General features: G+C 44.0%; 2 protein-coding genes and 1 long non-coding RNA gene across 11 annotated transcripts; 1 reads left to right on the top strand and 2 right to left on the bottom strand.

Annotated features, from left to right (window-relative positions):
- Window positions 1–36342: 36342 nt before the first annotated feature.
- On the bottom strand, window positions 36343–38978 carry LOC100193441 (uncharacterized). 9 transcript variants are annotated; one of them, XM_035959384.1, is made up of 3 exons: window positions 38614–38918; window positions 38381–38530; window positions 36343–37409 (listed from the first exon to the last, which is right to left on the bottom strand). In XM_035959384.1, exon 3 carries the CDS (start codon window positions 37311–37313, stop codon window positions 36741–36743), a length of 573 nt encoding a protein of 190 aa, XP_035815277.1. In that variant the 5' UTR covers window positions 37314–37409; window positions 38381–38530; window positions 38614–38918; the 3' UTR covers window positions 36343–36740. The 9 variants fall into 9 exon arrangements, with proteins under 9 accessions (XP_035815277.1, XP_008647392.1, XP_008647394.1 ...); XM_008649170.4 differs by having other exon boundaries at window positions 36343–37388; window positions 38399–38530; XM_008649172.4 differs by lacking the exon at window positions 38381–38530 and having other exon boundaries at window positions 36343–37349; window positions 38614–38978.
- Window positions 38979–39428: 450 nt separating this feature from the next.
- Window positions 39429–40765, bottom strand: LOC118472177 (uncharacterized). The gene is made up of 3 exons (XR_004850118.1): window positions 40710–40765; window positions 40420–40499; window positions 39429–40321 (listed from the first exon to the last, which is right to left on the bottom strand). It is a non-coding gene; the product is annotated as an uncharacterized lncRNA (long non-coding RNA).
- Window positions 40766–57584: 16819 nt separating this feature from the next.
- Window positions 57585–58207, top strand: LOC103629244 (uncharacterized). Its single transcript, XM_008650415.3, has one exon. The coding sequence runs from the start codon at window positions 57748–57750 to the stop codon at window positions 58180–58182; it is 435 nt and encodes a 144-aa protein (XP_008648637.1). The 5' UTR covers window positions 57585–57747; the 3' UTR covers window positions 58183–58207.
- Window positions 58208–72089: the final 13882 nt, after the last annotated feature.

Genomic DNA, 72089 nt, shown 5'->3' with positions numbered 1-72089 from the left:
AAAAAGATAATAACAGAATAATCATGAATAGTGTATCTTCATACCCAAATCCACATAAAGCAATAGCAGGTACTACCCAAAAATATTTCAGTGTTGAACAAGGTATAAAGATAACCAAAACTGGGGTAACCTAAAGGATCCCATCAAAATTTACCTATGCAGATCATTATAATTAATAAGAACATGGCTGGGAAAAAGTAAGTGATCAAGGGCACAACTTGCCTTCAATGATCTCCTGCTCAGCTACTTCTACTTGCTGAACCTCAGAATCCATAGTGGCTTGCTCGTCTACTCACATCAACACAATACATACATAGTATAGCAAAAATTAACATTACACCAAACATGTAAATAAAATACACAGTAATAAACTAGACATTAAAATAAGATCACAGGAACTGGAATCATTAAATTTGGAGTTATAGATTTCAAGTTATGAATTTCCTAAGGTTTAATGTGCTTAAAATAGGATTAAATGAGAAATAAATTTTCTTACTGTTTTCATGTTAAAACAGAGACTCTAAGTGGTAGAGAATAAAATTACAAAATTTTAGAAACCGGAATGAAGTGATTTGGACTAAAAATGAATTTTCTATGCATTTTCGAGTTTCTAGATTTGTTTTTGTATTAAAAACGAATTTCTATAATTATTTCTCTGTTTTTAATCTTCTCTGGACTGGGCCTCATTTACTGAAAAGTGTAGGGGTCTCGGTGAAAAAGAATCCAAGACACAGGGAATAACTGGTTGGACTGCGGGTTCTAATTCCTAAGACCATAAGGTTTCTTTCGCAAAACGTACCCGCGAAGGGGTACGCTTGGATCTCGGCCGTCCAATCTGCTACGGACGCACCAGATTAGATTATTAAATCTATGAAGCGGTATGCAGCGCAGACCACCGGATCTGAGATCTACGGCCACTATTTCAAATAAGCCAAATCAAATCCGATGCACACGTTACGGAATCAACGGCCCAGATCTAAAAACCTAAACTGGTATTCTCCTTTTTTTAATCCCGTCCATCCGTTCACCATCCAATGGCAGACGGACCCCCGGTCATCACCGATCAACAGTGACTGCGTCGGGCTTTTCTTCCCACGGTGGCGCCATGCTAACCCCTGGTGAGCTGCCACCACCGACACCCGGTAGCCCGACCCTAGATCCCAACACGCGTTATACAGTGAGCAGCACAAGAGAAGCGGAAGGGTTAGCCGGTCTCACCCGAAACAACGACGCGAGGCGAGGAGAACCGCGGTCCGACCTTGACGCGCTCTGGTGTGGCACACCGACGTCCCAGGCGAGGCCCACGGTGAACACGCCAAAGAGCTGGCGCGGCGACCCGTCGAAGCGTGGCTGGGGTTTTACTGGGCTAGGGCGAGTTGAACAAGGTCAAGGCGAACGGAGGCCGCAAGGGCGTGGTGGTCCAACGCCGATGGCGCGTTGCGACAGCAGGGAGAAATACGGCCACAGAAGAGAGGAGATGGGGAAGAAATAGCTGGGAGGGAGATTTATACGGCTGGGAGGAAGCGTGATGCCGCCAGGGCCTCAGTTCTCGCCAGTTCGTTCTGCATGCGCGAGAGCCGGCGTTCGCCATTGCGGTCCGACGAAGAAGGAAGCCGTTTAGGCCACGAGACACCAGGGGATGACGGCACGGGCCCATAGGTCAGATCTTCTGTGCACGCGGCATAAGGAACATGGGCCGCGCGGTCTGATTTCCTGAGTGGGCCAAAATACCGCCAGGCAGCCCAGTTAGATGCCTTTCTCTTTTTCTTTTATCTTTTTCTTTCTCTATTCCCAAATCCAACTTGAATTCAAATTTAAATTCTAGTTTAAGTTCAAACTTGTGAAAAATTTATCCTGAGATTATATTGTGTCATGATGTCACACCCGGGTTTCGGGGCACCAAGACCCGGGCGCGAACATAATCACCAGGTGTGCTGGGACCAAGTCTCACACATATGATGAATCATGGCACAGGATCGAATGTCACATATTTACTACATAACATGAGTTCTATACAAAATAAATAATTAATTACATTATAAGGAGACAACGGTCCAGCAACCCAAAGTTGACTGGGAGACGACGGCCTAGATCTCTCACGAACACATCACAGCATCCTCCATGCGCCTCATCCTGTGGTACCTGTTCTTGACCTGTGGGGGGGTGTGAGACAGCAAGAGTGAGCTCACATACGATCATAGCTCAACAAGTTGTGGGGAATAATGTGCATGAACTCGCCAAAGGTGGGAGCTCATATGTAGTGTAAGGCTTACCAAAGAGGATGGTTGAAGCTGAGCATTGCTTTTAAAGTTGGTCAAAATTTTATTAGCAGTTACTAAGTATAAGTAAATACCAACCCAATTAAATAGTACAACAAAAGTAACAACATCACCTGCGATGCAATGCATATGACAGATTGAATTTAGTTCCATAAATTAATCATGTGAGTGTCCGAGCCGCTCATGACCGTGAGCACGGCTAGTATACTAGTTTTACACTCTGCAGAGGTTGCGCATCTTTACCCACAAGTCGTGTTACCCATTTGCCATGGAGTTGATCAGACCCCATACACCTCTACCAAGGAAGCGAGGCAGGGTACCACTACGAGGCCTTTACAAAGTTCCACTAGCTTCAGACTACCCGCTACAGTTTATAGGAAGCTCCAGTGCAGGGTTCTTGCCTGACCGCCATCGTAGCAAAATCAACCCAAGGACCTCCCTACACTGACCACTCCCCTACTGCCCTTGCCCCTTTCGGGTAAGGTAGCCCTCCACTAGCTTTCCTAGTTAATCAGCCAAGGGCGTCCCATTAAACCCTTGTGGTAGCACTGTTTTCCCGGGTGGTTCTCCATGTTCCATTAACATAATGATCTTATCATGAACATAAAATACTGAACAGGTAATAACAAGTGTAAAACTAAGTAATGAATATCTCTATACCCAAAGCCACATAAAGCAATAGCATGAACTACCCAAAACCTTAGTAGTAAAACCAGTGGTGAAACAAGGTATAAAGATAGTCAAATCTAGGGTATCCTATTGGGTCCCATCAACATTAACCTATGCAGATCATTATGAATAATAAGAACATGAATGGGTAAAAGAAGTGATCAAGGGCACAACTTGCCTGGGACTTGAGATTTCAGGTACCAGGATGATCTTCAGATGACTCGTGACCTCACGCTAGTCGTAGCAATACAAGCAAACATGGTATAGACAAAATTAACATCACACCAAACATAAAAACAAACTGCATTATGATGATCTACACGCTACTACGAGATTGTGGGTTCGAGGACGGCTAAAGTCGGAGTTATGGTTAATAAGATATGATTTTCCAAAGATCTAGGTGATTAAACAATAAAAGATATATTATATGTTACTTAATATAAATCAGGCGACAAATAATTACTCAAAATTTAATCTGAGATATAACTTGATCATATGTTGTATTTTTAGTGAGGTTATAATCATGTACAGTTAATCTTTGATTAGTAAGGTAAATCCCTAAGCACAGGATAGACAATATCTTAATTATAAAAATAAGTAATATGTGGTAAATAATGTTGTTATTTGGGTAGTAAATTTTACTATGAAGCTAGCGCAACTTGAACGAGGCGGAACGGAATTAAAATGAAAAAGATATAAGTTTCCTAAGATTCTAGATTAATTTCCATGCTAAAAACCATTTTCTGGAATTTTATTGAGTAAATATAAATTCCCTGGCCACGGATTATATTTCTTAAAATATCAGGGTCGAGTTTATAAGATTTTGGACTCAGTTGCGATGCTCTTTCCTCTTATGTGGATGGCGGGTTGGTTTTATAAAAGCACAGGGTCTCTTCTGGAAAACTGCCACAACTGCCCACACTGCAGATTCCCTAGGCCGCTAGATCCCGATCCAACGGTGCAGATTTAATAAGAAGAAAGGGTATGTCTCTTGTAATCCTGGGCGTCCATCTGATGCGCTACGGTTAGGATTAGACGACTGAATCATTTTTAAGGAATTTAATCGTGGCCATCTAATACGAGATCCACGGCCACAGTGTTTCTTCTTCAATCGACGTCCAGCGACGGCGTGTGGTCTGGCACGGTGGCGCCATTGCAGAGCCGCCAAAAGCGTTGTCCTGCGGCGCGATGAGCAAGGAGAAATCATGGAGGGGATTCATACCTTGCTACCGGATGCGGGTGGCCGGAGTTGTTTCTCCCCACAGACACGCCCAGCAGGAACAGCCCAGACGGCAGCGCAGCACTCCCCGCTGAATATCTTGTCGACTCGAAGCGGGAGGAGAACTGCACAGAGCGAGTGATTGCGCTGCCCGAGATCTTCCACGAGCACCTCCACGCGACGATACCCAGTTGGCGTGCACCATCTTTCTGCGCTCCCCCGTTGGCGTTAGTGCGTTCCGTGCAAAGCACTCTGTATGGGGATGCCGGGTGGCACAGGGGCACAGCGCGCCGCCTTTTATGCCCAGGTTGTGCCAGTGTCCCAACAGAAATCCCGAAACCCCAGTAATCCTACTACGGCTGGAACTCATGACGGGGTTGTTACGGCGCGGCGAGAATTCCGGGCAGACCCCGCGCTAGCCTGCTACAACCAAGGTGATTACGCGGGCGTAACTGTGTAACCAACGTGGGGATGCAGCAGGTAGGAGGTCCCACGTGCCAGAGATTGAACGGTTAAATAAAAAAACAGAAGGGCATGGGTTGTACGATGAGTGAAATGGGCCATGCGTCATGCGTCATGTGAATGTGTGATAGGCTTCTTTCTCTTTTTAATTTAATTCTATTTCATGTTTTCAATTTCTTTTAGATTTTCAAATTCCGAATTCAAATTCAAACATGAGTTAGTATTTCAAATATAAATGAAACAATCCAAGAAACCCAACATGACATGTAAGTTATATTTATTTTATGTATTAATTATTTATTTAATTTTATGTTTCAAGTATGGGACGCACACATTCTTTATTTTAAGAGAAAATACCTTCTAATTAAGATATCTTTTTACTTAACTCTTTTCTTAGAGAAGGTTTCAAAAATTCTAGAACCACTATCATAGATATTCTTATTTCTTTATTTTATTATTTTAATATATTTTTTTTTCTTCTACCAATTTTAGGTCTTACAAATCCTACCCCCTTAACAGAAATCTCGTCCTCGAGATTTGTAAGAAAAGGGATGCATCCAGTTGGGTTTGAAATTTGATTTCTCATTTGGTTTAGGAATCAAAGGTTTTGTTTCAAGTTTTTAAATAGTAGTTAGTAGATGTTTTGGAAAATATGGATATTGTATGTCTAGCCATCCATTATGTCAGATGAGGTACGGTTATGGCAAGTAGAGGTTATGGCAAGGGTATAATAAGTAAAGACTTCATCCTGAACTCTGGATCTTGATTCCTTTGGAGGTATGCCTTGACTATTATTATTCCTCAACGAGTTTGATCTCCTTCTTCTCTAGTCTTGGTGTCTTCATCCGGATTAGGGACAAGAGGTTAAGATAGATCTGCAGGTAACACATTAGTAGGTTGGGTAGCTAGTTCAGTAGGTAGCTATAAGTTGAACGAGATTAGTCAGAATATAGTTTGGTTGTTTACTTCTAGATGGGTTGGATAAGTTATGATAGTTGAAAATATTGGGTGCTTATAATTTTATGTCGGTCTATACAGATTTTTGCAACCCAGCGCATAAGTCAAGTACTTGTATATGGCTGAGCTGGTATAGGGAATCGGTTTAGGTTAATCGTGTTTATAGGAGTAGGGTCTAATTTATGCCACCAGCATTATCCAACTTGTTTAAGTAACTCCCTTTAGATTAGGTAGGGTTGAGATTGGATTGCATGTAACTAGATTAGATCAAATAAGATCTACTTAATTTATTTTGGACTAGATCATGGTTGTTACACTAGGATGGGATAAGCAAAAGTGGTTAGGATAAGATAAGATAAGATGAATCTATTGAGATAATAGAGAATTCTTTAAGATAAGATGGATCCTATAGATACACTTTATTGGAGGATAATCTAGTTTATCTTATAAATATATCTAGTTTAGTAGATCTATTTTTAATAGGGATATTCTGTGTTGTCTATTTTGTAAATATTTTCCCTTATGTCTAGGTGTATATGTAGATGTAATTGTGGACATTACTCCACAACTCATCACACTCAAATCAAAAATCCAAATCAGACATGTATCACAAGAACAAACATTCAAGCATACAAATATTGACAAAAAAAGTTTTGATTTTGTTCCTAAGTGTAGGTCTCCTATTCCTAAAGGTCACTTTAGGTACAAGATTTCAAAGTGTGAAATCCACATTTGTCTTTAGAAAGAAAAGGTAAGAATAATCAGAGTAAAGCGGAAATAGATGAGAAAAGATTAAGAAAAGTTTAGAAAGTATCAGTGTAGCAAAGGTAAGTAAGTATTGGTTGTCCAGTTTTATCTAGGTTTCGTCCTACAGTCAACATTCCTCTCATACCACTTCTGTCACACCCGGGTTTCGGGGCACCAAGACCCGGGCGCGAACATAATCACCAGGTGTGCTGGGACCAAGTCTCACACATATGATGAATCATGGCACAGGATCGAATGTCACATATTTACTACATAACATGAGTTCTATACAAAATAAATAATTAATTACATTATAAGGAGACAACGGTCCAGCAACCCAAAGTTGACTGGGAGACGACGGCCTAGATCTCTCACGAACACATCACAGCATCCTCCATGCGCCTCATCCTGTGGTACCTGTTCTTGACCTGTGGGGGGGTGTGAGACAGCAAGAGTGAGCTCACATACGATCATAGCTCAACAAGTTGTGGGGAATAATGTGCATGAACTCGCCAAAGGTGGGAGCTCATATGTAGTGTAAGGCTTACCAAAGAGGATGGTTGAAGCTGAGCATTGCTTTTAAAGTTGGTCAAAGAGCAGTTACTAAGTATAAGTAAATACCAACCCAATTAAATAGTACAACAAAAGTAACAACATCACCTGCGATGCAATGCATATGACAGATTGAATTTAGTTCCATAAATTAATCATGTGAGTGTCCGAGCCGCTCATGACCGTGAGCACGGCTAGTATACTAGTTTTACACTCTGCAGAGGTTGCGCATCTTTACCCACAAGTCGTGTTACCCATTTGCCACGGAGTTGATCAGACCCCATACACCTCTACCAAGGAAGCGAGGCAGGGTACCACTACGAGGCCTTTACAAAGTTCCACTAGCTTCAGACTACCCGCTACAGTTTATAGGAAGCTCCAGTGCAGGGTTCTTGCCTGACCGCCATCGCAGCAAAATCAACCCAAGGACCTCCCTACACTGACCACTCCCCTACTGCCCTTGCCCCTTTCGGGTAAGGTAGCCCTCCACTAGCTTTCCTAGTTAATCAGCCAAGGGCGTCCCATTAAACCCTTGTGGTAGCACTGTTTTCCCGGGTGGTTCTCCATGTTCCCATTAACATAATGATCTTATCATGAACATAAAATACTGAACAGGTAATAACACGTGTAAAACTAAATAATGAATATCTCTATACCCAAAGCCACATAAAGCAATAGCATGAACTACCCAAAACCTTAGTAGTAAAACCAGTGGTGAAACAAGGTATAAAGATAGTCAAATCTAGGGTATCCTATTGGGTCCCATCAACATTAACCTATGCAGATCATTATGAATAATAAGAACATGAATGGGTAAAAGAAGTGATCAAGGGCACAACTTGCCTGGGACTTGAGATTTCAGGTACTAGGATGATCTTCAGATGACTCGTGACCTCACGCTAGTCGTAGCAATACAAGCAAACATGATATAGACAAAATTAACATCACACCAAACATAAAAACAAACTGCATTATGATGATCTACACGCTACTACGAGATTGTGGGTTCGAGGACGGCTAAAGTCGGAGTTATGGTTAATAAGATATGATTTTCCAAAGATCTAGGTGATTAAACAATAAAAGATATATTATATGTTACTTAATATAAATCAGGCGACAAATAATTACTCAAAATTTAATCTGAGATATAACTTGATCATAGGTTGTATTTTTAGTGAGGTTATAATCATGTACAGTTAATCTTTGATTAGTAAGGTAAATCCCTAAGCACAGGATAGATAATATCTTAATTATAAAAATAAGTAATATGTGGTAAATAATGTTGTTATTTGCGTAGTAAATTTTACTATGAAGCTAGCGCAACTTGAACGAGGCGGAACGGAATTAAAATGAAAAAGATATAAGTTTCCTAAGATTCTAGATTAATTTCCATGCTAAAAACCATTTTCTGGAATTTTATTGAGTAAATATAAATTCCCTGGCCACGGATTATATTTCTTAAAATATCAGGGTCGAGTTTATAAGATTTTGGACTCAGTTGCGATGCTCTTTCCTCTTATGTGGATGGCGGGTTGGTTTTATAAAAGCACAGGGTCTCTTCTGGAAAACCGCCACAACTGCCCACACTGCAGATTCCCTAGGCCGCTAGATCCCGATCCAACGGTGCAGATTTAATAAGAAGAAAGGGTATGTCTCTTGTAATCCTGGGCGTCCATCTGATGCGCTACGGTTAGGATTAGACGACTGAATCATTTTTAAGGAATTTAATCGTGGCCATCTAATACGAGATCCACGGCCACAGTGTTTCTTCTTCAATCGACGTCCAGCGACGGCGTGTGGTCTGGCACGGTGGCGCCATTGCAGAGCCGCCAAAAGCGTTGTCCTGCGGCGCGATGAGCAAGGAGAAATCATGGAGGGGATTCATACCTTGCTACCGGATGCGGGTGGCCGGAGTTGTTTCTCCCCACAGACACGCCCAGCAGGAACAGCCCAGACGGCAGCGCAGCACTCCCCGCTGAATATCTTGTCGACTCGAAGCGGGAGGAGAACTGCACAGAGCGAGTGATTGCGCTGCCCGAGATCTTCCACGAGCACCTCCACGCGATGATACCCAGTCGGCGTGCACCATCTTTCTGCGCTCCCCCGTTAGCGTTAGTGCGTTCCGTGCAAAGCACTCTGTATGGGGATGCCGGGTGGCACAGGGGCACAGCGCGCCGCCTTTTATGCCCAGGTTGTGCCAGGGTCCCAACAGAAATCCCGAAACCCCAGTAATCCTACTACGGCTGGAACTCGTGACGGGGTTGTTACGGCGCGGCGAGAATTCCGGGCAGACCCCGCGCTAGCCTGCTACAACCAAGGTGATTACGCGGGCGTAACTGTGTAACCAACGTGGGGATGCAGCAGGTAGGAGGTCCCACGTGCCAGAGATTGAACGGTTAAATAAAAAACAGAAGGGCATGGGTTGTACGATGAGTGAAATGGGCCATGCGTCATGCGTCATGTGAATGTGTGATAGGCTTCTTTCTCTTTTTAATTTAATTCTATTTCATGTTTTCAATTTCTTTTAGATTTTCAAATTCCGAATTCAAATTCAAACATGAGTTAGTATTTCAAATATAAATGAAACAATCCAAGAAACCCAACATGACATGTAAGTTATATTTATTTTATGTATTAATTATTTATTTAATTTTATGTTTCAAGTATGGGACGCACACATTCTTTATTTTAAGAGAAAATACCTTCTAATTAAGATATCTTTTTACTTAACTCTTTTCTTAGAGAAGGTTTCAAAAATTCTAGAACCACTATCATAGATATTCTTATTTCTTTATTTTATTATTTTAATATATTTTTTTTCTTCTACCAATTTTAGGTCTTACACATGACAAGTTTCAATTTGGAGATATATATATTATTTGTATTTTTCTATCACATAATATTTGTTTGCTTCTCTTTTCTAAATTCTAGAATCTCTTTTAGGTTTTCAATTCCACTTTTGACTTTTTAATATATTCCTTGTCACATTATTATTTTATATTGACACAATATGCTCATAAAATACAAAACCCAGCATGATGCATAATTTATTTGAGTGCCTTTTATTAATTAATTATTCGTATAAGTGAGGTGTCCACATGAAATGATAAGTAGAGATAACACACATACATATATATGAATTTAATTTCTCCTTTTTGATTCTTACAAAGTGGGTATTACACCATTTCCCCCAAGGGATTTCCATTTTCTCAAGGGAAATTAATTCATTTTCCCTTGGGAATATTGAAATCGCGGGAAAACGGTGTTCCCAAACTAGCCCCAAGGGAAATTAGTTCATTTTCCCTTGGGAAAATGAAAATCTCTTGAAAATGGAGTTGCCAAACTAGTCCTAAGAAAATGGGGTTCCCAAACTAGCACTAAAGAGGCCAAAATTCCCTTTCTATTCAAAATTGAATAGAAAGAGGATTCTTGTGACACCCTAGGTGTCTATTTCGTGTTATGTCGAGAGATTTGTCCTAAGCTCGGATCGTCAGTGAAAATTTCTATTTCTCGATTGTGTATATCTCCTTTTATAAAGTTACTCATGAAAGTTTCACCAAATTTGGAATTATTCGATCTCAAGAACAGACAAAATTTAGAGCCTGTTAAAACTTTTATTCCTTGCAACGAATGAAAATTTGAACGTCAATCTCATCTTGACAATCCTCATCTAAAGTTCATTTATCCAAACTCTCGACAGTTGTTATCCGATCTATATCTGAATCCGATTTCTCCAGCGGAATCTCTGTTGTGTCAACCTCTAATTGATTCCTATGCAAATTGACTTGTTATCTCTATGTCATCATTCGTCTCTATCTATCAAGTGTATTCTAAATATTTCTCAAAGATTGAACCAAATACTCACATGAAAAGACAAATCATATACTTGCTTGAAACTGCTCGATTGAACAAATGCGAATTTTGAAATTCAAACAAACCTTGTCATCTTGCTCAAACAACTTTATATGAACTCTAAAGCAAAAGTTATTAAGGATCCATGCCAAGAAAATGTCTAGAAAATACTCCGATTGCCTTAAAAATATAATTTGAAGTTTTATAACAATACTACTTTGACCAAAGTGAAACTTCAATTTATATTCAAGATACGAGGTTTGGCCTTTAATATAAGTTGTAGAACCTGTGTTATACAGAAAATGTTACAATTACACCTAGCCTTGATTCAATCTCTAAGTATCTCAAACGGTGCCCCTAAGACAGAATAAAAATCTGATTTCAGGATTTGAAATCCTTCTAAGTCTCGAATCAGTGTCGTTCGGATTGACGTCTCGCGTTCCCAAATTTTTGTTGAACAACTCGAGTTTCCCCAAATATAAAAGTTGTTAATAACTAATAGAGGCACAACATGTAAAAAGATGGCATTCATACGATTCCGTTTGACATGTTTTGACACTTAGTTTTCACAAGTTTTCATTGATTTCTAAGCCACTGACAAACCAATTTTCGTGGCTCCATAACTCCCTAACCAGTGCCCGAACCACCTCAATCTCTATAAAAGATTTGTATAGTTTAGATCAAGGAAAATATCTCTTACAGTGACCAAGATTTGAATCCAAGTAGAAAACGCCAAAATCGTCCGTCCAAAGTCAGTACTGTACACCTGGCGCCTGTTGGACACTGGTTGCAGTGCTCTAGAGCTCCTGCTCTATAAATGGCAGCCCACCCCTCTCCCTTCTCCCACACACCTCTTTCTCCTTGGGCTCCTTCTCTCCCAAGCCGCACCCTGCTCCTCCTTCCCCACGCAGACGGCGCCCCTGCTCCGGCACAGTAGCACACGCAGCTAGAGTTCCTCCTCTACTGCCTAGCTTATTTCATCGCACATGCAGTAGCTTCGTACAAAAATGCAGAGTGCATCTGTCATCCTTCCTAGCTGCTTGCCGGCGAGGCCTTCCTCTAGTGGCCAGGCACCTGCTTCCCATGGCTGCCGAGGGCCTCCAGCAGTGACCTCGCCATGGTGCCCAACAGCCGCAGTGGCCCCCTTTTGCTAGGTGCTGTTCGTGAGACTAGGGAGAAGACGACGTTCAGGAAGAAGGCTGGCTCCCTTTGAGTCTATGACAAGTGGGCCCCTAGTGGTATGCTATTTTGTGCTGAAATTTACATATTTTGTGCTGGACTTTGAAAATCCGTGGAAAACCGTAGAAACATCGTAAAAGGGTAAATGGGGACATTTTGGAATCATTGAGAAATTCTCTATGCAGTGGATACATAAGTTGGAATATTTTAGTATAAATATTTGGCTATAGAAATTCGTATTTAAAACTAGTTTAGAAAATAAATGAACTTGCTTCTCTCCATAGTTTTAATTTGAAAATTCCAAAAATAATGAGACTTGTTTTGTTAGTTAGATGATGTCATACTATAGCTAAAAAAATATAAAACCCATATGTTGTATATTGTTTTCTTGGTGTGTTAATTAAATCATGTTAAATAGAAAAAAGATGATTGATTTGCTTGTTATTTTTGGATCTGTAGCTCTAGTGCTCTAAATAGGCTGCAATTTTTATAGTAGACCCTCTGTGTGATGCTTGGTTACTAGTAAACAATTCAAGAATTATGGTGCATGTATCACTGAGTTAGTGATTTAACTTGCTTGATACACATTAAGTAGTTTTAAATGATTTAAATATAATATATAGATGTAAAAATAAAAAATGGTGTTCCACTGTCCTTGCATGATATTATAGTAGCCTAATAAAACTTAATATGTTCATGCGTCCATAAAAATTATTAGTTTTAGATTTTAACTTGTCCTCACATGGTTTATTACATTAACAAATTGTTGTTTTATAGTAAATACAATATAAAACCTGAGTATGTGAAATTTATACATTAGTCATAGATTGTTATTACCTATGCCTCATAAAAATGCCAGCCCCAAATTAGATAGTTTCATATGGTGCTAAAATAACACTCATTTTATAATTATAAGAAGAGTTAGTGAAAAAATAGTAGTAAACAAAAGCATGCATGTTTCTTGAAATGCTTAAGTGTCTCGATATAAATTGAAACTTGGTAACTAAGTCATAATGATTTTAAACTTGAGAAATTGGTGCTAGTATCTCTCTATGATTTTGTTTGGTGATTTAGTAAAGTGCTCATGTGCTCGCAAACTGAGAAATTGGTGCTAGTATCTCTCTATGATTTTGTTATAGTTAACTTAGATTTCTAGCTTGTCCTAAAATTTCATGAGCTAAGGATTAATGGTTTAGAAGTTATGCTTTTCACAAGTTCAGTGACTGAATCTGTCCAACTTCTATACAAATTCCAGAGATTTTAATGTTTGCTTAAGTTAATCTTATAATCAGTTCTTAATGATCATAAGAAAGTTGTAGATAACTTTCTTATCTTGCTTGTGTTAAAATCTCATTACCAAAGGCCTGATAGTTGAAGAGTTAATTTTACAAAATAATTGTTGTGTTTTGTCCACTATCTCGACAGATTTTGAAAATTGTATTGTTTGGATTGATTAAAATTGTAATCACTTCTTGGTGATTGTAAAAGTTATGTAGTAATTTTACTAAGCTTTCTAAAAAGTCTTGAATCATCCTTTTTGGTGGTCTAAAGCTCGAGTTATAGATGTTTGAAGTGTGAAGACTGAATATGTCCAGTTCTGGACAGCAAAGCCTTCCTAGTGTCTTTTACTCTTGATACATGTTAAATCAACCTAAGAGGTTCATAAATGATTTGTATACAATTTCATTATATTTCTAGAAAGTCTAGGATCAATTGATTTGGATGTCTGAGTCTCTAGTTATGGATTTTTGAAGTTGAAAGTTCCCTATGCCCGGGAACAGGATCTGGATGTCACCTAGAGGGGGGTGAATAGGCGAATAATAATTATCACTTTTAAAACTAGAAATTCTTACCCTACTCAATGGCTGGATCGCAGTGGAATGAAAGATCCTTCGAGTAGATTTCAGCGGAATAGAAGTTCCTGTCTTAAAATACCCTGCACTTCAAAGATAGCTTGAACCACATATAAATATAGAAGTGCAAGTATACACAACAAATAAGACAGAGAAACAGCACACAACACAGAGCAGAGCACACAGACATAGGGATTTATCCCGAGGTTCAGCCAAGCCTGAAATGCTTGCCTAGTCCTTGTTGGAGTTAGCCACACTTGGGATTGGAGTCTATTTCAACCCCTTCCTCCGTTTGCTCAGATATGTCAGTATGACAGATAGAGCCTTTCACTATGTTGATATTGGTTACAACAACGTCATGGCTGCTTACAATCTTCTTGACAGCACTCTGGCAGAGTAACAACGTGCTCAAGATTTTGCTCTAGCTCTCAGCAGCACTTCTCCACTCTCCAAAGGCTTATGGCTTAGCCTCCACACAAAATAGAGAGATATACAAGAGAGGGAGAGAGAGAATTGATCCAAATGATGTATACACTTGTTGGTTGCACTTATGTACATGTTTGAGGCACCTAGGGGTCCCTTTTATAGCCCCAAAGGGCCTAGGAGCCGTTGGAGCTTCATTTGGAAGCTCCCAGCCTTCCCTGGTTGCGGGTGCACCGGACTGTCCGGTGGCGCACCGGACTGTGAACAGTACGCGCATAGGGCAAGGCAGAGAATCCACTGATTGGCTGGTTTCCTTTTCTGTGGGGCACCGGACCGTCCGGTGCGCCATATGACCGTTGGTGCTCGTCGACGTGGCAGGTAGTCGTTGCACGGCTAGAGCACCGGACTATCCGGCGCCTCGTGCGGACTGTCCGGTGATTTATAGTCGATGTAGCCAGAGAACACCCGAGAGCGACGAGTTCACAGACCTTGCACCGGTCTGTCCGGTGCACACACACTGGACTGTCCGATGCACACCGGACTGTCCGGTGATTTCTAGCTCCGGATCGTCCGGTGCTGCATGGATCAGCACCTTTTCTTCCTTTCTTTCTTTGTCTTCTTTTGATTCTTTTGGACTTCACTTAGTTGAGTACCTGGCACTGAGACAAGAATGTTTAGCGTATAAAATAATTGACCAAGCGTCTAGAGCTTACCTTTACTCTTTATTTGCATCTCTTTAACACTTGGTATGTTTGAGGTCAATGTTGGACTCTATACCATCAAGTCAACTTGACTTGATCTAGATTGCCATATCTGAGCTCCAACTCCCTTGTTCATTTCTCGAGCTTGATCTTGAGCCTTATGACTTACACCACATAACTGTTGATATTACCTCATTGGTTGTAAGTCATGTCCTTATGTAGTGATCCTTGATGCACCATAACTCTTAACTCGATCAACCTTGACTTTGCAAGTCTTCTTCTTCACCCCTGGCTTTGGGTTCCTGGTCTCCTTGACCTTCTCCCGTGCACTCGGTACCTCGAAGCTCTTCTTGCCTCCATCCTTGGCTTGATCGGTTGTCTCTGAGTTACGCACACTGAGTCTCACTTAAGCAATGTCCATCTTACTTGTGATGTCCATTATCTATACATAATCCAGTCTTTGGACCATCACACTTGGTCACTTGTGTTGAACCCTGTTTGCTTTGCATTAAGCACCTATTCAACACTTAGCACACTTGTTAGTCCTTTAATTGGGTTGTCATCCAAACCACCAAAACCCACACGAGAGCTTTCAATCTCCCCCTTTTTGGTGATTGATGGCAACACAATTAAAGCTTACACAATAATAAGATTTAAAGCACAAATTTTGAATTCTAAGTTTATAGAATGCTCCCCCTAAATATGTGCTTACATCAAAATCTTAACTTTGGCCTTAAATGCCAAATTGCACATACTAGGCTAATTCGAAGCATAACTACACCTTAGCACCCTTGGGATGCATTGTGTCAAGAATTAAACTGTGATGCGTATAACACACAAATGCACAGAATCAGAGTTAAACACCAATTAAATGGATATACCACAAGAATATCAACCTACCACTATTCACCATTAAGATACCAATTTAAAGCACCAGAACCAAATGGATATCTATTATAGGACAAACACAATAGATACCAATTGATTCATATCATCGGAAGCACTAATTATGTATTATCACCATATAATACAACAAGAAGCATATGATCAGTATTATCAACAAAACTAACACATTCTTCCTTAAGATCAAAGGAACTCAAGGAAACCCCTTTGAGTCCTTTAGCACACAAAAAAATAATCTTCACCCTCTTCACACTTAAGATAAGCTTTCCTCTCAGGTCGAGGTAAGCTTTAATGCACAAATTCTCCCCCTTTGACATCAAACACCAAAACCATATTCAAGCAAGAACATAGGATGATGTCAAGGGACAGTAGGGTATTAAGCAGGTAAAATGCAACACACTAACATTACTCCCCCATACACATTAAACATATGCAACACAGGCACTGGAGGAAAATTAAGATACAAATACGCAAAAGGTCAATACCTCCTTTTGTACCTTTACCATTGTTATGGTGTACTTTCCATCTAAGTAGGTGTGGGGGACAGATATCCCTCGGGTCCACTGGAAGGATAAAAGACCTCACGAAAGGCCCAAGGGACCAATAAATCGTAAGGTCATCCCTTCGTGGGCCTGGGGAAGAACGACCAGCGAAGCAGATCGATGTAAGGCCGGATCGGCGCGAGCCTGGATGGCCCCAATAACGTTGAGCAAGCAACCACAACAGAGACCCGACTTTCCTGCGCTGGAGCCCCGTACGATGGAACCAGGCGAGGATAAGTCGGCCGAATTATAGTAAGATAGATTCGATCAGTTCACTATCTCTTAGGTGCACATCGTTATCATATCTGCATGTATTGCCCCACGGTCGAATATATAAGGCCTAGGGGGCACCCCTTCAGATCGATCTCATTACTTAGCCACCAACCCCGGCTCTCTACGTTTCCAATACTAGAGAACCTCCTTGTAATCTACCACATAAAGCATACTCACCAGGACGTAGGGTGTTACGCATCTCAAAGCGGCCCGAACCTATAAACACTGTCCATTGCTCCTCGTGCATCCGGCACGAACCATTTAGCTACAGTCGGCGACACCGTCCTACTCCTAAAAACACCTTGAGGGGCAACCCCGGGTGTGCGGTCGGACCCAAAACACCGACAGCTGGCGCGCCAGGTAGGGGGTGTATCGCCGATCTAAGCTAGCTCAATGGCCGTCACCTTCCACCGCAAGATCACCCTCCGCCCCGGATCTATGTTCTGCTTTGGAACAATCTCATCCGTGGCGGACGAAGAAGGAATTCTACATTGCATCGCAGATCCGCCAAAGAAGAAGTCTCCTCCAACAAACTCCGAGAATATCGGAGTAAGGAAGGAAAAAGCGCAACCTCCAGCGCTCCGAAAAGAGATCACCTTCAGCAAGCCAAGGGTCGAGGGCCCGCTGACCCGGAGAACTCCGCTGTCTACTTCCCCGACGAAAGAATGGACACAAATCGCAAGGAAGAAAGAAACGAACAAAACCGGGAGGAAGCAAGTTGTTCTTTCCGTGCCTCTGCCCTTGAAGGAGAACGGAAAAAAGACTGCCACGACAGCCACACCATTCTACCCCGACGTTCTTTTCATCGGAAGAGTGGAGTCACCCCCCGTCTCCGACGACGAACCGACCGCGCCTGGAGAAGAACCACCTCAGCGGGAATCCCGTCGACGGAGAAACCGGCGCCGAAATATCCGGCGGCATCACGAAGCCGGAGAACGGAATCCAGAGCAGCCTGTCTCGCGAGACGAGACCTCAGAGATAGGAGAAACTCCGAAGGAACGCGTCTTCAGAGAACAAAGGAACTCCCGACGGCGTGATCGCCGGTGAGCTCAGGAACAAGCCGAGCAAGAGGCAAGGCAACGTCGGGAAAATCCACTCTTCGGGCGCAACCTAAATCCCGACTTCGCCCGAGCCATGAACACGCCGAGTGAAGTCGGAGGGGTACTAGCTCGGATAGCTGATGGACTCCCTCGAACTCCCGACGCCGAGGGCTATCGACGACTGTTCACTCAAGCAGCCAACCATCTTCTACCTCTCGCTCACCCGCCGAACGACCTACGACACGCCATCAACAGCCGCCGGGACGCGTGAAGCTCCATCAATGCTTCACGTGAACGACGACATGAGAACGAGATCCGCCGCCGGGAGGAGTACGACAGGGATCACGGCGTCCCAACTCGGAGTCATGCCACCAGAACTGAGTCGGCAACGACCTCGACTGGCGGTACTACCCGGGGACGGTCGAGGGACCACGACAACTACTCCCCTCCCCGGGACAGACATCATCCCCGTCGACAAGAAGACACGTGTGGAGTGTCTGCCCTTACTCCACGCCTTAGGGCCATTCAATGGCCCCCTAACTTCAAGGTATCAAATGTCGACAAATATGAACCTAAGCAGGATCCAGGAGGCTGGCTGGCCGTCTACACCACCGCTGCTCGAGCTGCCGGAGCGTCCGAGGACGTGATGACCGCATACTTACCCATCGTCCTCGGACAAGACGCGCTACAATGGCTGCGACACCTACCTCGACACTGCATCGACGACTGGAGCGACTTCAGTCGACGCTTCACCGCTAACTTTCAGTCCCTCTCCGACAAACCAGCGCAACCATGGGACCTCAAATCCATCAAGCGTCGGGGAGACGAAACTCTCCGGTCGTACCTCAAAAGGTTCCAGACCATGAGAAATCGTATCCCCGAGGTCACGGAGGCGGCCGTGATCGAAGACTTCTACAGAGGGTCCAACGACTCGGCCTTCGTCCGAGCCATATTGCAGAAGGCGTCGACTACCTCCGAGCAGCTATTCCGGGAAGCCGACCTCTACATCACCGCCGACGAGCGAGCTCAGGACCTCATCGGGGGAACGAAACCTGCACCGACGGTGCCACGACACGACACGAACCAGCAACCCGACAAACGCTGAGAGAAGAGGCCTCGTGAAGAAGTGCATGCCGTCGGACCACCTGCCTCTCGCGCCCGAGGAGGACCTCGCGGAGGCGAACGTACACTGGACAATATCCTCGACACTACGTGCTCGTACCACAAGGACATGCGCGACACCCTTCGGAACTGCAGAGACTTCAAGCACTCCGTCGGGCACGGCTGACCCTTCCAACCTCTACCTCCTCCTCCGTCGCGGGGAGGACCAGGGGAACCACTACAACCCCAGCAGCAGGAGGAGGGAAGAGGTGGAGCCTTCCCGCGCATTAATGGGGAAGTCAACATCATCTTCGGCGGACACGGATCTCAGGAGAGCAGAAGACAACAAAAGCTCAACGATCGCCAAATATTGGTGGTGACCACCGGTCCTCCCGCTCCGTACCGATGGTCAGAGCACCCGATCACCTTCACTCGGGCCGATCAGTGGCTCAACTTCGACCACCCAGGCAAATACCCGCTCCTCGTCGATCCGGTGATCCGAGAGAACAGGGTGAAGAAGGTATTAGTTGACGGGGGGAGCAGCATCAACGTCACCTTCCCTCGGACACTCCAAGGCTTGGGGGTTCACCTCAAAGAGCTCCACGAGTCAGACACTCCTTTCTTCGGCATCGTGCCGACTGAAGGGGAATACCCGCTGGGCCACATCTACATGCCTGTCACCTTCGGAACTCCGGAGAACTACAGAACCGAGTTCCTGAGGTTCGAAGTGGTGAACTTCGACTGCGGGTACAACGCCATCATCGGGAGGCCGGGATTGGCAAAATTCATAGCCATTCTGCATTACACGTACATGATACTGAAGATGCCAGGACCGCAAGGAATCATAATTGTGCGCGCTGACTTCCAAGGCGCCGCAGAGTGTTTCCGTGTGGCCATCCAGGCGGCCCTCACCGCCAAACCGTCGGCAACTTCTTCAGCACAGGCAAACTCTAAGCCTGAGGAAGACCTTGCAGTACCTGCAAATGAAGCTCAAGCCGTGACCTCTATGCGGCTGACTGAAGAAACCAAAAGGATCAACCTGGGGTTCACTGATGAACGCAAGACTGCCATCATCAGATCCAGCCTGGATAACAAATAGGAAGGCGCGCTCGTCCAGTTTCTGCAAGATAACCGAGATGTATTCGCATGGCAACCTGCGGATATGCCGGGAGTCCCGAGAGAACTGGTCGAGCACAAACTGAATGTCTATCCCCAGGCGAGGCCGATTCGGCAAAAACTACGTCGCTTCACGCCTGACAAGAGAGAGGTCATTCGCGCTGAGCTGGCCCGCTTGGTCGCGGCTGGGTTTATCAGAGAGGTGTTACATCTCGAGTGGTTAGCCAACCCAGTTCTTGTACTCAAAAAGAATAAAGTGGATTGGCGCATGTGCGTCGACTATACGGATCTCAACAAACACTATCCAAAGGATCCCTTCGGGCTTCCTAGGATAGATCATGTGGTAGATTCCACCGCTGGATGTTCTGTGCTATCTTTCCTGGATTGCTACTCTGGATATCATCAGATTAGCCTGGCAAAAGAAGACGAGGAAAAAACAGCGTTCATCACTCCGTTCGGTGCTTTCTGCTATACCTCCATGTCGTTCGGCCTCAAAAACGCTGGAGCGACTTATCAGAGAGCCATTCAAACATGCTTAGCCGATCACTGGGGCAAGCGTGTGGAAGCCTATGTAGATGATGTGGTAATCAAAACGGAGAACTCGGAAAATTTCATCGAGGATTTACAGCTGGTTTTCAATAGTCTACGGCGATATCGATGGAAGCTTAATCCCGAAAAATGTGTCTTTGGGGTGCCGGCAGGAAAGCTACTTGGATTTATTGTCAGTCACCGGGGAATTGAAGCTAACCCGGATAAGATTGAAGCTATCATGAAAATGGAAGCACCATGATCACAAAAAAAGGTTCAGAGACTCACCGGATGTATGGCAGGCCTGAGCAGATTCATATCCAGGCTGGGAGAAAAAGGCTTGCCATTTTACCAGCTACTCAAGAAAGTGGATAATTTTCAGTGGACTTCAGAAGCACAGGAAGCCCTGGATGCGCTAAAAAAATTCTTGACAACACCACCAGTGCTGAAGCCACCACGGTGAGCCACGTCGACTCAATCGGCTGAAGATCTGCTGCTATATATCTCTTGCACGACTCACATGGTAAGCACCGCGTTGGTAGTCGAGTGAACAGAAGAAGGGCATGCCTACCCAGTGTAACATCCTGTTTATTTCATCAGTGAAGTTCTGGGTTCCTCAAAGAAAAAGTATCCTCAAGTTCAGAAGCTATTATATGCAGTACTTCTAACTGCCCGCAAGCTACGTCACTACTTTGACGACCACAAAGTCATAGTAGTCACTGGTTTTCCGATAGGGGATATTCTTCACAACAAGGAAGCCATCAGCCGAATAGCCAAGTGGGCCTGTGAACTGGGATCTCATGACATCGAATTTCGACCTCGCACTGCCATCAAAACTCAAGCGTTGGTTGACTTCGTATCAGAGTGGACTGAACAACAAGTACCAGACAACCCAGAAATAGCGGAAGTATGGCAAATGTATTTCGATGGCTCGCTGAAACTACAGGGAGCAGGCGCGGGAATTCTCTTTACCGCACCTGGAGGCGAGCACCTCAAATATGCCCTCCAGTTGCTATTTCCAGCCTCCAACAATGCAGTCGAATATGAAGCTCTGATTCAAGGACTAAGCATTGCTATATCACTGGGCGTCAAGAGACTGATGGTATACGGAGATTCCTTGGTAGTCATAAGCCAGATAAACAAAGAATGGGACTGTTCGAGCGATTCACTGGGAAAGTACTGCACCGCCGTCCGGAAACTAGAAGATAAATTCGAAGGTTTGGAATTTCATCATGTAGAAAGAGATCGAAACACGGTAATTCAATCGGCACGATACCAGCAGACTCTGAGACGCTATCACGACAAGGCCGTGCGACGACGATCCTTTGCAGTGGGAGACCTCGTCCTCCGCCGAATTCTAACGGGGGAGGGACGGCACAAGTTGTCACCCCTATGGGAAGGACCATTCATAGTAGCAGAAGTCACTCGGCCGGGATCATACCGTCTCACTCAGATGGACGGCACAGAAATTGGGAACTCCTGGAATATAGAACACCTCAAGAAATTTTATCCCTAGCTGTATTTCAAAAGCTACTGGGACGACAATGTACTCTGTAAAATGGGAAATACGTCATCAATAAACAAGATTTCAAGAATACTCAGTTTGTTCATGATCGACCTACATTCTTACTTAACTCGGGGTGACCACTATGCCATTCTAATGGAGCAATCGGCTTAAGTCGGCAACAACTTAAGACGGTGCAACATGCTCACGCTTACTTAACTCGGGGTGACCACTATGCCCTGCTAATGGAGCAATCGGCTTAAGTCGACAACGACTTAAGACGGTGCAACATGCTCACGCTTACTTAACTCGGGGTGACCACTATGCCCTGCTAACGGATCAATCGATCTAAATCAGCAACAACATAAGGCGATTCCACATGCTTACGGTTACTCATATAGGGGTGATCTCTATATCCCATGAAGAAATTTCAAAATCATCATACAGCATTTTACTCCTGCAAATCTATGTACTGTTGAATTCTAAAACAGTAGGAGAGTAACAGTAGTATTCAAATGTCGAGTTGGTGTCCTCTAACAAATAGCCGGGAACGATAACTGCATGCTCAAAGCACGCAATGTTTCTCTATTTTGCAACACTTTTCTCAGGAGCAACCGACGAAGAAGGGCGACTTGAGGAATCAGGAGCAGCGTTCACATCAGCCCTTATATCGTCAAGAACAATCACGCCGGGTCTCCTCATCAAGATCCGCCCCGCGCGAATGGCTTTATGCATAGCCCTGTCGCGTTGGGCCCTCAGAGTAACGGAAGTTTCTTCAGCAACTTTGACGGCCAGCTGAGCGGTCTCCAGCTCCTGGGCGATGGACTTCTTGGAAGCGCGCAGTTCCTTGATAGCAGCATCCTTAGCCGATATCAACTGCCTGAGATGGATCACGTCATCCGTGGATTCCTGCAGCTTACAGCGAAGATTGTCTAACTCCTCCATGGTGAAGCGATGACTCCTTTCCAGGATGGTCAACGAGTTGCTAGAGTCACGATATAGCCTGTCAAGATTGTCACGAGAGGCAACAAGGGCACATTTTTCTTCCTGCAAAGAAGAATCAGCTTCTTCAAACATCAAGCAAGCAATAAGAACACAGCAACACAAGGCGCAGATTCATAAATCACCTTTTCTGAATCAAGCTGAGCGCGAAGAGTAGAATTCAGCATATTAGCATCATTCAGAGCAGCAGAGACCTGGGCCAGCTCAGTCTGGCTTTGGGAATACCTTTCCTCAAAATCAGAGCATCGCCGGACCAGCTCAGCCTGACTTTGAGAATGTTTCTCTTCAAAAACAGGAAACTGTCGAGCCATATCTAGCGAGAAACAATCAAGTGAAAAAGTCAAATTGAGAAGCAGTTTAACAAGGTAGACGAAGGGAAGCACAAAAGCACCAACCAGCATTCGTCGCCTCTAAGTCAGAGACACGCTGTTGAAGCAGCACCGGGTTCCAACGGGCCAGTGACGAAGCTCTTTCCGGAACAGAAGCACCCTGTAATTTCAGCTGACTAGCCATCTCGTCCACTAATGCCTAATAACGAGAGCAAATGAGTGCAAAGACAGCAATTCGTCAGGTGTAAAAGTCAAACTAGAATATGGCATAGTACCTGGAGGTTGGAGAAGAATGAGGGGACTCCCAGATCGTGAGAAATCAATTGATGGCTTGGCATAGGGTCACCATCCGGAGCAACTTGCAATGAACCAGCGGGAACCAATTCAGTGTCATCAGCAGAGCCCAAAGCTTGGTCGTCAGGAACGCTGGCCTCTAAAGCGACTCCCTGACCAGAAACTTGGGCCACCACCATGCCACCAGAGTGTGGAGGAGATCCGACGTGAACATCCATGGAAGTACAAGAGGGAGACCCCGCTCGGACACCCTCGGGGGCTAGGTCATAGCTCACGCTGCCCACTTGAGCCGGATCGTCTCCGGCAACACCCTCGGGGGCTGGGTCATGACTTATGCTTCCCACCCGAGCCGAATCATCCCCGGCAACACCCTCGGGGGCTGGGTAAGCGTCAACACCATCCCTGAGGGTCAAGTTCTTTGCGGTAGCCGCCTCTAAGGCTGAAGGCCCCTCAGTTACTTCCATGAAAGCAAGACGATCAAAGTCAGTTTCCTGGCCCTCAAGACCGCGCTCTAAGGTCGATGAGGCGCGGGACGCTGCCCGGGATGACCCCAACCCAGCGTTGAACACATCAGCACAAACATCCATCACGTCACCATCCGCTGGCTCTGATAACAGGTCCTCTGGAACCATATCTTCTAGAGTCTGATCAAAGTTCGCCAGAGATAATTCCTGTAGACCGATGAGGGCTGACAGAGCAGGAGAAGGAACCCCACTACTTTCCCCACTGGCAATATATTGCCGACTATTTTTCCGAGTCAAAGGGACCTCATCTTCTTCCTCCCCCACGATTTCGTCAGCAACACAGACAGGACCCCCATTGGGATCAGCGACAGATGGAGCACGCCCATTGGGTTCAGCGACTGATGGATCACACCCATTGGGATCAGCGTCGGTAAATTTAGGCACAGGCACTTCCTCAGCGGCAATAACCGATGGACCAACTTCCCGATCCAAACTACATACTCGCCGAAAACGTCTCCTTTTCTTTTTCTGCTCATCAGCAGGAGAATCAGGTTGATTGGCTCGGCAAGGGCGTTTCGAGCGAACACTGACAGGCTTCTGAACATCCAAGGTTGTACCAGCTTCCGGGAGAGGCACCACCGCCAATGTCCCAGCAGGAGCAGCATCAGAAGAGTCTTCAGCCAGCATATCAAGCATAGCACTTATTTCTGCATCATTAGGATCCAAAGGCACCTCAAAGTGGACTTGCCGTTCATCATCGGGAATTTCTCTAATCGAAGCAACCAAAGCACTAACTTCTTCTACAGAGGGTCGTACTCTAAGGCCCAAACCGCCGTCAGCAACAGGAGGATTCGACACAAAATGGGTAAAAGCCTTGGAAGGAGGCAGGTTCCAGGCCGAGTATGCGATAGGGGCACCAACATTGGACACCTTGCCTCTAAGTATCATTTCAAGCCGGTTTACCAAGTCTACAGCGGGAATTCTTCTATTGGTGACCCGGGTTGAGTCAGCTAAACCTCTGTACAAGTAGGCTGGGTATGCCCTATCCTTCAACGGCTGGATGTTCTTGAAAACAAAATCAGCAACCACAGCCTCTGCAGTCAAACCCCTCTCCTTCAGTAGTCCAACCTCAGCCAGCAAAGCCCCTGCCTCAGCCACCTCCTGGTCTGTAGGAGACTCGGTCCAACTTGGAGTACGAACATCCGGCTGTCTCCCTGACCGTGGGGGGAGAGATTTTCTGTGGTTCTCAACAATAAACCATTCCAAGCGCCATCCTTTGATACTGTCCTTGAGCGGGATTTCAAGGTAGTCAGTCTTCCTCCCACGGCGCATCTCTAAACTCGCATCCCCACTAGCTGATGCTGCCCCCCGGCCATCCCAGGGCGACAGTGATACAAGTACTTCCACAGTCCAAAATGTGGCAGGACGCCAAGAAAAGCCTCACATAAATGAACATAAATGGAAATTTGCAGAATGGAATTGGGATTCAGATGGGTCAAGTTAAGGCGATAGAAATCAAGGAGACCGCGGAAAAAGGGAGAAATAGGAAGAGCGAGACCGCGGAGAAGAAAAGGAACATAAATCATGGATTCGTGGGTATCCTCTGTTGGGACAGTGACCTCGTGGTAAATCCGCCAAGAACAGAGCTCCTTCGAAGGAAGAACCCCGATGGACATGAGGTGGAGAAGGTCGGGCTCAGAAACGACAGACATGTGGTTACCTGCGAAAGGCAACTGGCTGTTGGGGTCGATAGGGGGAATCACCGCAGCAGATGAACTCGAGGCCTTTCGCTTGGGCGCCATCTCAATTCCACCGGTGAACAGAACAGGAGCCGAATTTCAAAAGGACAGAGAGGATCTGGAGGCAGGAAAGCAAGAACTAGGGCACGAAAAGCAGAGGCGACTGAAAGCGCAATGCATATGGGATCTTCCTGGGGCAGATACCGTTTCCAAAAAGCGCCCAGTCATCACCCGGCGGTTACTTCTAAAACACCGGCGTGCCATGTCATCACCCGGCGGTTACTTCTAAAAGCACCGGTGCGCCACATCATCACTCGGCTATTACCTTCAAAGTGGCTGACGTCGTCTTCAGTCACTCGGCAGTTATCTCTAAAACGCCGACGTCGTCTTCAGTCACTCGGTAGTTATCGCTAAAACGCCGACGTCGTCTTCAGTCACTCGGCAGTTATCTCTAAAACGTCGGCGTCGTCTTCAGTCACTCGGCAGTTATCTCTAAAACGCCAGCGTCGTCTCCAGTCACTCGGCAGTTAACTCTAAAACGCCGACGTCGTCATAAGCCACTTGGTTGTTACCTCTAAAAGCGCCGACGTGGTCATCAGTCTTTCCAACGCTGATGTGGCTTTGTCATCACTTGGATGCCACTTCAAAGGCGTAAATGTTGACAATAATAACTCGGTCATCACCGTAAAAGCGACGATATGACGCCCGAATGACTCAACTACTACTCCAGAGGGATGGACTTCACAGACAAAGCAAACGGAGGAATGACTTGAAAACTCCAAGCTACGACACAAGCATAGCAGACAGAGAACATCATGGACAATAAATATCGCGACAATCATCAACTACTATGAAGCAAAATAATCAACACAGAGGAGACGAAACCATTTTTCATTAAGGGAAGTTTCAGAACTTACAAATCAACTCATTATGAGTTGATACTTCCCTATTGCTACTACTACACTACATTCTACTACTACTACACTACATTCTACTACTCTACACTACTAACTACTACTACATTATTTCACTACACTACTTCTAATCTATACTAACATCTAAAAATCAGTGGCATCTAGCCACTGGCCTTGTTGCTGCCTTTGCCGCTGCCGCCGCCGTTGCTGCCCCTGCCGCCGCCTTTGTTGCCGCCGTTGCCGCCCCCGCTGCCGTCGTCACCGTCATCATCGCCGTCGTCATCATCGCCCCCACCGTCGCCGTCGTCTCCGCCATCGCCGCCACCGCCCTCCTCGGACGAGTCCGAAGAGTCCTCCTCGTCCGAGGAGTACTCCGACTCATCCGAGCCCGCGAGCCCAGAGCGCTCGACGGCCCAGATGTAAGTCCAGACCTCCGTGGCAATCCCCTGGGAGTCGTCTGAATCGTCAGACGACACCGGGGGAGAGACGGGAGCCGGAGACCCCTCGGACTCGGAGGAGAACTCCTCCTCCGAGTACTCCGAATCGCCGAAGTCCTCTGACGAAGGAGTCGGCTCGCGCTTGCGTTTGTTACTCTTGCCCATGGTGGAAACGAAGGGAGAAGAAGAAAGCAAGCAGTGGAGAACAGCAAAGAGGTGTGAAGAAACCGGAGAGGCAAAGGCACTATTTATATAAGAAGAAGGCAACCGCTCGCCTCCTACCACGGTCGCCGAACAGTCGCAAAATATTCAATATACGCTTCAACCCGTCTGAAGATACGTCAGGCGGCTGACGCCATTTCATGCAACGCAACACCCATTGGGACTCCAGTCAACTGCACGGGCGATATGATTACACCCGCCGTCACATCACATTACTACTCAGAAGCAGCCGACTAAAACACTCAGCGTACCAAGCCGTCCCTTGCCCACACCCATTGGGGGGGACGCCCAGGAATTATCAGTATATTTTTAAAAAACTATCACGTCCGTGCAGGGCATACAATGAATACCTCAAGACAAAAATGAGATATCAGTAAGGATCAAAGGAAAGCCAAATATAGCCGGTGAAGTATAAAGTCTGACTGACAGAAGCGACATGAAGACTAGCCAGGGGACGTCCATCGAATGTCCAATCAGTTGCAGATCAAATAAATTGCACCACCTAGCAAGATATGGGCAGATCACGAACTCGGCTCCAAAGACAAAATACATGCTGACCTCCAAAGCATAATATCGATGACATAATGCTGACCTCTAAAGCATAATATCGATGACATAATGCTGACCTCTAAGGCATTCGAAAGAAAAAAAAGGAAAAGATGACTCTCAGCAAAAGGACACGAAATGAAGACCTTCGAGTGGATTATTTTCAAAAATCCACTCGAAGCTCGGGGGCTACACCCATTGGGTGCACCTCCGGTGCATCCCATGAATCGCCATTTCAAGTCAAGACAATGCTAACTTCTAAAGCATATGGCAAGATCAAAAGCAAGGCTGACCTCCAACAAAGTGCAAGCGGAAAATAAGATGATTTTTGATGAGGACCTTCGAGTGGATTATTTTCAAAAAATCCACTCGAAGCTCGGGGGCTACACCCATTGGGTGCACCTCCGGTGCACCCAATGAAGTTCAGGATCCTACAAATACGAAATGCTGACCTCCAAAGCGCGAGTTTGAAACAGAACGCCAGTTTTCAAGCAGAAGGAGATAGTGAGAAATTGTTTTTACCAAACTACCCGGAAAGCATCCCTTATCATAAAATGAAGACCGCAAGCTGGACCTAGGATCTTTGGGCCGATTATCTCAAAATCAACCCAAAGATCGGGGGCTTGTAGGGGACAGATATCCCCCGGGTCCACTAGAAGGATAAAAGACCTCACGAAAGGCCCAAGGGACCAATAAATCGTAAGGTCATCCCTTCGTGGGCCTGGGGAAGAACGACCAGCGAAGCAGATCGATGTAAGGCCGGATCGGCGCGAGCCTGGATGGCCCCAATAACGTTGAGCAAGCAACCACAACAAAGACCCGACTTTCCTGCGCTGGAGCCCCGTACGATGGAACCAGGCGAGGATAAGTCGGCCGAATTATAGTAAGATAGACTCGATCAGTTCACTATCTCTTAGGTGCACATCGTTATCATATCTGCATGTATTGCCCCATGGTCGAATATATAAGGCCTAGGGGGCACCCCTTCAGATCGATCTCATTACTTAGCCACCAACCCCGGCTCTCTATGTTTCCAATACTAGAGAACCTCCTTGTAATCTACCACATAAAGCATACTCACCAGGATGTAGGGTGTTATGCATCTCAAAGCGGCCCGAACCTGTAAACACTGTCCATTGCTCCTCGTGCATCCGGCACGAACCATTTAGCTACTGTTTGCGACACCGTCCTACTCCTAAAAACACCTTGAGGGGCAACCCTGGGTGTGCGGTCGGACCCAAAACACCGACAGTAGGCGGAGTTGCTTTTGTCATCAATTTAAGATTTCCATCTTGAAAGTTTTATCTCTAGGGAGCTCCTTCACACTTGTGTCTGATCCTTTATCCTGACCTTTTCTTGTTGCTAAGACACCAAACTTAGAACAAGTTATAGTATTGTGGCACAAGATGAAGCTTCTATTCTAGTGATTACCAAAAGATACCAATTGAAGAACACTACCAAGGCTACCAATTGAAAGATCATCGCTGTCATAGCTCCATGAAATTTAAAGATAAGCATCTAGGATCACCAACTATTATAGAGCACGAGCAATCTTTAAATACGCAATTACTCACAACTTTAGATACCAATTACTCGACTTGTGGAGGTACCCAAGTCCTGATTGCTCCATTTCTTGCTCATCTTCCCTTTTCCACCTTGAGACTATATAGGATCACTCAAGAAACAGTTAGTCTCAAAAGACACAAGTTATGTGTGCTCCCCCTAAAGTTGTGCATCAAGTATTTGAATGACTTGCACCTTGCACATTCTAGCGTCCTTTGAACTAGAGGGGATCACATCATACCTTGGTCTAGGCATAATATATCAATTGCAACACAAAAAGATACCAATTGAATAGATGACATAATACAACTTATGACTAGTAGAAGCAATGCATGCCTCAATATATATAACATTTTAAAAGCAACCTAGGCACACTTCACACATGATGATCATTGCAACACATATACCAATTGAAAAACAACAAGATCATGCATATAAAGCACAATGTCTAAGCACACCATGATTAAGAAGTATTTTCTTAGGTACATCAAAGGAAACAACATTTTAAAGCATAAAGCACCTAAGTCAAGATACTACCAATTGAAAGGCAAGAACATAGCTATGATCACAATCAACGGAACTTCAAGATATTCAATGAAATTTGCATAGTTCCATTCTCCATACCTTTGCCTTTTACCTAAATGCCATGAGATTCATTCTTTTAGGTAGTGTGGAGTGAGAGCACCTGTTGTTACCAATTTAGGGCTCCTTTTGCTCATGCACCTCATAGCTCGAGAGGGTGCATTAGAGACACAACATGGATTTAAAAATATACAGGTTTATCCGCATACACCAAGAGAGTTAATCATGGTAGATATAGCAAATGAAAAACTACCCATTGAATGATTCAAGAGATATAACCTATAAAGCACACGGTCACGATTGAGCAAGCATGATTATGATCTTGGAAATCATGGATCATTAATTGAAGGATATTCAACACAGGCAATCTCAAAAGCATAACTACTCCAAGGATAGGTATAGCACGACAATTCAACTTAAAAGTAATACTGAATGGAAATAATGCACTTAAGATACACGGGTACCGTCCTTTGGAGAGCAAGTTGCAGATTCTCATCAAAGCCTTTTGCTTGATTCACCAATAATGATTAAGGACCTCTACAACTTATTTAACTCAAGATGAACAAGGGATTAGTATTGCACAATAATTCAACCTTGGGTCAATAAATAGACAATAAAATTGACAGCTTAAGCATAGAGTTTGAATTAACCATCTTAAGCTCTCCCAGGGTCTCCAGTCCATCTCGAGGCACCTTCATGGTCTAGTTGGCACAGTTTGATACCCATCTCGGGATGGATCCATAACGTTCATCTAAAAGAGCCTTTGGTACCCAAATAGCAGTTGTGCTAGTTCTAGGTGATCTCATTACTGATCTAGCACAAGTGTATGATTTTGGTCTCCTAAGCGAATAACATTGATATAAATTTACTTGCTTAGAAACCTTACCCTTCTTACATACCTTAGGTAGATGACCATGCTCACCACACATGTAGCTGAAGTGTTGCTCAACCTGACATGACGCTTGTTGTTTGTCCTTTTTCTTAGTGAGGGTCATCCTGGAGGGTGCACATGTTTGATTCTTCATGAGCAGACATGCAGTGATCATATGGTCCTTGTCATTGCATCCAAAACATCTCCTCATCCCTTCATCCTTGTCTTTGTATGGACAAGACGCAATGAGGTGGCCTAGCTCATTGCACTTGAAGCACCTCCTTTTCCTCTTCTCTTTTTGCTCTTGGATAACATAGAGAGATGATCAGTGCAAACAACATGACTAATTGAATCTTTACCTTTTTCTTTGTTCATGTTGATTGTCTTGGGAGCTTCTTTCTCGCGGAGTTTGACCCTTGCTGCGGTTCCTCCTTCCTCAAGCTTATTCACCACATGTTTGTAAATATCTTGAGAAAGTCGAGCATGGCGTCTACTCCTCAATTGTCTTTGTTTCTTGTTCCTAAGCAATTTTCTTTTTGACCCTACAACCTGTTTCTCAATCAAAGATTGGCCTTTCTTGGGGCAGTGGAGGTCAGCACATGATAATACTTTAACTAATTGATCACTTGTGCCAGAACGAGATTCACATAAGTTTAAACTAGTAGTTACTACCTCATGAGCAATATCGAGCATGATATGGTCATCAACTAATTCACTATGAGAATGCGACAACATATCATACTTTTCACCTAGATGAAGTTTTTTCTAAATTCATCATTTCTACTTGACTTCTAAGCATAGAATTCTCAGTTTTAAGTTGAGCAACATCAGATAATACATCATGATTATTTCTTTGCTCAAATAACACAGATTCATACCGTTGGACCAAATTGTCATGAGAGCACTTTAGCTCCTCATGTTCTTTGGTCATCTTCTCTAGGCTGTCGTTGGTTTTGATGAGAGTTTCCTCTAGCCTGAGAAGCGTCTCGCCTTGTTCCTTGTTCCTCCTCAACAGCTTAACCAAGAGCGCTTTGTCTTCTTTGTTGAGATGGGTGTAGAACCGGCGTATCTCCTCTTCTTCCACATCGTAGGTCTCATTTTCCCTGTCATTATTATCAGTGGAAGCAATACAGGAAAATGTACCTTGTGGTGATGAAGACTCATCCTCGCTATCATCCTCATATTCCTCCTCATCATTGCTTTCGCCTCCACTATCATTGTTAGCAATAAGACATTTATAACTAGTGGACGACGAACTTGTCGGTGAGGAGGATCCATCGCTTGGTGTCCATCGTTCTTGTTCTTCTCCCTTGGACAAGTTAGTACCACCAGCAATAGAGGGAGCAGAAGCAGTGCATATGGACTTAAAAAATTTCAACTTAATTTTAGTCCATAGATCATGAGCATCAACAAATAAATTACTATCACTACTCATGATGGCAAAGTAAGCACCTCTAGAAAGAGAGTCAACTAAGATGTTGCAGGCATGGTGATTGAGAGATAGACATCTTAGTTCAGCATTAGAAGGATTTTTACTAATATCAGAGGGAAAAATACTTCTACTAAAGATCTATCTCAAATCAGGATCAATATGCATGAAAGCATTATTAATAGAAATAGACCAAGATTTATAATTAGAACCATCGCCTAGAAGAAGTTCTAGAGTTACCACTTGTGACGACATCGTCATCTCCGGACGGCTAAGCCCACATTGGAGAAACTTGGCTCTGATACCAATTGAAAGTTCCCTATACCCGGGAACAGGATCTAGATGTCGCCTAGAGGGGGGTGAATAAGCGAATAATAATTATCACTTTTAAAACTGGAAATTCTTACCCTACTCAAAGGCTGGATCACAGTGGAATGAAAGATCCTTCGAGTAGATTTCAGCAGAACAGAAGTTCATGTCTTAAAATACCCTGCACTTCAAAGACAGCTTGAACCACATATAAATATAGAAGTGCAAGTATACACAACAAATAAGACAGAGAAACAGCACACAACACAGAGCAGAGCACACAGACACAGGGATTTATCCCGAGGTTCGGCCAAGCCTGAAATGCTTGCCTAGTCCTCGTTGGAGTTAGCCACACCTGGGCTTGGAGTCTATTTCAACCCCTTCCTCCATTTGCTAAGATCTATCCGGTGAGTAGCTCCAGACTGTCTGGTGAGTAGCTCCGGACCGTCCGGTGCTGCACAGATCAGCACCTTTTCTTCCTTTCTTTCTTTGGCTTCTTTTGATTCTTTTGGACTTCACTTAGTTGAGTCCCTGGCACTGAGACAAGAATGTTTAGCATATAAAATAATTGACCAAGCATCTAGAGCTTACCTTTACTCTTTATTTGCATCTCTTTAACACTTGGTATGTTTGAGGTCAATGTTGGACTCTAAACCATCGAGTCAACTTGACTTGATCTAGATTGACATATCTGAGCTCCAACTCCCTTGTTCATTTCTCAAGCTTGATCTTGAGCCTTATGACTTACACCACATAACTATAGATGTTACCTCATTGGTTGTAAGTCATGTCCTTATGTAGTGATCCTTGATGCACCATAACTCTTAACTCGATCAACCTTGACTTTGCAAGTCTTCTTCTTCACCCCTGGCTTTGGGTTTCTGGTCTCCTTGACCTTCTCCCGTGCACTCGGTACCTCGAAGCTGTTCTTGCCTCCATCCTTGGCTTGATCGGTTGTCTCTGAGTTATGCACACCGAGTCTCACTTAAGCAATGTCCATCTTACTTGTGATGTCCATTATCTATACATAATCCAGTCTTTAGACCATCACACATGGTCACTTGTGTTGAACCCTGTTTGCTTTGCATTAAGCACCTGTTCAACACTTAGCACACTTGTTAGTCCTTTAATTGGGTTGTCATCCAAACCACCAAAACCCACACGAGAGCTTTCAGAAGTCGCAAGTCTGAATCTGTCCAAATCTGAACAAAGCTGTCGTTTATCACTATTTAACCTTGTTAAGTGTCTAATCACCTTGAGATGACAATACCAAAGTTGTAGAGCGTTTCTTAAGCTTTCCAAAAAGTATCTGTTCACTATTTTTGGATGAATATCTTGTGAGTTACGACTGAAACAAGTAATTGTTGTGCTGCTGTGCTAATCTTGTTGATTGTGGTTGATTGCTCTACTCCCTTGTCTTGCTTAAGTATGATTGATAGTGTTATCTCATGATCCCTATATTAGTAGATTATATAATTGGAAATATACAAGTAACTAGTGCAGTAGTAAATTAAATTGTTGACGTCTAGTAAGTAATTAGCTTCAATCAATGTTAATTTAGCAAGTGTCGTTATATGGACAAGAAACACAATTAACGATATGTTACCATTTCTAATACTTGTGATACTAATCTAATATTACTAAATAACCAACCTCATTAGACTAGTATAAAAGGCATTGTGATTAGGCTAACACCTTCTACGTGTTCTCTTGGGTGTGTGCTTGCATTAGAATATTGAGAATGTTGGTAGAACCCGATTAAGTGATTACTCCCTATTAAACTAAGTTTGTCTGTATGACGTTTAGAAGTCACGGTGAATGTACGTGTGCCTAAATAGTTTAATAATAGAGTAACTAATAAATGATTAAAGTGAATGTGGTAAATGCTTGTATGTGTGATGTTGTGTTTGCGTTGGTTAATTATAGGTAGTAATCGTCGTCCTTCCAGTGGTGTTGTGCGCTCGATGACGTGTAGATAGATAATGCTAGTGTGTGGTTGTTTACGGTGTCTTACAATTTAATGTTTAATTCGGTACCATGTGCCTTTGTCTTGTGCTATTTTTCATCATATTCATACATATACATCCTGCATCTCATTTAGGACCGGGAGATGTTGATCTACGAAATGAAGGACGTAAAGTGGAGCCGACCACAAGGCAAAGTCGGTCGACAACTTAAAGATGGATGGATTGAACACGCACCAAGATAGGAGATGTTCGCCAAGCGAGTACCCTCTAGCAAACACTAACCAGTGTTGAATTCCAGGCAAGCACCAGTTATATGCATAACCGTTATATATGCTATTTTACTGCACTTAATATTTGTAGGCTTGTACCGTGCACTTAAGTGTGGGAATTGCTTGAAACCCTAGTTGCATGAACTTAGGATTCCTTTTGAGATGGATACTAGTATGCTAGGTTGAGTAGCTGCTATGCTAAATCAGGATCTCGGTAGAAGTCGAGTGATTTTTTTAGCACTCACGCGAGGTCAGGAATCGGTTGTATCTATTTTGATAACGGAATGATGATGGTCTATGGACACGGATCCATGGGGATGCATTGTCTACAAGACGAAATTGGAATAAGGATTAACGTGCGGATACCTGTGTCAAGCGTTTGAACGTACTAAATACATGTGGGGAAATATGGTAACCGATAAGCCTAGTACTTGATTGAACCTGCCCACAGACTTTACTCCTCATTGGACCTGAGACGGAGTCTCCTATGCCGGATTATGGTGGGTACAAATGTGGATATTGCACGGCGGCGGCCGGGGTCAATAGAGCATTGTACAGTAAGGTCGTGAGCCCTGTTCTGTTGCCGGGAAATCGATGGGGATGGCTCATATGTGTGGGGACGGAGTGCCCCTAGATGTCGTGTGTTTAGGTTTAACTTGCAAGGTTAAAAATCGATTCGAATCGTCTGTTTCTCGTAGCTAATGAGACTGCTTGATCCATTGTACTACATTGAGTAATAAGTGGAAATGAGGATACTAGCAAAAGATGTTGATTGACATAATGTTTGATACCATGTATGGATAGTTAGGTGCTCATCTAGTCTAAAATTATTATTCTAGAACTTGAAAAGCTACAACTTGTTTTAGACTCAGCTAGTGCTTTTGGCAGACCAAACCACTCAGCCAAACAACTTCATGGTCAAGAGGTAGAGGAGTAGACTCATCACACCGGGTAAGTCGAGTGGGTTGCTGCTTCCGCAGGAGACGACCAGGAGTAGTGTGGCCAGGCTTCGCCATGTTACTCGATTTTCTCCGTTAGTTATTTCCGCTGCATTAAAAATTATGGTTACTGTTTCTGAAACTCCGATAATGTAATCACTACTGATACTTCCTTAATTTACGATATTATGCTTTATTGTATTTCTCTGTGCCTCACCTTCGAGTGAGTTAGTGGTATTCGATCCTTGGTAAGTGGCTTTATCAGACTAGATAGGAGGGACTGACAGATTATTCCGATTTAAGTGTGTTGCTGCCTACAAGGCGTGACTCGACACTTAAGCTGCAATAATCTAGACGGTTCTGCTACAATTCTAGCCCCTAATCCCCTTCCTATTCAAAATTAAATAGAAACAGGATTCTAACCCTCAATCCCCTCCAATTCTCTTGCTTCTAAACAAGTCCTAACAATGTAAGTTGCAGGACTAAGGTTAACCATATTGACACAGCTGGACAGCAGGCACATTGCATAACTACAATCCACATCATGGTACCAGATTATACAACAAAAACGCCAGCACATACATATTTTTCATAGTTGACCAATAAGTCAATGTAGACAGATTGCAAAGAAGACATACACAAAAGACAGATAAAAGAGAGAGAAGCGCAAGCAAAACACATTGCAATCAGCAAGTAGGAACAGGCTGGAGAGTAACGAGGATCACACATCATTATAGGCAACACCAGCCAAAGTTTACAAGTAAAGTAGTTCGGCAGGACCCGGATTGAGATTTGGTAGAAATATAAACCGGGCAAAATTGGTGATCCTTCTCAAGCACTCCTACTGCAGTGCCAACAGGGTCTGCACTCTACAGTGCTAGCCAAAACCATCTTGTTCTACTTTGGGTGGATGAACTGAAATAAGTACTACTTGATGCCATCACTGGCAGAACACAACCATGATGTCATGGCGGAGGTGGCTTTGATGCCTCATCCTCATTGCCATGTTCCTTCTGCTCCTGATGATGATAACGACCACCACCACCACCACCTTCTCCGCCATGAGCCTTCTCCTGCAGCTGGTCCTTGAGCCCCTCCTGGTACGTCTCCACGAAATTCTTCATCGCGTCGGTGTACGTGGACGCGCGGGCCATGTAAATCCGCCGCAGGGCAGGCTTCAGCGTCTCTGCGCCACCCCTAGCGGCGACAGCGAGGTCCTCCAGCACAGTTGGCTCGCTGCTCGCCTTCCCCTTCCTGTCACTACCAGAGCTGGGGTGGCTGCCATTGGACGACTGCTCCTCCACGTCCTCGGCTGCCTTCTTGTAGTCGTTGGGCCTCAGCTCAGGGCCGATGTCCCGGACCCATGACGCGCCGTACAGCCGGGTGGCCTCCTTGAGGATGCACCAGCGTTCATGCCATGAGAGCTTGGGCCGCTTCTTGATGTGAGGAGGGTCCGGCAGTGACGACGGGAAGGCTATCTCCTTGAGGTCATACCGCACATAGTCATACAGCTTCCTGCACACGACTCTGAGCTTCATCTCCCTTTGTTTGCTCCCTTCTGCAGCGACTTGGATCTGATAGCAAGTTAGTAGGGGGCACCGTGCTGAATTAATCTGTCGACAACAAAGGAGCAACTAAAATGTCATCAGTGAGTATGCCAGCGACTAAACCCTTTGCACCCAGGTCAGGATGAAGCTGCTGATAAAATAGAGAAGAAAATAATGCCAACCGAAAACTGTAAAATGACAGCAAAACTAGCTAATGATCTGCTTGCTTGAACGATGCATGGCCTTGGAACAGCCCACAGGCTGCTGCTCTGACTGCTAAGTTCACCTTTGGGAAGAAAGCACATTTGTCCTCAAAAGTTACTTTGGCTGCTATATGAATATCTCGGATTCATGCTATCTTCTCAGAAATTCCATCCAAGCATTAGATGTGTCCCTAGTTTATATGTAACTTTAGCTGTGCTTGTCAGACGCAGAAAGAACTACATGTATTTTCTATGTTATTAGTAAATCGGGGGGAGCACCCTTGTGTATCTGAGTATCAGCTTCCATTATGAACAGTTGTACCGAATTTTAAGGCATGTTTTAGAATACATGAACTAAAAATATTTGGATTGAGGAAAACATTGCTTCTTTATATGTGACCCGCCACAGGTCTGCATTGCATACCTACAACTATAATGATAGCAAGGCAAATGCATCAGAGTCTGTCGACCAACTCTCACGTCAACAATGCAGAAATAGAGCAGCTGAAGGTGGATGAGATGGAGGAGGTCAGGAGGAGGCATTCTGATGTTAGCTAGTCTGACCTGTGAACGGAGTAGCACCATGTTACCAAAACAATGCAGGATTGAGGGGGGAGGAGAGAAAACAATCTTTTAAGGATAATTGTGCTAATACAAGAGCACAGCAAAATGGCTACAGCCTTTAGTACAATAATTTGAGCATGTAAACTGGCAGGAATCTAAAGCCTGAAAATCCATTTGTGCTATGAAACTAGCAAGCAAGATAAGATCATCAAAGTTCCCTTGATGAACTCTGGCATCAGGTACGCAAGAAACTGAATGCAGTTCAAATAGGAAGATGCGTTGAGGTATTACATCAAACAGCTTGCTTACACGAGCAAGATGCAACAGGCCTCGCCTAGCCACTGGCCATAGAGCATCGCCTTAGCATCAACAACGGCGTAAGAAGCCCTATGGCCGATCTAGGATTTAATAGCGCCCCGGGCCGATTTCAATATGGCAAAACTACAAATATACACGATACAAAACATAATGTGTCAAATGTACAATACAAAACAAAGTCCTCACCTTAATCCTCTGTTCCTCACCTGAGTCACTTCAATCTCTAAGGCGCCGAGCAGCAACACAGCACCCTCGCGCCCCTGCTAGCGCCTAGCAGCAGCACGCCAGCACCAGCGCACCGCCGAGGTGACGAGCCGCCGGCGTCGAGCGCCTAGCAGCAGCACCGCCAAAGCAAGCCCCGTGCGTGCCTGAGCCGCTGCGCGAGTACTACATGCACCTACGCGAGTGCCCCAGCCGGCTGCCCGCCGCCGCACAGCCCCTCGGCCACCGCTCGCTCGCGCGCAGGCGCAGCCTCGCCCTCACGGTCTCGCCAGCTCCCCAAACGCGAATGTGAATATCCTGGCCCAAACCAAATACCGCTATATGGGCCACGACCCGGCCATGCCCCAGCGGCCCGCGGGGCAGATCCGCTCCATTTATATCATAACCTTACGAGAGAGCCAGCTAACATATATATTTACTAGGTATAGGTCTGTGCGTTACTATGAAATTGATATGATAAAAATGTATTGATATACAAAAACACTAATTGTTATTCTATATTTTTGTTAATATCACTAAAGGAAATGTTTACATACCTTGCAAACATAAAAATAGAACGCACTTTCATCAAATTAAAAATAATGACAATGTTAAATATAAATATTAGCATCCTCACAAGATTAGAACAGTTATCTACAAGAAGTTTTATCTGAAATTCGGGCAAAATGCACAATCTCAGCAGTATAAAGAAGTATAATAAAATCATGGTGATAATGTTTAGCCAAAACAACTATATATACACATGTTCTGAAGTTTAATAACAGATAAAATTTAGATCTTGTTTTGATAAGCCATAATGAACAAAACAATTGAACTACTACATAACAGCTTGAAGACTGTTGCATGTATATCCAAAGGTTTATATTTTGAGTCACGCCGAACAGGCTACAGACCATAGACACAATTCCAACGGCGCAATTATACAATAATCTGTCAGATCGCTTGGAGTTGGCGGTCAAAAAAGTTGTCTGATGACTGGCACACGACACTGATAATTTCTTTCTTGTTTCTTAAAGCTGCTCCTGGAGTCTTCTTCCTAAGCTTTGAATGACTCGTATAAGGCTGCTGCATTAGATAACCTTTGGCCTTTCTTTTCCCATTTCGGAAACAATATGCAAACAAAATCAGAAGTATAAGGCTAAGTTGTAGACTGCGCACTTACCAAACTATTATTTGCCAAGGGCCCAAGCTCTATATTTTAGAATCACAATTCCAAACATTGTAAGAGAAACACAAAACTGATCAAAACTTGATGCTAATTCACTTTTCATGCAAGGACCAGAGATTGCTGAACAAAACTTTTAGAAACTACAAATATGAGATCTTACAAATTCATTAACTGGAACCAGATTATCACAAAGATATTACTTCGACCTATCATTCTCTGCATTTAAATTGAAGCTGACATTCAAAAAATAGTATTTATGTAATTAGGGACGTATGAACTTGCGTGTGATGAGGATGGGGTGGATACCAGAAATGTTGTACACTTACGCAGACAACATGGAGATTGAAATGAACACTACTTTAACCATGATTTTTTCTCCAACCTGAGATTTTGCCACATGGTCAAGGTGATTGAAGGCACTTGATTGAGCAATGCGTTTGATTTCTTTAGCATCATCTTCCTCATAAGCAGACAATAGCTTCATTGCACATCGATTCTGGTCGCTATTGAGGAAGGCTTGAACCCTATTAAACGACTTTACTTTACTCTTCATGGTTTGATGGGGGCAAAATAGCACATGGCACAAATATTGTTATACAAAATCCACCAATGTACAACTTACTCTAAGCAGTCATTGTAGCATTTTTGAGCTTGCTGAAAATCATGTGTGTAAAGATAGATGATGATCGCACTGAGATAGGCCTGAATGCCAGAAACAAATTTTGAATCAGACAAGTTTTGTGTTCAAGACATAAATGACTAAGCAATTTTGTTTTCAAGACATGATCACAGATAAAGCTGAAAGATACAAATATAATGCGCTAATTTTTAAAATGATCAATTCATTAATACACATGTAGTTTTTGAATAATATATAAGCAATTTCAGTTATTAGTTAGAAAAAAAGATTACCTTGCATTGGCTATTGATGGCATTGCACTTATCAGCAGCTGAACCGAGTCTTGAAAACAAAGCAGCAGCATCTGAATATCAATCCAACGGACAAACATGGGAGTGAATTGTAAGATGGTCATGTTAGTTACTTGCAATGCTACATGATAAGAACATGCAAATCTATCAGTATACACGATTCCAAGGTGTTAGGTTGTAATACCCAAATTGTAAGGAAGAATAAAAGGAGCAATTGTTTCCCTTTATATATGTGTGTGCATCTCTATTTATCATCACATGTGACTACTCATGTAAAAAAAGTAAAACCTTAATAAGACACAAATAAACTATTGCATCACATTGGATTTTTGTTTGTTTGTGCATTTAAAACAATAGTAACATGGATAATATATATATATATATTATAATGAGTAGAAGATTTAGATTAAACCCTAGATTTGAATTTGGGGTTTAAATAGAAAAGAAGAAATAAATATTATGAGACACCAAAATAAATCCATAAATAAATAAATGGACCCCACATTGATATATTCAAATTGAATGATTAACTTGAGCACAAATCTTGTGGAGAAATCTGAATTCAAGTTTTAGATTTGGAAATAAAAAAAGGAAAACAAAAACAGAAAATAAAAAGGATAAAAGAAAAGGGAATGGCATATTGGGCCCAATCCCACGTATCTGGCCCATCAGTGGATGCCATCCGCACAGCCCACACTCCCTATTCCACTGCGCGCGATGTCGCTGACGGGCGCGGACCCACTGGCAGCCACTAACAACCGAGCACCCGTGCGCGCTCCGCAGCTTCCTTGCTGGCTGGATGTGGGGCCCAGCCGTCAGGCCTCCGTCTTCCTCGCGCCCGTCTGCCCCACGGACTCCGCGCAGCACGCGCTGTGTTGTTGCACGGCTGTGGATCACACGCGCGCGTCCTCCCCACGTCTATATAGTCAAGCCAAACACCCCCCTTCCCTGCGTTCGTAGGTCAACTCTTCATAGAGAAATTGTCGCCGCCATTGCTGCTGAGTGTGGGCAAGTGTGGAACTTCACCGAGATTAGTGTGCCACTCGGAACGAGTTGGTTGGGGAGCTTCGCCTCGGCTCGGAGATTGTTTCCGTGGCATCTACATCGGGTTGGGGGCGTCCAGCACCAACGAATTTTCCACCGGAGTGCCGCATTCTGCCGTGAGTCTTGGCGCTCGGTGTTGGGATTTAGTGCCTCTTCAAATCACGGTATGGTCCCACCCTTTGTTTCACAAACGTCTCGATTTCAATTGGGGCCTAGTGCACCTAGGAATTGTACCATGGGGGTCGGGGCGGGCGTTCTGGGCATGGCGCTCCGCCGCGGTGGGCTTGCCGTCGAGATTGGGGATGAACTGGGGAAAGGAGCCTTGTGCTAGCCGTCGATCTGGCGTTGAACGCGCGCGATCTAATCTCACGTGGGCGATTTGGCCCTGGTATCCACACCGTTGGATGCACATCGTACGCATGACAACCCTTCGCGATCCATTACAATGTAAACCGTAGGTGCTAGATCGTGCGGTCGTGGATTGTGGCCGAGTTCTTAGGAATACAATATAATCTTATCGTAAGTTTATGATCTGGCGGCTGAGATCCAGGAATACCCCTTCGCAAGCACATTATTCATAAGAGACCCTCTAGTTTTATAGAACCAACCCGCAGTCCACCCTGTATAGTGCACTAAGTCTTAGAAATTCTTTCACGAAAGCCCCTGCGCTTTCTGGAATTTGAGGCCCAATCCAGAGAGTATTGAAAACCAGGAATTAATATCATAAATTAATTTTTAGTGCATAAATAAATGTTAGAACTTGTTTAATTTGTAGAAAATTCATATGAACTCCAAATTGGTCCATTCTAGTTCCTAAATTTTCATAATATTATTGTCTATCCATTTGTGCCACTGTTTTGGCATGAAAGACAAATTAAAATTATTCTATTACTTAATCTTGTATTAAGCACATAAAATCTTCAGAAATTCATATCTTAAAATCTGTTACTCCAAAATTAATAGTTCCAGTTCCTATGATCTTATTTTAATGCCTAGATTATTATTGTGTATTTTATTTACATGTTTGGTGTAATGTTAATTTTTGCTATACCATGTATGTAATGTGTTGATGCGAGTAGACGAGCAAGCTACACAGGATTCTGAGGTTCAACTGGTTGAGACTGCTGAGCAGGAGCTCGTTGAAGGCAAGTTGTGCCCTTGATCACTTCCTTTTACCCATTCATGTTCTTATTATTCATAATGATCTGCATAAGATAATTTTGCTGGGACCCAATAGGATACCCTAGATTTGACTATCTCTATGCCTTGCTTCACCACTGGTTTTACTACTAAATTTTTGGGTAGTACATGCTATTGCTTTATGTGGATTTGGGTATAGAGATACTTATTACTCATTATTACACTTGTTATTATCTGTTCATTATTTCATGTTCATGATAAGATCATTATGTTAATGGGAACATGGAGAACCACCCGGGAAAATAGTGCTACCACAAGGGTTTAATGGGACACCCTTGGCTGATTAACTAAGAAAGCTAGTGGATGGCTACCTTACCCGAAAGGGGCAAGGGCAGTAGGGGAGTGGTCAGTGTAGGGAGGTCCTTGGGTTGATTTTGCTGCGATGGCGGTCAGGTGAGGGATTCCTGCACTGGAGCTTCCTATAAACTGTAGCGGGTAGTCTGAAGCTAGTGGAACTTTGTAAAGGTCTCGTAGTGGTACCCTGCCTCGCTTCCTTGGTAGAGGTGTATGGGGTCTGATCAACTCCGTGGTAAATGGGTAACACGACTTGTGGGTAAAGATGTGTAACCTCTGCAGAGTGTAAAACTGGTATACTAGCCGTGCTCACGGTCATGAGCGGCTCGGACACTCACATGATTAATTTATGGAACTTAAACTTAATTTGTCATATCATTGCATTTGGGATTATTTTATTATTACCTTTACTTATTATTTCTAAGGTTTGGTATTTACTTACACTTAGTAATTGCTAATAAAATTTTGATCAACTTCTAAAAGCAATGCTCAGCTTCAGCCTTTATTTCATTGATCAGCCTTACACTTCATGAACTCCCACCTTTGGTGAGTTCATGCCACATTATTCCCCACAACTTGTTGAGCGATGAACATGTGTGAGCTCACTCTTGCTGTCTCACACCCCCCCCACAGGAGAAGAACAGGTGGTCGAAGAGGAGCCGCCTAACACTGAGGCTTTCGACTTAATCTAGGTGGCGTCTCCTAGTCAGCTTTCTGGCGCCAAGGATAAATTTTAGTTCCTGCGATATTCATATTTTGTTTTTGTAAGACTTCCGCTATGTAATAAGTACTCTAATTTTACTGTGACATTTATCTCTATACACTCTGTTATTATATATGTTGTCTTCTTGGCGCATGTATGAGATGCACCCGGCTTTGTTCCTTAAAGCCCGGGTGTGACAGAAGTGGTATCAGAGGAAATGTTGACTGTAGGACGAAACCTAGATAGAAATGGACAAAACCCTTACCTACTTACCTTATTCTGAATCCTTCTAAACTTACCTTACTTTGATTCTTTCTACACTTATCTTGATCCTGTCTCACCTTCTACTGTTCTACTCTGATCATTCTTACCTTCTCTATTCTAGGACAAGACGGATTTCACACCTTGGAATCCCTACCCCTATGACATTTTTAAGAGATAGGAGGCCTAAGACCAAACCAAACCTATTTTCTATATTTAAAAATGTTGTTTGATTGTTCTGATGATAAATGTCTGATTTGCTTCTTTGATTGATTGAAATATTATATATGGGCATCTTAGTATGTACCACTATAAGGTAATGAACTAGCTATGGTAGATAAAATGTTAAACTGCTTAGCTAATAAATCCCCCAAAGTAACATGATTCGTAATTACTGTCTTGTCTACTATTTTCTTACCTTATATATCTAACTCAGATGGTCAATACCAGGCGGGGTGGTGGAATTGATTTGCCTCCTAATCGACACGCTCGGTGGATATATAGACGACCCCAGCCACAGCCAGCAGAGATGAATCCTCCTAGTCCTCCACCAAGCGAAGTCGACCCACTGATTGCAGCTCAGATGAGGATGATGCAGCAAATGGCGGACACTATGGCTGATATGCAGGCTCAGATGCAGTAAGAACGCCAGGAGATGCGTCAGGAAAGAGAAGAGATACGCCAAGAGTTGCGCCAGGAGCGAGAAGAGATACGCCAGGAGAGAAGGGCGCAACAGTAGCTGCAACAGCAATTTCAACAACAACAGCAACAACAACAAGTACCATTGCCTCCTCCACCACCACCAGTTCCACCTCGTGATAAGCACCGGGAATTTATGAGTCATAAGCCACCGACCTTCGCCAGTTCGCCAGATCCACTTGATGCAGATGATTGGTTGAAGTCAATTGAGAAGATGCTCAACATCGCCCAATGCTCAGACCGGGAGAAGGTTCTTTATGCTTCTGGTCGTTTGACAGGTCCTGCTGCTGACTGGTGGGATTCTTATACTGCTGCCCATGATGCTGCTAATACTATTACTTGGGCGGAATTCAGTACACAGTTTAGAAACTACCACATTCCAGCTGGATTGATAAAGATCAAGAAGAAGGAGTTTCTGTCATTGAAGCAAGGCAACATGTCGGTCAGTGAGTACAGAGATAAATTTATTCAGCTGTCGAGATATGCTCCGGAGGAAGTTGCTGAGGATGAAAGGAAGCAGGAACACTTTATTGAAGGACTTAATGGACCCCTACAGTATGCACTAGTGGCACACACATTTCCATCTTTTCAGAGGCTGTTGGATAAGGCTCTTGCTATTGAACACAAGTGTGTTCAACTGGGTGATTTGAAGAGGAAGGCTATCTCACAGGGACAGGGTAGCAGCATTGTTCGTCCCCGCTATGTTTCGCTACAGGGTACACCTACTCGTCCAGGGGGACCACGCCCAGCTCAGTACGCTCCACAGGTGTCTCCACGGACACCTCCTACTCATCAGGCTACTCCCACTGGCACTCCGACGAGGCCTGCAGGACAGAAGACCGGCCCTACATGCTTCAAGTGCAGTCAGATTGGGCACTATGCTAATGCTTGTCCGATGGGAAATTCTGGTACACCAGCTAAGAACAAGCAATAGACTCCTGGCAAGGGATATTCTATAGCCAGGGTGAATCAAGTCAGCGTTGATGCTAGTCCTAATGGTGCGGATATCGTACTTGGTATGTTTTATGTTAATGCAATTCCTGCAACCATATTATTTGATTCTGGTGCTACACATTCATTCATGTCTGCTCGATATGCCAACACAAATGAAATACCACTGCTAAATATGAGAAAACCAATGATAGTAATCACACCTAAAGGGCCTATTGAGGCAAATCAAATGACACGTAGATTGACATTAACCATTATGGGAAGAGAATTTGAAGCTACCGCTATAATATTAGAGGCCAACAGTATAGATCTGATCCTTGGTATGTCATGGTTAAGGAAGGCAAAGGCCATCATAGCATGTGGTAGAGGTACTATAGAGCTCACTAGTCCCAAAGGAGAAAGATTTCAAGTTAATATTGCAGTAACCACCTCATCCAAGCGTGCAATGTTCTTTATACCTGAGGAGTTTGTTGGTGACAACATCCGGGTGGTTGGAGATTTTTCGGATGTCTTTCCAGAAGAGTTACCAGGGATGCCACCAAATAGGGAAGTTGAGTTTGTCATTGATCTTTTACCTAGAACTGCCCCTATATCTAAGCGACCATACAGGATGTCGGTAGAAGAGTTAAAGGAACTGAAGAAGCAGTTAACAGAATTGCAAGAAGCTGGATACATTCGACCGAGTTCCTCGCCTTGGGGAGCACCGGTTCTGTTTGTGCAGAAGAAGGATGGTTCGCAACGGATGTGTGTGGATTATAGATCACTTAATGATGTTACAGTGAAGAACAAGTATCCGTTACCCGGCATAGAGGATTTGTTTGATCAGATGAGAGGTGCTAGGGTATTCTCGAAGATTGATCTCCGATCGGGTTACCATCAAATGAAGATTAGACCATCGGATATTCCTAAGACGGCTTTCTCAACCCGATATGGATTGTATGAGTTCACTGTTATGTCATTTGGATTGACCAATGCACCAGCTTATTTTATGAATTTGATGAATAAGGTGTTTATGGAGTATTTGGACAGATTCGTCGTGGTGTTCATCGACGATATTCTTATCTATTCTAGGAGTGAAAGTGATCATGAAGAACATCTAAGGTTGGTGCTACAGAAGCTACGAGATAATCAGCTCTATGCCAAGTTCAGTAAGTGTGAGTTTTGGATTGACAAGGTGCCATTCCTGTGACATATTATTTCTAATGGAGGAATAGCAGTGGATCCTGCTAAGGTCAAGGAGATAATGGAGTGGAGAGTACCCACTACAGTTACCAAGATTCGGAGTTTCTTAGGGCTTGCAGGATATTATCGGAGATTTATTGAAGGATTCTCTAAGATTGCCAAGCCTATGACCTTGCTTCTGGAGAAGGGCAGAGAATTTAAGTGGGATGAGAAATGTCAAGAAAGCTTTGATCAATTAAAGAAGAGATTGATGTCACCACCAGTGTTGGTTATGCCCAATCTATAGAAAGGATTTGACATTTATTGTGATGCATGTGGACAAGGATTGGGATGTGTGCTCATGCAAGAAGGACATGTGATTGCCTATGCGTCTCGTCAGTTGCGGAAACATGAACTTAACTACCCCACTCATGACTTAGAACTGGCAGCGGTGGTGCACGCACTTAAAATTTGGAGACACTACATTATAGGAACTAAGTGCCAAGTATACACAGATCATAAGAGTTTGAAGTATATATTCACTCAGAAGGATCTCAACCTTAGACAACGCCGTTGGTTGGAGCTTATTAAGGATTATGATTTGGAGATTCACTACCACTCGGGCAAGGCGAATTTGATTGCAGATGCCTTGAGTCGGAAGGAGCATGTTCACTCCGCTTTTGTTGTCCAGCTACCTGACGAATTAGCAAAAGATTTTGAGAGACTCAACCTAGGAATTGTTACTCACACCGAAGGAGTTACCATTGAGTTGGAACCTACCTTGGAGCAAGAAATACGTAAAGGACAAATTGGTGATGCTAAGATACAAGAGATTAAGGATCTTATTACTGAAGGTCGAGTTCCGGAATTCACGGAGGATGAGCAGTGTACTATATGGTTCAAGGATCGGATATGTGTTCCAGAGATTGATAACCTTCGTGAAACTATTTTAAAAGAAGCCCATGATTCTGATTACTCTATCCACCCTGAAAGCACTAAGATGTAGCAGGATTTGAAGCAGAAGTATTGGTGGTATGAACTGAAAAGAGATGTTGCTGCACATGTGGCTAAGTGTGATGTGTGTCAAAGAGTCAAGGCCGAACATCAAAGACCAGCTGGACTATTGCACCCATTGAAGATACCCGAGTAGAAATGGGAAGATATTGGTATGGATTTCATTATTGGACTACCCCGCACTCCAGCAGGATATGACTCTATTTGGGTAATTGTGGACAGATTGACAAAAGTGGCTCATTTCATACCAGTGAGAACTAATTACACGGGAGCCAAATTAGCAGAATTGTATATGACTCGGATAGTTTGTCTACATTGAGTGCCTAAGAAGATCGTGTCTGATCGAGTATCACAGTTTACTTCTCGATTTTGGAAGAAATTGCATGAGAGCTTGGATACAAAGTTGAATTTTAGCTCAGCCTACCATCCCCAGACTGATGGACAGACAGAGAGGACTAACCAAGTGCTGGAGGATATGTTAAGAGCTTGTGCTCTTAAACATGGTGGAAGTTGGGATAAGAGCTTACCATATGCAGAGTTCTCTTATAATAATAGCTACCGGGCCAGTTTGAAGATGTCACCTTTTGAAGCTTTATATGGCAGGAAGTGCAGGACTCCTCTATATTGGGATCAAACTGGAGAAAGACAGTTCTTTGGACCTGAGCTTATTCAAGAGGCAGAAGAACAAGTTCGAATAATAAGGGAGAATTTGAGAATTGCGCAATCAAGGCAAAAGAGCTATGTTGATAATAGGAGAAGACTACTGGAGTTTAAGGAGGGTGATCACGTGTATCTGAAGGTGTCACCGATCCGGGGTATGAGGAGATTTAAAGTTAAAGGAAAGTTGTCCCCTCGCTTCATCGGACCTTTCTTGATCTTAAAGCGAGTGGGAGAAGTTGCATATCAACTAAAACTCCCCGACCATCTCGCAGATGTACATGATGTATTCCATGTATCCCAGCTAAAGAAGTGCCTCAGGGTACCTGAGGAGCAACTACTAATGGAAGATCTGAGTGTTCAAGATGACCTGACTTATGCTGAGTATCCCATCAAGATTTTAGACACTTTGACTCGAGTTACAAGAAATAAGGTGATAAAGATGTGCAAGGTACAATGGAGTTATCACGGAGAAGATGAAGCTACGTGGGAAAGAGAAGAAGAGCTTCGCATAGACTTTCCCCACCTTTTCCCTAGATCTTCCTAAATCGCGAGGACGAGATTCTTGTTAAGGGGGGTAGGATTTGTAATACCCAAATTATAAGGAAGAATAAAAGGAGCAATTGTTTCCCTTTATATATGTGTGTGCATCTCTATTTATCATCACATGTGACTACTCATGTAAAAAAAAGTAAAACCTTAATAAGACACAAATAAACTATTGCATCATATTGGATTTTTGTTTGTTTGTGCATTTAAAACAATAGTAACATGGATAATATATATATACATATTATAATTAGTAGAAGATTTAGATTAAACCCTAGATTTGAATTTGGGGTTTAAATAGAAAAGAAGAAAGAAATATTATGAGACACCAAAATAAATTCATAAATAAATAAATTGACCCCACATTGATATATTCAAATTGAATGATTAATTTGAGCACAAATCTTGTGGAGAAATCTGAATTCAAGTTTTAGATTTGGAAATAAAAAAGGAAAACAAAAACAAAAAATAAAAAGGATAAAAGAAAAGGGAATGGCATATTGGGCCCAATCCCACGTATCTGGCCCATCAGTGGATGCCATCCGCGTAGCCCACACTCCCTATTCCACCGCGTGCGCTGTCGCTGACGGGCGCAGACCCACTGGCAGCGACTAACAACCGAGCACTCGTGCACGCTCCGCAGCTTCCTTGCTGGCTGGATGTGGGGCCCGGCCGTCAGGCCTCCGTCTTCCTCGCGCCCTCTGCCCCGCGGACTCCGCGCAGCACGCGCTGGGTTGTTGCGCGGCTGTGGATCACACGCGCGCGTCCTCCCCACGTCTATATAGTCAAGCCAAACACCCCCCTTCCCTGCGTTCGTAGGTCAACTCTTCACAGAGAAATTGTCGCCGCCATTGCTGCTGATTGTGGGCAAGTGTGAAACTTCACCGAGATTAGTGTGCCACTTGGAACGAGTTGGTTGGGGAGCTTCGCCTCGGCTCGGAGATTGTTTCCGTGGCATCTACATCGGGTGGGGGCGTCCTGCACCAACGAATTTTCCACCGGAGTGCCGCATTTTGCCGTGAGTCTTGGCGCTCGGCGTTGGGATTTAGTGCCTCTTCAAATCACGGTATGGTCCCACCCTTTGTTTTGCAAACGTCTCGATTTCAATTGGGGCCTAGTGCACCTAGGAATTGTACCATGGGGGTCGGGGCGGGCGTTCTGGGCATGGCGCTCCGCCGCGGTGGGCTTGCCGTCGAGATTGGGGATGAACCGGGGAAAGGAGCCTTGTGCTAGCCGTCGATCTGGCGTTGAACGCGCGCGATCTAATCTTGTGTGGGTGATTCGGCCCTGGTATCCACACCGTTGGATGCACATCGTACGCATGACAACCCTTCGCGATCCATTACAATGTAAACCGTAGGTGCTAGATCGTGCGGTCGTGGATTGTGGCCGAGTTCTTAGGAATCCAATATAATCCTGATCGTAAGTTTATGATCTGGCGGCTGAGATCCAGGAATACCCCTTCGCAAGCACATTATTCATAAGAGACCCTCTGGTTTTATAGAACCAACCCGCAGTCCACCCTGTATAGTGCACTGAGTCTTAGAAATTCTTTCACGAAAGCCCCTGCGCTTTCTGGAATTTGAGGGCCAATCCAGAGAGTATTGAAAACCAGGAATTAATATCAGAAATTAATTTTTAGTGCATAAATAAATGTTAGAACTTGTTTAATTTGTAGAAAATTCATATGAACTCCAAATTGGTCCATTCCAGTTCCTAAATTTTCATAATATTATTGTCTATCCATTTGTGCCACTGTTTTGGCATGAAAGACAAATTAAAATTATTCTATTACTTAATCTTGTATTAAGCACATAAAATCTTCAGAAATTCATATCTTAAAATCTGTTACTCCAAAATTAATAGTTCCAGTTCCTATGATCTTATTTTAATGCCTAGATTACTATTGTGTATTTTATTTATATGTTTGGTGTAATGTTAATTTTTGCTATACCATGTATGTAATGTGTTGATGTGAGTAGACGAGCAAGCTACACAGGATTCTGAGGTTCAGCTAGTTGAGACTGCTGAGCAGGAGCTCGTTGAAGGCAAGTTGTGCCCTTGATCACTTCCTTTTACCCATTCATGTTCTTATTATTCATAATGATCTGCATAGGATAATTTTGCTGGGACCCAATAGGATACCCTAGATTTGACTATCTCTATGCCTTGCTTCACCACTGGTTTTACTACTAAATTTTTGGGTAGTACATGCTATTGCTTTATGTGGATTTGGGTATAGAGATACTTATTACTCATTATTACACTTGTTATTATCTGTTCATTATTTCATGTTCATGATAAGATCATTATGTTAATGGGAACATGGAGAACCACCCGGGAAAATAGTGCTACCACAAGGGTTTAATGGGACGCCCTTGGCTGATTAACTAGGAAAGCTAGTGGATGGCTACCTTACCCGAAAGGGGCAAGGGCAGTAGGGGAGTGGTCAGTGTAGGGAGGTCCTTGGGTTGATTTTGCTGCGATGGCGGTCAGGCGAGGGATTCCTGCACTGGAGCTTCCTATAAACTGTAGTGGGTAGTCTGAAGCTAGTGAAACTTTGTAAAGGCCTCGTAGTGGTACCCTGCCTCACTTCCTTGGTAGAGGTGTATGGGGTCTGATCAACTCCATGGCAAATGGGTAACACGACTTGTGGGTAAAGATGCGCAACCTCTGCAGAGTGTAAAACTGGTATACTAGCCGTGCTCACGGTCATGAGCGGCTCGGACACTCACATGATTAATTTATGGAACTTAAACTTAATTTGTCATATCATTGCATTTGGGATTATTTTATTATTACCTTTACTTATTATTTCTAAGGTTTGGTATTTACTTACACTTAGTAATTGCTAATAAAATTTTGATCAACTTCTAAAAGCAATGCTCAGCTTCAGCCTTTATTTCATTGATCAGCCTTACACTTCATGAACTCCCACCTTTGGTGAGTTCATGCCACATTATTCCCCACAACTTGTTGAGCGATGAACATGTGTGAGCTCACTCTTGCTGTCTCACACCCCCCACAGGAGAAGAACAGGTGGTCGAAGAGGAGCCGCCTAACACTGAGGCTTTCGACTTAATCTAGGTGGCGTCTCCCAGTCAGCTTTCTGGCGCCAAGGATAAGTTTTAGTTCCTGCGATATTCATATTTTGTTTTTGTAAGACTTCCGCTATGTAATATGTACTCTGATTTTACTGTGACATTTAATTCTATACACTCTGTTATTATATATGTTGTCTTCTTGGCGCATGTTTGAGATGCACCCGGCTTTGTTCCTTAAAGCCAGGGTGTGACATAGGTTCAGAAGTGTATATTCAAAACATTTTTTGTTTGTCTTTCTTTGTTTAAAAGTTCACTTACTTCGCATGTAAGAACAAGGAAGAATGAACAAAAAAAGTTCCAAGGAAATCATGAATGAGATACCACATAGATGTAAATGTGAGGCTATACATCAAAATTAATATAAGCAAGCATTAAAGTGATCTTACTTCTCCATCTTGATATACAAAGCTGCTGCGGCACGGTACAAGTCAAAAGCCATCTGTTCCTTCCCATCTTCTTCTAGTACTGAACAAGCCTCATCATACATTTTGATAGCTTCTTCTGGAGATTTCTCCTCCAATGCACTGAATTCATCATAATACAATGTTTAGAACATAAGCATCCATAATGTCACAACTGTAGAAGGTGAGATTTAAAACCCTTTGCTAGAGCATCAGATGCAGGTTGTGGCCTTCCACATTCAATATATAATTCTGAAGCTCTGTGATAGAAATCAGATACTTCATTCCAGCGCCCAAGCTCCTTTGCTAAAGCAGCAGCAGATTCCATATGCTTAGCAGCATCCCATGGTCTATGACATTAGCCAAGGGTACAATACTTAATGTATAATGATATGAAAAATGAAAATGCCAAAACTGCAGAGAAATTTCCAAAGGATACGAGGAGATCATTTCATGTCCTTTTGAGGCCTTCTCAAAAGCATCTTTTGCTTTCTCATTGTACTTTCTGAACCTATACGCAATTGCTTTAAAGAAGAAATGAATTTCACTTATATATTCCCCAGTGAAAAATTGCTCTGCAGAAAAATAAGAAGGAAGATAAAAATCACCGACCAAAGTGACATGTCCTCTCCCTGTAACAACCATTCTACCAAAGTGACATGTCCTCTCCCTATAAATGGTTGAACTTGATGACTTTTAGGCCTCTACTTATATTATTTTTGTTTGCTTGATAGTAGGAAATCCCACCTGAACAATTTCATACCATTAAGGAACAACCTCTACAAAGAGGTCTTCCTGTATTTCATACAGTCAGAATATTTCATACAGTCAGACAGTAGAAAAATCCATGTTATGTTGAAACTGTACCAGTTTTAAGTTAAAACTCTCTCTATATTTGCCTTCTCTACCATAGTCTAACCATACCATCTAACTAAATGACAGGAAAAAATTGACAGGTGATGAAATCTAACAAAACTGTCAGTGATGAAATCAAACAAAACAACCAAAAAAACTGACAGCAGTACCATACCAATGGCTGTTATGCATGATGACCAAAACATTAGTACCAAGTTACAAAAGGATTGTACACGAATGTCATCTAAAGGCATCGTTTATTTCCCTATAACATGGTACACAAATTAAAGATGGGGCTTTTCTGCTTGGTCGATAAAAATTAGGAGTCCGACAGAGTAAAATACACAGAACAAGCTTAATCTTATAACTAAATGGAGGATAAAAATTAGGAGTCTGACAGACTAAAAATTAGGAGTCTGTCAAAGTAAAAACTGACAGCAGTACCATACCAATGGCTGTTATGCGTGTACCTAGGAAACAGAGGGCAACGGGGCGGTTAGGAGTACTAATCTCCTTCAGCAGTGGTGACAAGATAATGGACTCCTCTCCTTTATCCCCAAACTCCTGAAGAAAAGACACAATGACATCAGAAGCGAACAGCCCTACCATATTTTCTCTTGAAACAAAGTTGAACCATCGTCACCAAGGGATAAAGAGAAAATCAACACTTTCCTGCTCGGTTTCATGTGCGTTTAAGATTTTTCTAGTTCAATTTCTCTGATTGGTCAGATATTTTTATATCTACGATTAAGCACGAGAAGAAATCATGAGAATTCCAAGTCGCCACCGCCACGAATTGGCATCCAAAGGTGTGCTCACCTCCATGAAGCTGTGGAGAGTCTCCCCTACTCCTGCCATCGCCTCCTTCTTTGGCTCCTCCTGCTCCACCTCGCTGCCCACCGCAGCATTCTCAACTACGAACAATTTCCCCACCATGAGACGGACGTAGCAAACCCTACTGGCCATCTGCTGCAAGAGAACGAACCTATAGCCTGCTGAGGCGACGGCAGTGGCGCGAGATTCAGGTCTCCTCTGGGATCCGCGTAATCCACTGCTCTCGGCTCATCGTCATCTAGCAAGCAAACGCTAGGTCGTTTGAGGCGAAGACGCACACCACGCCAGCTAGGTACACCCCAATAATAAAGAAACCCTACTCCTAGCCTGAGAACTAAGAAACAGTACCTCGCATTTGCCACGGCGGGGATTTGGCCGACGCTAGTGAAGGCGGCGGCGAGGAGGATGCCCCAGCGGCGACCGGATCCGTCTCCATCGCTGCGATCTGTGAGGCTATATAGAAGAGATTAGGATTGGGCAAATTGAATTTCGCATGGGAGGATGTCTTTGTACTTGACGATTGCTGAAGCTTGCCATTAGGGACATCTGCGACAGCAAGCAAAAGCATGCACCTGTGTCCCTTGCTTCTTCTCGTAGAGCAAAAAGCCAGCAGGGAAAAAAGATGAAGAATAAATCAGATGCGGAGCCAAAGTAAACACATAGGGCTGGATTGGTTGGTTTCTCTCGCCAACCTGGCTGGCGAGGAGGATGCCCCAGCGGCGACTGGATCCGGCTCCATCGCTATGATCTGGTGGTCGGGGAAGAGGGCATCACTCGCCCGATCTCGTTGAGCTGGGGGTCAGAGAGGCTTGCGAGGTCGCAAGGATGAGACATGGGGCAGTTTGGGAATAGCTTGGGAAGGAGCGCAGGATGACCAAGGTGCACGTTGATGGTGGCCTCGGATCCCCGGATCGGCGTTGATGGCGGGATCTCGTTGATTGGTGGCGACGCGGTGTCGACCGAGCAATTGATGGCGCTGATGGCGGGGCAGGTGGGGGAGGACGATCGCGGGCAGAACCGTGGTGCACTACTATGGACGCCTACAATAGGCTCATTTAGAGTAGTAGAGATATACTCGCTGATTCACCTAGGATCTAGCTACTAAAGAATCATGACTCTAATTCACCAATTATGTACATAGCTTCTGAACTGAATTATCTACCTCCTAGCTAGAATGAATTAATTCGCAGAGGATTGAGGGCGGGCGGGCTCACCTTGACGAATAGCACAGGTAGTTCCACGGCCAGATGTGGTGGGCAACTGAGATAACTTCCTGGCAGGGCCGCCTGGGGGAGAGTCGGAGCATGCAACAGCGGGAGGGAAGCAGTGAGCGACGGAGGGGAGGGCGAGACCACCCACTCTTCTTTCCCATGCGGCCGCATAGGGGAGGGTCAGAGCAGACGATGGCGGGTGGGAGCAGCCAGCGGTGGACGGTGGTGGCTACAACGATGGTGGATCTAAATCTGAGAAAGGGAGTGAGAGAGAGTGCGCATGATCCGGTTTTGTGTTTTAAAATAAGTTAGAATCGGAGCATATTATAATCTCAAACAAACAAACCCTAATTTACATCGGCTAAATAAAAGTTTCAAACAAGCCAATATAAATAAACTTATTTACTTTAGCTACCTACGAACCCATGTAAATAATTAGTTTATTTACGTCAATCTTTTTTTACCGGCATAAAGTAGATAATCTATGTTGATTTCTTTTTATGACCGATGTAAATAATAAACCAACATACATTTATCAGTTTTTTGTGCTGGGGGAGCAGGGGACCAAGAGCCAGAGAGCAAGGCGAAGAGATGGAGGAGATGGGGAGGCGTTTCCATTGAGGGCTTGTTTGGATACTCTCGCATTCAGCTCAATTCATGTGTATTGAGCTGAATTAAGGTGTAACTTAAACTAAATTATAACCTAATCCACTTCAATATATGTGGATTATGGTAAATATGAGAGTATCCAAACAAGGTCCAAGAGGGGGAGAGAGGATAGGTTGCGGCTTCGATTCTGCGAGAGGGTGAGGCACAGTGATGGATAGAGCATTGTGAATTATTAGGATGGAGACACTTGTACAGTGGGATGATTACAAAGAAATATAAGGGTTTTTTATAAGAGTGATGTCAAATATGAAAGCCATATGGCAATGAGATCTGCCCTTAATGGTGGGTCACACGAGCTAACATGTATAATAATATTTTTTAAAAAATATATTGTATGTCTATAACATTGTGTATTGTCATACATTATCATTATAATTAATATGTTGACTATCGTGCTTTGCTACGGTTTTTATATATCATATGGATAGGTATTGGGATATTTATTCAAATATAATTATTTTTATATGTAAACACTAAGGTATATGTGGTTTGGTGGTTAGCCCTAAATTTTTGGAGCAGAGAGGCATGGGTTAAGTGCTCACTCTTCACTATTTTTAATATAATTATTGTTTATTTCTAAACACTATTTTTAATATAATTATTGTTTATTTCTAAACAAAGGTAAAACCGTGATAGCACAGGTGCCCACTTGCTATTCAATGAATATCAAGAAATTTCTTCTCATGCAATACTCTTTAATTATCTTGTCACCAAACCAGCTCTAGGTGTTTTTTTCTCCGTCAAATCCTCCAATTTCCTTGTAACACATAGCATGGACCGTTAGCAGTTGACCTGCACTGTTTGAACATGTATAGTGGTGTCCCTTTCTTACATTTACCCTTTAAATTGAACAACCGTGTAGTTTTTTGTTTCCATAGTATAATACATGAGCCAATAGACTACGCTCAGCGCTGTAGTTAAATTTCAATGACATAAAACCACATGCATGCATTAATTAAGAACTATTAATTAAGAACTTAGGGCATACATAACCTTATTTAATATAGTCTTTTAAAGGTCTCTAATAAACTATGTGAATAAAAAACAGGAGGCAGACTCTTGATGACTCTTCATACATATTATGTTTTAGTTGTATTTATGATCAGAATCTTAGAATTGTATCATACAATCTTTTAGGGGTCAAAAACCGAACCGGAGGTTACCATTTTCTGTGCTTTCCTGATTGTCACGGGATAAATTCCCGTCCACAAACGCAAGTGTGTTCTTCGTGAAAAACAAAGCCCAGAAAATTGGCGCCCACACGTTCGCCTTTCATATAGAGCATGTGAAGTTGTGAGCCTTGAGTCCTTGACCCGTCGCTCCTAGACTTGAAGACTCGAGAGAAAAGGCGTGTCGGCGGCGTCACTACGTCAGCGCCCTCTGCCTCTGCCCCCACGCGCACCTCCACCATCCATGGCCGACAACGCCAACCTCCCTCCGACCTGGGCCACCACAGCCGGCCTCGGCTTCTTGACCCTCAACTCCAGGGTCGCCATCTACCGCGTGTGGGGCGACCTCGTCTCCATCCTACTGGTAACAGGCTCGTACGCCGCTCTGCTACTCCTTTTCCGCTGCCTCCGTGACTACGAGCGCGCGGCGCCCGGGTCCCAGCCAGAGCGCGGGCGAGGCGCTGTGTGGCTGCTCACCGTGGCCTTCGCCTGGAAGGTGGCGGCGGCTATGCCGTCGGCCGCCGCTTCGGCCGTCATCTGGGCGCTTGCCGTTGGTGCTCTTCGTCCTTGGATTGGCATGCGCATGGACTGTAACATTCCAGGTGTTTATATTCCGCTCGATAACGAGTATGGATTTAAACATGTAATATCAGTGAATGAAACAGATGCTAAAATTTAATCATCTTCGCCTATCGCGATTTTAATATCGCATCTGTTTCGTGTGTCGCGAGTACGACATGGTTTTTATTTCTATCTATCCGGGTTCTTCCTAAATTTTCGTGATGTTCGGAACATCGTTGTTCCGAAAATCGGTGCGTCCGGTGATTATTTAAAATACATCGCTCGCGCAAATACGAACTTGGAAGCTCGATCTACCAGTGCGATCCGTGTCTTAAATAAATTTATTATAACTCAACGACTAAAATACTCAGTGCAAAATAAATTGGATCGCGCGCTATTTGAGAGAAATCTTGCACGAGGTTGATAATCATGAGTATTTAGTAGTAAATCATTTAAAACAGATAAAGATAATTAGAGCCGAACTCAAATAATTGCTAATCGGTTCGACTTCAATGAAATCAGTCGTAAATTGAAATAATGAAGCCGAAATTAGTTTATTTCGGTCTATGGTTTCTCGTCCGGATCCAAGTTTTTGGATATAAGCAATTGTTAAACAATTTGATTCGCCAAATCCGGAGAATGAAATGTGTATTCGTGTAGCGTGTCGGTCTGTACACAGCACTAAAAATCCCGATCCAAAATATCTGTGATTTTTAGGTTAAAGAGAGTAAAAAGAAAAAGAAGAGAAAATATCCTACATTCCTATCTTCTCTCCACCGCTGTTTCCTTGCGTCTTTATCTTCTCCATCGTGCGTCTTCTTCCCTGGAACACGCGAGCAGTTTCCCTCTGCTATCTCCAGCGTCGCGCGCCCTGTTCTTCTCTTCCCTGCGCGCAGCTCGCCGAGCAGTCCCCGCACGCTTCTCTCTCTCCCTCCCCTTCTCCCATGGCGCTCTCCCCAGCCGCGCCCCTGCTCCTCTGCTCGGACCGCGCCCAGCCGAGCGGCTTCTTCTGGCGCGCGGACTGCGTCCCTGCATCCATGGCGGCTGCTTGGCCCCAGCTCCCTGCCGCACCCTCCTTGCTCCCTCTCCTATGGTGCCCTGGCCTCCATCCGAGTTTCTCCCACCTCCTACCCTCTTCCATGGCGCCCAGCTCGGGTCTCGCTTGGTCGCCTGCCGTTCCCTACGCTCGCGTTTTCCATTATTCCTTCTCTGTACTTCGTTTCGATTTCAAGTGCGGTCAGTTTCTTCTTCACCGGTCGATTTGCTCTGCTGCTTTGCGTCTCCGTACTCTTGCAGATCCCTTGTGGCCGCGTTGCCTCTGCGCTCGGCGCCCGGATTTCCCTCCAATCCTCCCTGCGTCGCGCGCTCCTGCGCAGCTCCCTGGTCGCCGCGCAGTCGAGCTCCCTCGAGCTCTCCTGTTGGCCGCGTGCCCAGCCAAGCTGTCCCAGATTTCGCGCGCCCCTGGTTCGCCCCTGCTTGAACTACGTTAGCCCCAGCTGCGCGTGTCGAGCCCCTCTGAAGCTCCTCTGTTGTGAGCGCGAAATTTCCCTGCTCGCTGGCGCTTGGTCCCTGCTCCACTGTGCCGTGCTGTTTCTCTACGCGTGTCAAGTTCCCTCGCCGTGTTCGCCTGGTCAAGCCTCATGTTGACGCGTCCCTGCTCCAGCTTGTTGTGCCGCGCCGTCATCGCTTCTGTCGCGAGTTCGTCAGCCACTGTTATCTTGACCGCGTCAGCACGCGACTGTGGTCGTGTTCATTGAATTCGCCAACGCTCTGTTGCCGATTCGACTGTCGTCGCTTCGCGTGTTGTCGAGCCCGTCGTTTTCCCTGTCTTATGCTCGCGCGGTTTCCTGCTCGCCAGCGTGTCCTCTTGGCTCGCATGGCCTTAATCCCCATCGCGTCGTCGATCTTGCCGGGTATCGTCGTTCGCCGTCGACCTCGCTTGGTCCTATATCGTTAGGCTAGTCAACCAAAGTCGCTGCCGCGCGTGCTTGTCTCTGATGCCCATTACGCGGTATTTGGACCTCGCCGTTGTCTTGGTCGTCGATGCCACGCAACCATCCACGCGTTGTTGTCCTCACAGACACCGCTTCACACCATCACCCTGTCTTCACCATCCGTAGCGTCGTCGTCGGGATGTTCTAGCTGCAACACCAGCGCCCTCGATCGTGCCCAAAGCTCTATATTGGATTCGTCAGCGTGCTACTCGTCTACTGGCTCCTCGCCGTCGACTCTTGGCACCACAAGCTCATTTTCCCTTATGCACATCTCCCCAGACCCTGTCTCATCACGCGTATGCGTTATCAGTCGTCGTCGTTCGTGCATCCCCAAGAAATCCCAAGAATCAGGTGAAGACGAAGCTAGCAGGGTGATATTCACCAAGTGCTCGACAAAAGCTCGAACAAGTCATCGATCGTTATCCTAGTCTACGCCAAGCTCTGAAAAGATTAGGCGCAGAAGGAAATAAATCAGTACGTGGCCGGAAAATTCTCGATGTGGACAAAGAAGAAGCGCGATTCGACGCATCACTCACCCTATTTTCGGTGAAATGCTGAGCTGAAAGGCGTCGTCAATTTCGTGGTTTCAAGTTGGATGTCATAAGGGTAAGTTAATTTGTATTCCAGTCAATTAGGTCTATAAATAGATTAAATAGAATTGTTGGTCCCAATAAATGTTATTAATTTAGCATGCGTATATTGTGATGATTGATTTAGATAAATCGGTAAATCAAGTAATTAAGATACACAATTTAAAGAGTTAATAAAAAGCTAGGAATAAAAATAGATGTTCTAGTGTTATTATGTCAATTTGGTTAATGGATGTAGTCGATGCCCTGCTGTGATATCCATGATGCTTAATACTTGGTTTTAAGTGTTTCATCCTTTTAGTGTAGATTATCTATATTATACTCGTTATACTCGTGCTCATACATGTGCATCGTGCATCTCATGAGGTATGAAAAATAATCGTGTGATGCGGACGACGAGCCAAGTTGACCCCAAGCGCGGGCTAATCCACAGGATGAAGCTGATAGACCAACCTGAAGATGGTTAAATCAAGCAAGTGCTCGGTCGAGGGATACTCGTCAAGCGGACATCGCCTAACATACACTAACCTAGTGTTATTCAGGCAAGCCCCGGTGCATTCGCCACCTCCTTGATGTTTTAAAATCTTTTATCACCTTGTTTGATGCATTAGGTGATAGGAGTTGTGTGCTAAACAATTGATGCATTTCCTTCCTTGGAAAATTGATTACCCTTCCTTGATACCCTTTTTGAAAAGAATTTTATGATTCTTAGCCTTTCTTTAGCAAACAAAAATGTTTTGTTTTAAAACAAAAGTGATGCTTCAGTGGGTGGGAATGTTTTCGAAAAGAAAAACTTGTGATGGTGGATCCATCAGGGACTTAATGGGTTCAACATTGGAAAAGATGTATCTCTGCCAGGTACCAAACTTTGGGTTTGAAATAATAAAGCTGAGACCGGGCGGTTAACTTGCACGAGAAAGGAGTCTCAGTGTAGTGTCTCCGTCTGAGTCGATTAAGGACCGTGTCGATGTAGGCTTGCTGATCGAGGACCCTTTAACTAGTCACATGCCTCATCATGGGTAAGCTTTGCCTGGGCAGACTAATACCAGCATAAGATAACACACAATGGGAGTGGAGAGATGACGAGAGTAGCGTGTACCCTCAGTGGCAAGAGGCTGGACGGTGGTGTATCTGTGCTCTCGGTTGGCGTGAACCTGATCTGGTCTTAAGAACCCCGGTGGCGAGTTGACATATGCAAGGGTTAAGTGCTACATATGTCGTGTGATTGGAGATCCTCAGCTGAGTATAATCGATTCGGATCACCGTAACTTCGTGGACATGAAGACTTGGTCACTGCCCTACACGTAGCATTTCAGTGAACTTAAAGGGTTGATAAAAGACGGCTAGTGCAGGCCAAGTGATTGAACTAGGGTAGAAAGAACTCTAGATGCAGGTAACTTTACTTAACCTGACAATTAAAAATGGATTTTAAGGATCCACTCATAGTAAGCTTTTCTGCAAAACAGAGTCTTTGATTCTTGATAAGCCATACCTTGAATCCCTCTAGCCAGCATACCCTTGAGAGTCTTTTCTTTAGTCGGGTAAGTCTTGCTGAGTAATTCCATACTCAGGGTTTTATTCCCTGTTGTTTTTCAGGTTTTAACTTTGTGCTGTTGTTGAAGGTGTTAAGTGCCGGTGGGCTCGACCTTCAAGTCTAAGTAACCCTTCTATACTTCTTATTGAGGATGGTCACTTGAGCTAGCATATATTTCAAACTTACAAATAATTTATAACATTTCAAAGTTATTCCTTTGAACCACTTTTGTAATTACTCCGATAAATACAATGTAAACTTGTTGTAACTTGTAAAATTTGGTAATAAGATTCTCCGCTGCAAAAATGTTGGTGTGTGATTTGTGTTACTTAATCTTGCGATCCTGGTTATAAGTGGTTTATCCGGGGTCCTTGGGACACTCGGACGGATCCTGTTAAATTATCTGGTGCACATGCATAGCCGCCTGAGGTCTTTGAGAAAAGGACATGTGCATGTGGGCCCAATAACTTGGGAGGTTCTGCCAAATGGGCGATGACATACTTGGGAGCGCTGATGGAAGGGCGAGGAGTGCGGGTGTGGGGACGTACTTGGACGAGCGCCGATGGAAGGGTGAGGACTGCAGAGTAATTTCAGAGGCGGGGAAGAACAACGCTTGTCTGTGCGGGAGCGAGGATTGCGCGAGCGGGATCACGGTGTAGCAATGTGGACGCCCACTGTAGACTCTTATAGAGTAGTAGAGATTCTGGTTGAATTCTCTCCACGTGTGTAAAAGTACAAGTTTTCACGGTTTTCATCATTATCTCTCCACGTTTAAAAAGGTTAAGATTATAACCAAATCAGAATTCAGACCGTGATTGTTAATTCTAATCTACATTCACAATCACCTAACCAATAGAATATATATGTGTTTGTGCTCATATTTGCTAGCATGTGCCGCCGTTGCGTCCGTTGCCAACGGCCAAATTTACATACCACAAATTTACATACCACAAACAGATGCCCCTAGGCGTGTTCTAGGATTCGCCGTAGGGCGTCCAAGTCAAACAGCCGTAGATATTCTTAAGGCTGTTGCACGTGATTCGTGTTGATATGAAGAAGCAAGCCGGCTTCAATCACAGGTGTACCATTTAGTCCATGCCACATTATGTGCTCTGTTTGATACTCCATAACGCTTGTTTTAGTCTAACTTACTGGTTGTTGTTGACTATACAGGGATGTGTAACACCCAAAATCTTATTTTAAAAGTTTAGTATAAGTTCTCAAGGATTTTGGTATTAGAATACCTTCCAATAAGAATTTTCTTACCTTTAAAGCTACATCACCAAAAATAACATGCTCCTAATAAAGATTTAAATAAAATAATCTCTATATAAATTTGGTAATCCCTTTGTTGAAGTATATGTTTTCAAGTACCCTCTTAAGAATTGTCTTGCACTAGATATTATTTTTAGGTGTGTGAATTGCTTATTTAAAAGTATTTGTTTAAATATGATAACGAATAAATGAATTAATAAAACTATGATTCTGCGTCCATATTGGGTTTTGAACTATTGCATCTAGAGGAGTGGGAATTTCAAACCTAATTTGAAATTAATTCAAAACTTGGTTGTAGATGAAAAGTTGAAATAGGAAAAAAATTAGAAAAAGAAAAGGAAAAGCGAGGAAACCAGTTTGGGCTGAAACCCTTCAGTCAGCCCACCTCCTGTCGTCACCGCCAACCCACTAAGTCCAATCACTAGCAGGTGGACCCACCCGGCCAGTGGCCCGCACCGCAGGCCTGGCTACCGTTGTCCCACGGGCCCACGTCGTCAGTCGTTTCCTCTATCCCCGTTCACCATCTAGCCTTCCAGCCACTGCATCTCTATTGGATGGGACCCACTATCAGCCATACCCCCTTCATCGCGTCTGGGTTGTTGCAACGGACTCCGCCACAGACGTCAGACTTTCGTCGGCTAGCTATGGTCGAAGTTGTTGCAATTCCCTGCCTTACCCGCGTATAAGTAGGAGCCTAGCCCCCTCCCTCTTCCTCCATCGGTTCATACTCGACCGCGATGGGAGCACAGAACACGGCACCGAGAACGATGAGGTGAATATCGCCGCGGGCAAAACCAAAGGGATGTTGCTGTTCGGGGTCAGGATTTAGGCTAGGAAGCCCCACAGTGTCACATGGAAGACGTACATGCCCCCACCTGACAGAATCAATGGTGGGGTCAGGCGGATTTCCTTGTCATTGTTAGTGCTCCGCCGCGGACTGCATTTTGCCATGGCCAGGCCTCGTCGTCGATCCAAACCTGGTGACCTCCCTCTCTATTGTCCGTATGATCTCGAGGTTGGGTAACTCTCACCGGTGGGAATAATGGGGCTCCAGTTCATTGGATCGGGGATCGGCGTCGGAGCGCCACCATGGCCGGTGAACGCCACCACGTCTGGGTAACATAGGGGAGAAGACGTGCTGATCACTGTTGGTCTGGGTATTGGCGGCCATGATTAGATCTTCAACACTGCCGCAGCTAAATGGTTTTGGTCCGTTCGATCGAGAAGATGTGGATAGGATTTAATATTGATTCATAATATATTGGCCGTGGATCATAGATCCAAAGGTCAAGATTACATTGAAAGGGAAATGTGTCCTTGGGCCATTTCTATAAATATTTTGGTGATTAGATGCCCAACACACATTGTATTGAAGTGATGTGTGCCAAGTATTAAAGAGATGCAAATAAAGAATAAATGTAAGATCTAAATGTTTTGTCAATAGTTTCATATGCTAAACACTCTTGTCTAAGTGCCAGGAATTAGCTAAGCAAAAGCCAAAGAGTTAAAGGAAGAATTGAAGAAAAAGGTGATGTCCGCGCAGCACTGGACGATTCGGTGCCACTCACCGGACAGTCCGGTGCATGGTATTCAAACTCGGTGCTCTTGGGTTTTCCCTAGCTATGTCGGCTATAATTCACCGGACAGTCCGCGCTTAGCGCTGAATAGTCTGGTGCTCCAGCCGTGCAATGGCTATCTACCACGTCGACGAGAGCCAATGGTCACATGGCGCACCAGACGGTCTGGTACCCCACACCGGACGGTCCGGTGCCCCATAGAAAATGAAATCAGCCAATCAGGGGATTCTCTGCCGTGTACTGTGCGCGCACTGTTCACTGTCCGGCGCGCCACCGGACAGTCCGGTGCACCGACGAACAGAAGGCAAGAATTGCCTACCAAATGGAGTTCCAACGGCTCCTATCTGCCTTGGGGCTAAAAAGAGACCCCTAGGCACATGGAGCACTACACCAAGCATTCACTAAACATCCTAAGACGCCTAGACTCCACAAATACGCATTTGGATTATCGTGACTGAGATTTGAGCACTAAGGACCTGTTTGGTTCGCTACCTAACTTGCCACACTTTGCCTAACTTTTCTACCTAAGGTTAGTTCTTCAATTCGAACGACTAACCTTAGGCAAAGTGTTGCGCAATTAGCTACGAACCAAACAAGCCCTAAGTGTGTTATGAACTTGTGGCATTGTTCTTGTGTGATGTCTTCTTGACTTGTGTGCGTATTATTGCTGCGATTCTAGTCTTGTGTGTGTTTCTTTCCCTCCCTTACTCTTGTGCTTTACTTGTGATCAACATTGTAAGGGTGAGAGGCTCCAACTTGTGGAGATTCCTCACAAATGGGAAACATCACTAAGGAAGAAAACCGTGGTACTCAAGTTTGATCGTTGGATCACTTGAGATGGATTGAGTGCAATCCTTGACCGAAGGAGGTCACCACAACGTTGAGTAGGCATTGGCCGAACCACAGGATAAAATCACCGTGTCTCTTGTGTCATCTTTTATTGTGATTGGTTTTTCTTCTTGAGTTCTCACTTAATCACTTGTACTCATTCTAAAGGAACAATCAAGTGAAGAGTTCTCGCTATAGCATCTTGATTTTGATATAACTAACATTTTGTAACCAAGTTTGGACTATTTAGTATTTGATTTTATAGGATCACCTATTCACCCCCTCTAGGTGCTCTCAATTGGTATCAGAGCTATACTCTTCATTTAGGGACTAACCACTCAAAGAGATGGATCCTAAGGGTAAGGAGATGGTGATCAACGACAAGGATAAGGAGTCCCTCTTCAATGAGCCAAGAGATGACAAGCCCACTGACTCAGGCTCGAGTCACAAGAAGAAGGATAGGAAGAAGAAGAGGCGCATAAAGAAGATCATCTACTACGACAGCGACGCCTCCTCCTCTTCACCAAGGGATGACGACGACGAAGATTCTTCGTCGAAAACGAAAATGGTTAATCAAAACTATTCTTTTGATTATTCTCGCATCCCTTATAATTCGAATGCCCATTTACTTTCTATTCCACTCGGAAAACCCCCACACTTTGATGGAGAGGACTATTCATTTTGGAGTCATAAAATGCGTAGTCACCTATTTTCCCTCCATCCTAGTATTTGGGAAATTGTTGAAAATGGAATGCATTTCGATAGCACTGATAATCCTATATTTATTAATGAACAAATACATAAAAATGCCCAAGCCACTACTGTTTTGCTAGCATCTCTATGCAGGGATGAATATAACAAAGTAAGCGGCTTGGACAACGCCAAACAAATATGGGATACCCTCAAGATCTCCCATGAGGGTAATGACGCCACCATGATTACCAAAATGGAACTGGTGGAAGGCGAGCTGGGGAGATCCACCATGATAAGGGGAGAAGAGCCAACTCAAACATACAACCGGCTCAAGACCCTTGTCAACAAAATATGAAGCTACGGAAGCACAAGATGGACAGACCATGACATCGTCCGACTCATGCTAAGGTCATTTACTATTATTGACCCCCATCTTTTAAATCTTATTCGTGAGAACCCCAGGTATACCAAGATGACACCCAAGGAAATCCTCGGAAAATTCGTAAGCAGGCGCATGATGGTGAAAGAGGCAAGATATGTGGACAATGCCTTAAACGGACCACTTCCTCTCCACGAGCCACAGCCCGTTGCTCTCAAAGCAACAAGCAGTAGGGAGGCGCTACCTAGCAAGGTAGCACAAGTGGAGGCCACCGGGCTCAATGAAGAAGAAATGGAGCTCATCATCAAGCGTTTCAAGACCGCCTTGAAGGGACGCAAGGAGTATCCCTACAAGAACAAATCAAGGGGAAAGCGCTCCTGCTTCAAGTGTGGTAAGTCTGGTCATTTTATAGCACAATGTCCCGATAATGATGATGACCAGGCACAAGAGAAGAAAGGGAAGAAAGAAAGAAGAATTACAGAAAGACGAAGGGCGAGGTGCACATTGGAAAGGAATGGGACTCCGACTATTCTTCATTTGACTCCGACGATGAAGGACTAGCTGCCTCAGCCTTCGATAAGTCTTCCCTCTTCCCAAACGAATGCCACACATGCCTCATGGCGAAGGAGAAGAAGGTACGTACACAAGATACACCTAAGTACACTTCTTCTAGTGATGAGGAACTTTCTGATGATGATGGGATATATTATATTGATCCTTCTAAAGGATTAAATAGATCTAAGGTAGATAAAATAAATGAATTAATTGATGCTCTTAATGAAAAAGATAGACTTCTAGAAAAGCAAGAAGATATACTGTATGAGGAACATGATAAGTTTATTAGTGTTCAAAAATCTCTTGCTCTAGAAATTAAGAAGAATGAACTATTGACTTCTGAATTGTCTACCTGTCAGGATTCTATTTATACTCTAAAGAATTTGAATGTTGATTGAAACGCTAAGCTAGAAAAACTTAATTTGGCTAGTTCATGTGTAGAGCATGCTGTAATCTGTAATAAGTGTAAAGATGTTGATGTTGATACTTGCAATAAACATATTTCTACTATTGCTAAGTTAAACAATGATGTTGCAAGTCTTAATGCTCAACTTAAGACTTGCAAGGATAATTATGAGAAATTCAAATTTGCTAGGGATGCCTACACCGTTGGTAGACACCCCCTCTATTAAGGATGGACTTAGTTTCCAAAAACAAACCAAGAACTTAACAAGCGAAAGGACTTCCAGTCTCAACAAGGAGAAAGGGAAGGCTCCTATGACTAGTAGCTCTTACTCTTCACATGACCAAAAGAACCATGCTTATCTTTATGCTCATATCAAGAATACTTCAAATGTTGCTCATCATGATAGGTGTTATAATCATGATACTTTACCTGCTTATCATGATTCTCGTGCCATGTTTGCAACTAGCTCCTCTCATGCTCGTGGTAGAAGTAGGCCTAGGCATAATCATGTTGTTTCTCATGCGCCTAGGAAAGTATGCACTGGTCCAACTACTATTTATCAGACATGTAATGCTTCTTTTGTATTGTAATGTAAAAATACTAAAGTAGTTTCTAGAAAGTTGGTGTCACACCCGGATTTTAGGGGTCCAAAACCCGGGCGCGAACATAAACACCAGGTGTGCTGGGACAAAGTCTCACACATATGATGCATAGTGGCACAGGATCGAATGTCACATCTTTACTATATAATAGGAGTTCTGTACAAAAATAATTAAATAATTACATCATATGAGGAAACGATCCAGCAACCCAAAGTTGACTGGGAGACGACGACCTAGACCTCTCACGAACACATCGCAGCATCCTCCATGCGCCTCATCCTGCGGTACCTGCTCTTGACCTGTGGGGGGGTGTGAGACAGCAAGAGTGAGCTCACATACGTTCATCGCTCAACAAGTTGTGGGGAATAATGTGCATGAACTCGCCAAAGGTGGGAGCTCATGTGAAGTGTAAGGCTTACCAAAGAGGATGGTTAGAGCTGAGCATTGCTTTTAAAGTTGGTCAAAATTTTATTAGCAATTACTAAGTATAAGTAAATACCAACCCAATTAAATAGTAGAACAAAAGTAACAACCTCACCTGCGATGCAATGCATATGACAAATTGAGTTTAGGTTCCATAATTTAATCATCAGAGAGTCCTGAGCTGCTCATGACCGTGAGCTCGGCTAGTATACCAGTTTTACACTCTGCAGAGGTGGTACCCTTTACCCACAAGTCATGTTACCCATCTGCCAAGGGATCGCGACTTCCCATACACCTCTACCGAGGAGGCGAGGCAGGGTAACACTACGAGGCCTTTACAAAGTTCCACTAGCTTCAGAAAACCCGCTACAGTTTATAGGAAGCTCCAATGCAGGAATCCCTTGCAGGACCGCCATCGCAGCAAAATCCTCCCGAGGGCCTCCCTACACTGACCACTCCCCTACTGCCCTTGCCCCTTTCGGGTAAGGTAGTCCTCCACTAGCTTTCCTAATTAGTCAGCCAAGGGCGTCCCATTAAACCCTTGTGGTGGCACGTGGTTCTCAAGTTAAGCTCTATGTTCCAATTAACATTTTAATGATCTTGTCATGAACATAAATAAAATAACAACATAATTGGAACATAGATATAATGAAATATTAACCCAAATCCATATAAAGCAGTAGCAGAACTACCCAAGTGATTCAGGGGTAAATAAGGTATTCAGGATAAACAAACTAGGGTAACCTATTAGGTCCCATCAAAATTAACCTATGCAGATCATTATGATTAATTAGAACATGAGTGGGTAAAAGAAGTGATCAAGGGCACAACTTGCCTGGCACTTGAGATTCCAGGTGACAGGATGAACTTCAGATCCTCGTAACCTCACTGCTAGTCGTAGCAATACAAACAGACATGGTATAGGCAAAATTAACATCACACCAAACATAAGAACATACTGCATAATAATGATCTACGCGTTGCTACGAGACTAACGCAACTTGAACGGATCAATTCAGAGTTAAAACGGAGGAGTTATGAATTTCCTAGGGTTTTATGTATTTCATACAAGATTAATTAGGAGATCAATTTCATTATTGTTTGCATGTCAAAACAGATGCAATAGGTGATGAACAACATTACTACAAAATTATAGAAATTGGAAAGAACCAATTTGGACTTAATATGAATTTTTCTATGAATTTAACAAGTTTTTGCAATTATTTATACATTAAAAATCAATTTCTATATTTATTTATTGAATTTCTCAAGTCTCTGGTTCGCGCGCATAAAAACAGATAAATACAGGGGGTTCTACGCAAGATTTCTTAGACTCAGTCCACAGCAACAATGGACGGCGGGTTGATTTGTGTTTTTGTCAGGGGCTCATGTATAAATCTACAAAGTCGAAGGGGTATTGGTGATCTATGGCCGTCGGATCTGAGATGAAAAGCTCAGATTAAAACAACGAGCTGGCAAGCGATTTGATCCCTTGGATCACAAGTCTACGGCCACGATTAGAACGTATTAACCCCGAACCGGTATTGAAATAACGGCCACTGGATCAAGATCCGAGGGCCCGAATTCAATGCAGCCGAAATCAATCTCCTCCCCTCGATGAGCGATCAACGGTCCACGATGCCCGAAGCCAAGACACCGCCTAGATCTAATCGTGTGCGCCGAATCGCAGATCAACGGCCCCAAACGTTGTCTTCTTTCTACCATCCCACCCCCAAAACTCCGGTCAGGCGCATCAGCCACAATGGTGGCGCCCACCACCGGCGTTCGGTCCACAGACGCCCCGTGCCCCAAACTCCAATCCGATCAGTGCTATTCGAGGAGTGCAATATGGTGGATCATAGTGAGGCTTCTTACCGGAGTGCGAGGTGGTGACGAGGCCCGCCCATGGCAGGTGACGCTTTGGCGGCGGAGAGCTCACATCGGTGAGAAATTCCAGCCGCGCCGAGAACGAATCCACCCAGGCGAAGCTGCGACGAACATCCGTGTGCGCTGCGCATCCTCCCAGGTCGATCAACGAGAGCTGGACGTAGGTGGTGGAACACAACCACGGAGTGTAGTGGCCCAGCGGCAGAGGATCTCCATCGGCGAGAAATTCATAGCGCACAGGTGGCCCTCTCCCTCCTGGTTGACACCAACGCGAGCGCACCCTTGCGGCGAAGCTCCAGTGCCCAACACCAGCGCCAACACCCGCCCAGACCAAGGATGGTGGAGCAGCGCCCGAACCCATGGCGGCCCCCTTTTTCTCTTTTTATTTTCAAATCTAACACTTGAATTCAGATTTCTCCACAAGATTTTGTGCTCAATTTAATCATTCAATTTGAATATATCAATGTGGGGTCAATTTATTTATTTATGGATTTATTTTGGTGTTTCATAATATCTCTTTCTTCTTTTCTATAATAATCCCAAATTCAAATCTAGGGTTTAATCTAAATCTTCTACTCATTATAATATATTAATTTTTTTATCCATGTTACTATTGTTTTAAATGCACAAACAAACAAAAATCCAATATGACGCAATAGCTTATTTGTGTCTTATTAAGGATTTATTCATTTTTATACAGGAGTAGTCTCATGTGATGATAAATAGAGATGCACACAAATATATAAAGGGAAACATTTGCAACATTTATTCTTCCTTACAATTTGGGTATTACAAATCCTACCCCCTTAAAATTAATCTCGTCCTCGAGATTAGTAAGAAAGGGGATCCAAAAGAATTGGTTTGTAATTCCGCTTTTAGTCTATAGTTGGTTCAAAAATCCGGAGTCTCATTTTTTTTATAGTCAATAGGGGTTGATTAGGAGAGCCTAGGTATCTAGTTACCTATTATATAGGGTATAAGCTGGACAGGTTGAGGTAAGAAAGATTATGACAGGGAAAAGACTTCACCAGCAATGTTTAAGTCTTGATTCATCTCGAGATTCACTTTGACTGTTTTATCCTTCCTTGTCGAGGTCGATCTTCTCTTCTCTGGTCTTGGTCTCATTGATTCGAGGTTAGTGTATATCATCGGGGTTGGGGAATATGGTTAAGATAGATATGGATGAGATAGACTACATGATGTAGGTCAAAATCTTGTTTGATGTTAGGTGGGGATAGACAGATTGGATATAACTAGATTAGACTAGTTAAGATCTACTTAT

The sequence above is a fragment of the Zea mays genome, chromosome 6 (assembly GCF_902167145.1).
Source record: "Zea mays cultivar B73 chromosome 6, Zm-B73-REFERENCE-NAM-5.0, whole genome shotgun sequence".
In the NCBI taxonomy this organism is placed as follows: domain Eukaryota; kingdom Viridiplantae; phylum Streptophyta; class Magnoliopsida; order Poales; family Poaceae; genus Zea; species Zea mays.
The sequence above is the reverse complement of the archived record's forward strand: the minus strand, read 5'-3'. Positions and strand labels throughout refer to the sequence as shown.

Coding starts and splice junctions, on each gene's coding strand:
- LOC103629244 (XM_008650415.3), top strand. CDS start 57,748: ATGGCCGACAACGCCAACCTCCCTCCGACCTGGGCCACCACAGCCGGC.
- LOC100193441 (XM_008649172.4), bottom strand. CDS start 37,313: ATGAAGCTCAGAGTCGTGTGCAGGAAGCTGTATGACTATGTGCGGTAT.